The sequence below is a fragment of the Diadema antillarum genome, unplaced genomic scaffold, assembly GCF_040938485.1.
Source record: "Diadema antillarum isolate AM-2024a unplaced genomic scaffold, OU_Dant_1.0 seq00000668_RagTag, whole genome shotgun sequence".
Taxonomy (NCBI): domain Eukaryota; kingdom Metazoa; phylum Echinodermata; class Echinoidea; order Diadematoida; family Diadematidae; genus Diadema; species Diadema antillarum.
Genome location: NW_027271578.1, coordinates 1 through 50,649, shown reverse-complemented (window position 1 = coordinate 50,649; position 50,649 = coordinate 1). Strand labels below are relative to the sequence as shown.

At 38.2% G+C, this 50,649-nt stretch overlaps 1 protein-coding gene across 1 annotated transcript; it reads right to left on the bottom strand.

Moving 5' to 3' along the window:
• Positions 1–4,008: 4,008 nt before the first annotated feature.
• LOC139736860 (uncharacterized) lies at positions 4,009–40,471 on the bottom strand. Its single transcript, XM_071647522.1, has 7 exons — positions 40,368–40,471; positions 38,251–38,384; positions 17,925–18,098; positions 15,046–15,180; positions 13,752–13,891; positions 8,035–8,158; positions 4,009–6,165 (listed from the first exon to the last, which is right to left on the bottom strand). Exons 2-7 carry the CDS (start codon positions 38,381–38,383, stop codon positions 4,874–4,876), a joined length of 1,998 nt encoding a protein of 665 aa, XP_071503623.1. The 5' UTR covers position 38,384; positions 40,368–40,471; the 3' UTR covers positions 4,009–4,873.
• Between the last annotated feature and the right edge of the window lie 10,178 nt (positions 40,472–50,649).

The following is a 50,649-nucleotide window of genomic DNA, read 5'->3' as shown; positions in this document are numbered from 1 at the left end:
TAATACACAACTCCAGAACACAAACTGCATTATACATGGACATTAACCACACTCAACCAGGATGAGACTGTCACAACTGCAAGCTGCAATGAACGCAGATATTGTAAATACTTAAATTATTTCAAACTAAAATATCATCAAGTAAAATGAAGCAAATATGCACAATGTGTTTAAAGAGAATACCCTTTCCCTGCTCTAAATATACAGAAAGCTCACATCAAATCCAAACCCCCAAATAGCACAAGACCACTTTCACTTCGAACTGGACTTGCATTATCTTTCCCAGTACAGTGTACTTGCATCCTCTCCTGCCTATCACAGACGAGCAAAATTTTACCATGAATTGGAAAAAAAAAAAGAAGAGAAAAATACTGTGGTTGGCCCCTACACTGACAAATAAAGCTTTCCAGTACGGAGAATGACATTATTTACATATGTTATATCACCAATCGGGGCAGGAAATCTGTGTAACTTATATGAGGATCGACTCTCTTCATGGAGAACAAAGCAGTACAAAGATAGTTTACTACAACCTATGTGTGCCAATAACACATGAAGATACATCAAAAGAGTAAGAAGACAATAGTGGGTATCATCTCATTGGCCTACAGTCTAGGAGGCAACTCGTGCCTCAGTGATGTCTCCATCCAACACCTCCAGCCACGTCCTGAGACTGATTTTGTTCCCAACTTCTCAAAAGACGTCTCCGCAATCTCGCAAAGACCTATAGCAACCTACCAGCCATGCTGTGGAGATTTCGTGGAGACATCTCCCCGCATCTGAGAAGACGTCACGGAGAGGTCCCCGCGACTGCCGTAGTCATCCAGTGACACCCCTGCAACTTTCAGGCGAACAAGCTGCCACCTTGATTTGCGACAACTCAGACATCTCCGTGACATTTGCCTTCTTGGTGAGAGAAAAAAAGCCATTCATTGGTTTTCTGAGTCACACGAGTTGCGACGATGTCTCCTCCAGTAATCAATTAACCTTAACAACTACAAATGTGCCATGTCTAGCAGACTTGTTACTTTAAATTAATATAAAACTTGGGGGAGGGGGGACTTGTGCTAGGGGTACAGAACTATGGACTCAACACCAAGGGATCATGTCATTATTGCAAGTGAAATATAAGATATGTCATACTTATTTACATCCAGTCCATTCATTTTCTATCGTCACCTTTAAATAAATATACTATACCAAAATCTCACACATCATAGATTTCATCCTCATATCAATCTTCTTTTTTTTTTCACTTTAAGACTATACAGAACACATAGAATTTACATTTTTTTCTTTCAATCTTTTATACAAAAATATCAAGAATTGTAATATATGGGTGTTACTCAAGAGCACAAAGTTTAGTGTACCTCTAAAATCAGGCTGCTTGTGAAACATAGTTTGGTATGCACTCCTAGGAAGGAAGCAGAAGTCACTTCTAAACAATGCCCCACACTGACTGCAGGGTCATACCGTTGGGTATGGGTGACGTGAAAATCCTACCTGTAATTGTGTGTTGTTGGGTATTCAATTAAATGCCTCTAATGTGGTGTGAACACCAACAAGAAATAAATGTGTGTCTAGTGTTCCTTGCTCACTACAGTCATCAAAGTCTACATCTTGGAAGAGTGGGGGGGGGGGATATCAACTCAACAATAATATCATCACACTTCATGGCTATAGCATACAAAAACTTCCAAAAACTCAACTACACAGGACCAGAATAGTACTAGGAGTAAAGAAGAAGAAAAAAAGTTCTGTTTTGCTGCCACTATGTAACACAATCCAGACTCAGAGATATGGGAGTATGCAAAAACTCAAACTGGTCGAGACGTTTTGCACATTTTTGCATTTCTCGCACAATATGCACTTTCCTCATCAAGTCACAGTACCTCCCCAATACATCTGAGTGCAGCTCAAAAATTTCTACACACAATACAATCTTCAGAACACAAGTTGTGTTGCTAATGACAAAATCTTAAAATCAGTGCCCACTCCCAACATTCAAATATAATGCCACAGTTTGATTTGATGTGCAAAATAATTAAATAATGCGATATTCCTGTTATCAACGCAATCTCCACAACCAAAAACGCAAACCGAAACACATGAAATAAATCATCACTTTGGCACAAATTCACTACATTCAGTGTGCATAAGAGCACTTTAACAGCAGTAACTGAGGAATGACAAGTTACACAGTCAGAATAACACACCATGCATGATTAGAGTGTGTGAGGGTCAGGGCACATGGTTTCCAATCTATACCAAATGTGTGTAGCCCTTGACTACGGTGGAGGGTATTGGAATTGAGCATAACATCACTTTTTACAAAATCATTCTTTAAATCTATGTGTGCCATTGTGTACAATGTTGTACACCTCCTGTGTGCCATATCATTCTGAGACCACAACATATGGACACTTTTGAAAACATTGTTTTTGAAAGCCATGTAACGTTTTATAGAAACATTTTATGCTAGACATGCAATGTGCAAGGTTGTAGAGAAAATTCCAAGCTTTGCTGTGATGTAAATTTAATGACACGAGCTTCAGCTGTATGATTATTTCTCTTGCAAATGGCCAGTAGCTACAATATTCTGACTTTTGCAGACACAACAGAAAATTAGAATCAACTCCAAAACCCCCATGGAACACCGCAATTTAATCATCACGCAACATGAGCTGTATGTGAGGAATGGAATACGGAGTGAATCTGTCCTTATACTGTAGCATTTCGTGATTTATTGATCGGTTTGGGTGGGGTTGTGTGTTTGAGCAAAATATGTAAACTTGGCAAGCCATCGACTAAGTTGCGCACGCGAATGTGGCACATGAAGAGTTAATCATTTGTTAGGCACACCACAAAAAAAATAAATAAATAAGAAGAAGAAGAAGAAGAAAAGAAATGGGGGAGGGGGTGGTCAGAGTCAGTACTGGGTAGTTCATTTTCCCACCGTTCTCAATCAAAAAGCCAGCCACAAAGTGCTGGTACAGGAATATACACTATTGTAGCTCTACACTTGTCACTGATCAAGGGCACTGGAGTTTTAATACTGCTTAAATTATTCTTTTGCTCAATGAAACCTGCAAACTGAGATGATCAGCTGCCAGTGTGCATGTGGCTCTTGTCTAGGACAATACATACCGCTTCATCCCTTTCAAAAAATAGAAAGAAAAACAAAACAAAGTTCTTTGAAATGAAGACAGTGAAAAAGGTATGGGGTGGTAATTCTGTTTGTTTTGTTTTTCAAGTAATGAATGTGAAAAAAGTTACTGTTGAAGAATCAGCAAGATTTTAAACATGGAATTAAATGATTATCTGTGAAAATCTACCATCATAAATAATGTCTTTAACATTAGTTGTTGCACATGTGGTATTTCATTAATTTTCTGTTTTTTAGAAAGAAGCACTTTCTTCTTTATCTACCCAAAATTATATCGAAGATATTAATCTTCCAGTAGAAGTCACTCTTTCTTGCTAATCCTGCAAAATTTCTACTTTTAGGCCCTTATTTAAAACAAGCCATTTCAGAGGGCACACAAGCTACACATGTACGTCACAGCCAAATGATAAATGAAGCTATTTTCAGACGGCATACAGACATTCAAATAGCTGCAACTTTAGGAGTAATAGTCCACTCTCTGTCAACCATTTCTAGGTCTGTTTATTGTATTTCATTGCCTTTATTCAGAAGAACTTCCGCTGTTTGGGGGATGAATTCTCTTTTATAGCCCGTCTTTCAAACATCACCACTGCTGTCTGTTGCAGTACAACCACCGTCAGCGATTTCATGTGTACATACAGATATGTCATCAAATACTATACAGCAGCTTGAGACTTGTTAAATAAAAAAAAAACCCGAATACATTAACATAATGTAGCATTAAGTAAAAGAAATACTGGCAAAGAAAATTTATTTGCAATGTGTAGTTTCTCATGCTTGAACACTATTACAGGCATTAAACTGTGAAGGAAAATTCTTCACATATGAAGATACACCTGGTGAGCCCTAACCTGGACAGCTATGTCCCTTGTATGGTTGCAAAAGTCTGCATGACCAGAATTTTTACCATATTTTCTTTTCCCCATATTCTAATTTTTTTAGTAGAACACTGTTTCACTCAAGAGGATGTAGGAGAAAAGAAAAGAGACCAACTGGAGAAAAGAGCCTCATTCATACTCTGATGCACAACAATCTGTCTCTGGTATACGTTCAACTGACAGCATGTTGCATTACGATCAGTCAATTGTACGTTCAACTGATTGCATGCTGCATTACACTCAGTCACTAGTATACATTCAATTGATCGTATGCCGCATTACAATCGGTCACTAGTACAAGTTCAATCGATTGCATACTGCATTACAATCAGTCACTAGTATACGTTCAACTGATTGCATACTGCATTACAATCAGTCACTAGTATACATTCAATTGATTACATGCTGCATTGCAATCAGTCACTAGTATACGTTCAATTGATTGCATGCTGCATTACAATTGGTCACTAGTATACGTTCTTTTGATTGCATGCTGCATTACAGTCGGTCACTAGAATATGTTAAAATGATTGCATGCTGATACTCAATGTGAAAAGGGGTCCTCAAGTTTTACTCGTGACAAACAGACAGGAGACCTGCCAATGTACTAAAGTGAGGAGACATTGATTGCTTGCATGTGTGTACGTGTGTGTATACACTCAAGAGCTGTACAGATGTGATGTGAACAGCCTATTTTGATGTCTGTTTTCTGACCCAACAGCTAGCTCATGACATCACTACAGCATCAACCCATTCCCTCTATGTGGGCATGAGCTGGAAAAGATGCTTGTGGTCCCACATGCTCTAAAACAGCATGTGGCGTCTTCTTTCACTCCTCCTGAGCAATATCTCGGTTGTACAGCAGGTAAGTGACGAGGGCCCGGGGGAGGGGCAGCTGCATTATCTTCCTGGACAGGTGGGTGGGTTTGATTGGCGCATCTTTATTTTTGGCCTCCTCTTCCTCCTCCTTCTCCCGCTTCAGGCGCTGGAAGATGCCCTCATCCGAAATGCCACTGCTGGATGAAGCGCTGCTAATGAAGCCATCCTCCTCCTCCTCCTCCTCCTCCTCCTCCTTCTCATCATCATCATCATCATCCTCATTGTTTCTGGCCTCATCAGCATCTGTGGCATCCATCTTATTGTCTTCGACAGACAACGGGGCATCCTCCATGGAAGACTTTTTCACATCGGAGTCATCCTCCATCTCATCCTGAGAGTCTGATGCTGGCAGCTTGGAGCTGCTTCCTTTACCCGCTGCTGCGGAGGATTTTTGGAGACCATTCCCGCTCTTGCCATTCTTGGGGCCCTCCTCCGGAAGATTGAAAGCTTCCTCCTCCTCTTCATCCTCATCAACGTCTATCGACTTGCCGGCCTGCTTTTCTATTGGCTCACTCTCGCTCCTGCGATTGTGCTGTCTCTTGCGTTCCTTTGGGAAGGAATTCTTGAAGGCGCGTTTGAAGCTGAACCCCCATGTCCCCGGTCCTCTGTGCTCTCCCCTATCACTGTTGTCATCACTATCCTCTGCATCTTGAGCTTCTGCTTTCGCCCCATTTTTGCTCCTGGCATCTCGACTGGAGCCCTCCTCGCTGTCGGGCTCCTTATCCTTGTGATTTCGCGACCTCACCTGGCGACCGTTTCCCCTGACAACCTCTCTCTCATCGTCTGCGTCGTGCGAGGATGCCTCATCCGTCTCCCGTCGGCTGCCCATGTGGCGCGTGAAGATGGCGGCATTTGTCATGAAGCGCTCAAAGCGGGCGCGGTTCCTGCTGCGGAAGTCCTCCCCCTCATCCTCCTCTCCCTCCCTGCGGGGCCGGTCCTGGCGGCGACTCCAAGGACTGCGCCCCTCGACGGCATCTCCGCCTTCCTCCATGGGGTCCTCCTGCTCCCCCTCCTCCTCCTCCTCTTCCTCCCCGTCGAGCATCAGTTCTCCTGCCAGCTCCAGCATGTTGTTGACGCTGCGGATCATGATGCAGTTCTGCATGAGTCGGGGCGGAGAGGCCCGGGGCGGTGGCCGACGGGTGATGCGTGGCTTGCGGGGGTTTTCCTTCTCTACGATCTTTCGCAGGTGCTTACGTATGTGAACCCTGCAGAGATCCTGTAGTACTCTTGGTTGGGCATCGGCTGTTGAAAAATGGAGTGCAATAATGAGCTCAAAATAAATATGTATGTCTGGCATAGGGATTGTAACAATCACATAGAAAGAATCTGTTTCACCCACATACAGCGCCATGCTTTCATTCCATTTTCAAGAAATGTCTGCTAGACAAAAATGTCAAATACTGAAAATGCTGACCACTTATTTACAGTTTTGTCATCAAAATGTGTATAATTCCTGTCACTGTTCTGCCGTTATACCTGGTTTTCTGATAATCAGGATAGTACTCTCTTATCCAGTTTCTATTTTATCTAAAGATGGAATGTGGTGTTGGACTTCCACTGACCCATAAAAGCTCCTCCAGATTAAGTTGCATAGTACAATGAAGCTATCTGTTTGAGGTTCACAAACACCCCACCCCCACCCCTCTGTCTTCTGCAAGTAGAAGGGAAGATTATGTGAGATATTCAAGCATTTTATATCATGGTCAACTCATGAAATACAACCCTGTGCAAAAGGTTTTCAGATTTGAAGGACAGTATTTGCTACTTGTCTCACAAAATGAAGTGGGGTTTTACAAGAATCTTCCTGATTTTTTCCTCATAGAAGGAGCCAATGGAGAACCCAATTTACCAATCCAAAAGATACCATTAAACATAAAAAGCAATGTTGAAAGCAGAACATGTAGCAAACAATAACTATGAATGACTGTTTTTGAATGAAGAAATGTGATCACAAAGGCAAAGTGCTCAAATGGAAGAAAACAACTGAAAATGGGAGTACTTTCCATTCCCTATCACGGAGTTCTGGATAATCTCCTTATAAGGACTTGTATTTTTGTCCCTATATATTTGGGTGCTTTTTTTTCAACATAATAACAATCAAACTTGGGGTTGTTTTTGCTTGGTATATTGTATATGCAAAATAATTTTCTCTGTCATTCATCCCTTGTGGTTGTGCTAATGATAGGAAAGAACAGAGAGTAAGCCAGAACAATTCTTTCATGGGACATGGAGGGAACAGGCTATTTGCTTCTACAGCCTCAAATAAAATCTGAAACTTCAAACATACAGTGTATCTGAACCCGTTTTTTTTTTCACTAATAAAGGAAAGACAAAAAGTGTTCAAATCACATCCTAAAAAAAGGATCTTTTGCAAATAAAGTCATGATTATCATGAAGTCTTTAAACAAAAGGGGGTAAAATGACTTGATCTTAAAAATTCTTCATGAGTGGAGCAACCCACTTTAACATTTGGCATAAAATACCATCCGATAGATTGCTGTCATGGTCAGATGAACACAAATGCAATATGATGTCCTTTAATTCAAAGTAACAAGAATCGGTTTGGTACTTCTTTGAGCAAACTTGAGGAAATTGGGCAAAATTGATTGGATTTCTGTTTCTGCAGGACAGATAAAAGTAGAAGTATTGGACAGTTATTTTTTCATCAGAAATGAAATTTCTCCATGCTGATTTGCATGACTCTTTTTAACAGAAAACACTAAAAAATGTTAGAGCCTACAATTCAAAGCCTTCCTGGTGTATGTAGACCGATGATAATATCCAAACATCATCTACATGTGTACTTATCTTTCAAATGAAAATATGTCATACTGCTTTGGGTTGTTGTTGTTTTTTTTTTTTAATCGAAGAGGGCAGGAGTTAGCATGAATAATTCAACACAGAGTGTTGCAAATATATCATCAGAGAGGCATAGAAATAACAACACATATGGGGTATCACAAAATTTGCTCTTTCTTGTTTTTTGTCTTGTCTACATTTGAAGTGTGATGAATACTTTGGGCATGTTGCTGAAAGGCAAAAGAGAAATTTGAAGACATAATTGCACATTGGTACCTGGCACACACTGTCTCGTGTGCGATGCGGACTTACGTGGATGGAACGTGTCAAGTGACTCGCCTTCTGCTAACGAGGGCAGTATTAGCGGGGCAAAGGAGACGGCTTTTAGGTTGGAAGTCACCCAGGAACTCTGGTCCGTGCGTCTAATTTGGACCAACTTGTTTTCAGAATTTCAGAGGGGCAGTAGGGGGGAAGAGCGTTCGCCATTGCGGGATCACCCAATCAAAAAGGGGGAGAGAGAAAGAAATGCACAAACAAAAGCAATATATATATTGCCATGGTTGCAGTAATGGTGATGAAAAAAAGAAAATGGAGATCGTCTCCCGAACAAATAAATATGCTGTGCGGTCAAGCGCATGCACATCACGACATAATGAACCTATAAGGACAAATTCTGATTCTTCTTTCATTATCATCAGCTTATTTTTTTTTTCTTCCGAAATTATAACAATGAAACATCATGCAGAATTTACAAAGCAAAACATTGAGGAAGTGACAATCAGCCACAAGGGAATCTCTGCTCATAGGTCATTATGTTGTGATGTGCATACCAATTTGGAGAATGATTGAACATTCAGCTCACTGCAATTTACATGTAGTTCATACCACGGCTCACCATGTAGATAAGTCTTGCTGCACCATCTATGATCAATACCAGAAGATGCAATGAAAACTGTCTCTTGACAGCTGCCAATATCTGATTACAACTCCGTATTCACTTCGAACCTCTGACTTGAATGTAATCTTGAAAAACAAAAGATTTGTCGTCAACTTTGCATCAATCCTTTTCATGGTAGAGAGCAGCCTATCTGATTTCTGAAATGAATTGGACTGTTAGGGTCATGCATGCAGTTTTCTGCAGCTTTTTACTCGAGAATGAATGTTGATTTAATACAATTTGTACATACATCAGTTGCAGGTGCAATACTTGTTGCCACCGTCGCCATGATTTCTGAACTACCGCAGCTGCATGTGAGCCTTGTGAATCAATCACACTCCAACCGTTAAGACACATGGACAGAGACGACACAGCCACGAGCAATGTGCACATGTGGGACTATGGGAGTGGGAGGTGGGGACGGCACTTACGGAGCTCAAGAGACACCAGCTTGCTGACCTCGCTCCGCGGCGGCTCTTGCAGCGTCGCAAAGGAGACCGAGAGGAGGTTTTTGCTCTCCCAAGAGAGGGGGCCGGTGCGCGAGATTTGCACCAACTGTTTGTGGTTTGTTTGGGTTTTGTTTTTTGGTCAATGGCCCGGCATCGGAAGAGATTAAGGGGTGAGGGAGAGATTACATTAGGAAACAACACTCATTAGCATTCCTCACCACACTTTCCCAAACATTTTTGTCATGTTACGTGTACACTTTACTCATAAGCAATCCTTCCATATCACCACGTGAGAGCAGAAAAGGGTGTTAACTCCGTAGAGTTTGTACGGTCTTAGCACCCTTCTTGTTCTAAGTTGATGATATGCAAAGATCTAAACGGGCAGACAATAAATCTGTCTGAAATAAACATGTATACTCTATAAATGATATCACATTTGAGAAAGGCAACAAATTCAAAATGAGAAAATCATATCAAATACATCAATTATTTTATGCGAATTTTGGCCAGTATCCATTTCAATTGAAAATCATTTCACACTATCATGTTTTCATAACTTCATATTGTTTTTTATGCTATTAGAAAGAGTAATGTATGATTGTCTTCATATTTCTCCCTCAAATACAAGACTGACACATTAATAATTGAATGGGAAGAATTTTCTAAGAGAAATCTCTTTAATACAAATGAAACTAAGGGAATGTGAAATCTTAAAATAATAATAAAAAAACACTTATATCATCTCTGATTACTTTCTCAATTCCATGTTAGCACAAAGCATAAGGATGGCATATTTTCAGGATGGATTATTTTCCCAAAGTGAGAGGGAGATCACAAATAGAAATTCTGCTTCAGGTAACAGATTTTGTTTTTGTTTTTGTTTTTTTCAGCATTTGCTCTATGTGATAACTGTGACATTACACAAAGACTGTTTAACATTTTAAGAGACATTTCAATTCCAGAATTATATTCAATGTAAAGCTTGTTATTGACACTGAGGGTCTATTGTAGTTACAGCTCAGACTAGCTATGCGCTTCAATTAAGAACATTTAGATTCACGAAACTGCATGGAAAACTTTGTATAAGCCTAAGGTGTTATAATACAAAAGATGTGTATGTACCAGTAAATACAAAGAATATTCGGCTAATAATGCACATGTGACCATTAAAAAAAGAAATAAATTCCCAGATTGTCACTATTTCATATCTTTTTGGGGAAAAGTAAAATGGAAGAGGAAAGACATTGAATTTGACCATGCACATATCAATTTGTAGGGCTAAACATTGCCAAACATTTATGAACAGTTTCATGTTTCAGTTGTGAAGGAGAGGCCTATACAGAATGTCATATGTCTTACATCGTACAATGTACCGACACTTTTTGGCTTCTATGCAGTCTGCTTTTTCCCTAGATACAGTCATGCTAAAGCACGCTAAACATGTTGATTAGCTGATGAAGTTATCATAAAAACAAACCCAAAACAACTGATTCTCTTTGTAATAATGGTACATCTACTGAAACGATTTATTAAACAGTTTTGTCTATTAAAATGTATGTCGGAAGACCCTGCAAGTTGTAATATACTTTTGTTATGAAACTTGACAACACATGGGTTCTCTGTAGCTTAAAATAAGATATCATGATGTACAAAATATGAAAATGACAGTACTGGTGACAGTGTTATGTTTACTGTAAAATGCAGGCAGCATTGTCTCAAAAGTTAAGATGGAACCACCTGAGGCACTAAAATAGTAGGAGGAAGTTTAAGAAAGACTTTCATTTTCTCATTCCTGTACTCATTGGGACATCTGAGCTCATGTCCAATAAGAACTAGCTCCATATCAATGCTGGCTTTAGTTGGAATCTAGTGGACTTTGGAAGGGCATTCCTAAAGAAAGCAAAGACATTCAAGAAGGTGCTTTCATTTCCTCAATGGCAGACTTGAGCTAAAGTCTGATGTGTGCTATCAATGCTGCCTTCAGATAATATTTAATGGCATATACCTCACAACTATTGAGCATTAGTAAAAGAATAAAAAAAGTACATAATTACATATTATTTGTGTACTTCATAGTTAATGATCATTTTCAGGTATAAAGAGCCTATTTTCATGTAATGTGTATGAGGCATCTTTCCTTCAGAACAGAGTACTCAAAGCCATTGTCTGAAAGATGTTCACTTTCTTTGTTGGTACCTAAAACACTTCTTCTGTTTTTTAACTGTCTACACTAAACCCTCTAGAGGCGGATCCAGGAATTCCAAAAAGGGGGGGGGGGGGGGCCAAATATTTCTGGTGCAACTTCCCGGTTTCAACAGCTGACAAGCAAAAAAAAAAAAAAAAAAACCTTTCCGCGCACAATTTTTCAGTTTTTTGTGCTCCCACTACAATTGGCTGACAAAGATGGTATCTTCAAAAACAAGAGACCCGCGGGTCTAGTGCTCACCTGAGTATCGCAAGTTCACCTTTCACGCAGTCACTAATCTTAATTATTCACAGCTCTATCAAAATTTGACCAGGCATTCTCAAGTGGAAGATGAAAATGTACAATAAGGGCATAAATTTTTTAAGATTCCTAAATTTGGGGGGATTGAGGGCCCCCCCCCCCCCCCCCCCCCGGGGCCCCCGGGTGGGGTATGGTGCCCATTTTAGTGAATTGAGATCCTAACCCCCTAGGGATGCTATCTGCCAAGTTTTGCGAAAATCCATCATTAGGTTTTCAAGAAGAAGATGAAAATGTACAATTTAGGCCCCCATTTGGACCTCCCCCTAACCCCAAGAGGGGCACCCCTGGATCTGCTATGAACAAACTTGAAACGATGGTAATTAAAGTACTAACTCATAGTATTATCGTAGTTCTATCACTTCTGATTCTAGAGAAGATTCCTTAATTTTGGGAGGTTTGGGCCCCTTGGGGCCCTCCAGGTGGGACTCGGTGACCATTTGAACAAATTGAGATCCTATGCCCCTAGAGATACTACCTACCAAGTTTGGTGAAAATCGGTCACGGGATTCTCAAGAAGAAGATGAAAATGTACAATTTAGGCCCCATTAGGACCCCTCCCAACTACCCTCGCTGGGTCCCAAGGGGGCACCCCTTATTCCACCATGAACAAACTTGAAACTACAGTCATCAATGTAATAACTCATAGTATTGTCTTAGCTCTATCACTTCTGGTCCTAGAGAAGATGATTCTTAAAGAGTCTTTAATTTGGGGGGTTTTAGGCCCTATGGGGGCCCCTTGGGTGGGGTATGGTGCCCATTTGAACAAATTGAGATCCTAACCCCCTAGGCATACTACCTGCCAAGTTTGGTGACAATCAGTCATGGGGTTCTCAAGAAAAAGATGAAAATGCACAATTTAGGCCCCATTAGGACCCCTCCCCACCCCCCTCCCCTGGGTCCCAAGGGGGGCACCCCTGATTCCGCCATGAACAAACTTGAAACTACAGTCATCAATATATTAACTCATAGTATTAACTTAGCTCCGTCACTTCTGGTTCTAGAGAAGAAGATTTTTAAAGATTCCTCACTTTTGGGGGGTTTGGGGCCCCCTGGGTGAGGCATGGTGCCCATTTTAACAAACTGAGATCCTAACCCCCTAGGGATGCTACCTGCCAAGTTTGGTGAAAATCCGTCATGTGGTTTTCAAGAAGAAGATGAAAATGTAAAAAGTTTACGCACAACGCACGATGCACGACAGACGCCGGACGCCGGACGAAGAACGATCGCAATAGCTCACTTGAGCCTTCAGCTCAGGTGAGCTAAAAAGGGGGGGGGGGGGGGGGCCCGCACCCCCTTTCATTTAAAAAAAAAAAAAAAAAAACAGGGGGCGTGCGCCCGGGGTGTCCCTCTCTGGATCCGCTTAAGCCCTCAGTCTAATGATAGCTTACTATGTTAACCTTTCAGTTCAGACTGAAATGTACATGCACAAGGTCACACTGAGAAATGAATGCATTTCTAGAATTTCTTTCATTTACTTTGTTTGCTCTATTAAGATTTGTCCTGATGACCAAACTGTACAAGAGTTTCCTTCTAACGTAAAGATATTACTGTATGGCAATTGACTGAGAATTAATGTGCAGAGATACTTTCCAGAGTTGCATTCAGCCCCTACCGAAAAGCCCAGTTCTAACAAGGTCATCCGGATAGCCGATTTTACCTCATTCTAACCGGCACTTCATAAACATACTACAGACAAGCTAAGTACAGAAATGGAAAAATTGGGATACCAAATTCACCTCATTAGAAGCCCTACCTCCTTGTATTAAAGCAAGCTCATTATGATGGGGTTCCCCCTGCAGTTCCTCTTTTTAAATTTTTACCCCCCCCCCCCCAAAAAAAAAGGAAAAAAAATAGACTCAGTAAATTAGCAAACTTTTAATATGTATTGGCAGAAAACATGTGAATTTGAATATTGCACAGCTCCTGTATTCTTGGCTTGATTATCAATGGAGCTGCTGTTGTGTTGTTGCCATTGTTGTTGTTATTGTTTTAACTTTATTTGGGGAAATCAACATGAACCCAGGGTGGAATTTCAATTCAAAGACCATCCATCTACTGCCCATGGTTGTACTAATGTTGCTATTTTTGTTCAAAAGTATTGATTGGATCGTGATGTTGGGGACATGCGTGTCCGTACCTGGTCTTCCAGGGGCATGACGAGAATCCCGCCCACTTTCAGCAGGTTCTTCATGTAGTTCTCGTGCTCCGGCGGGCAGGCCGCGCCGCAGTAGACCCTGTCGTAGCTGCGGCTTCCCGAGCTCAGAAGCAGACAGTTTCCTGTGCAGGAGACGGAGGGGAGGAACAATGCCAAGGGGTCAAGCACACACAATGAAGACGGCTTAAAACGGTGGTAGACAAGACCTTGGGAGTCATGGGTGCCTTAAGGTTACTGTTAAAATTTTTTTGAAAATCAACACAATCTGTAAATATTGCACCTACATAAGAATTTGAGAGTACATATTCAGAATGGATAATAAAAAGGTTTGTCACATCGCCAGTGATACTACTGCAAAATGAGAGCATTTCTTCCACGCTTATGATGAAAGAACAAGCCATACTTTTCTTAAGAAGTCCCCACTAAGGGCATCTAATGACTTTTATTTTGTTTGGGTTTTGGGGTGGTTTTTTTTTTTTTTGGGGGGGGGTTTTGTGCTAATTCTTCTTCGGTCATTATTAAAACTGCATTAGAGGTCATGACACTGTCTAAAGCCTTTGCCACAACCGCACATACTGAGCACTACTATTTCTACTACATCCACTACCACAAATATTCAACCACAACAGCTAAATCTACTACCATGACTACTACTCCTACCACTACTACTACTATCACTACACTTCTACTACTATTACTTCTACTATTTCTACCACTACTACTTCTACTACTGTACTACTACTACTACTACTACTGCTGCTGCTGCTGCTACTACTACTACTACTACTACTACTACTACTACTACTACTACTACTACTACTACTACTACTACTGCTGCTATTATGCATGCTGCTACTGCCACTACATCTACTGCTACTACCACTGCTACTGTACCACTACTACCACTATTTCCACAATTACCACCACTATTATCATTATCATTACCACTATTGTTACTACAAATCTTTTGCCAGCATCTTCAATCTCATCACAACTATTACTACTATCACCATGGCATCTGACTACTACTACCTCCTGTTGATACAGCATCTATTTCTCATGAGTGGTTGTACCTCCACTAGTAAAACTCATTATGAAATCAGTTGGATTTGTATTGTAACAAATTTTAATAGACTCCAGCCTGAAAATACCACAGTCATCACCAATCACACCAGGATATTCTCACAGTTACATCTGTCATTATTCTTGATGTGATACCATGGCAACAAAACCACGAGCATGAAACACGTTGCTCTGACTACTCCGGGGAGCGAACCTTGCATGAAGACAGGCTCGCAGAAGTCGTACTGGTCGACAGAGGGCGACCGTCGCAGGAACATCTGGAGCCGCTCGTTGGCGTAATCGATGACGTCCAAGTGGATTTCGATGCCGTGATTGATGCCATAAGAACCTTTGAAACAGAAAAAAAAAGCAGCAGAGATGCACACTTGAGAAGAATATTTACCATTATGCCTCAACTTGTAAAAGAAATTGTTATATTTGTGTCTCCTAGAGTAAAGGTCTGGTTTTTAGGAGAAGATAATTTCCTGTACTGGGAAGGTGTCTTTGTAGCTGTTGAGTTTACCTGAATTGAATTCTTGAATATGATATACAGTCAAACCTGTCTATACACTGTAGTGACCACCGTCTATAGTAACCACCTGCCATACGCGACCACTAAAGACAATTCCCCTTGATTAAAGAGAAAAGCGATATTAACGACCCTATCTATAGCAGCCACCTGTCTACATCGGCCACTTTTTTTGTCTCCCTTGGGGTGGCTGCTATAAAAGACAGGTTTTACACAGTACTATACAACATTCCTGTGTTAAAGTTTTGTTCCCTCCAACGGGTCTGATGTCAAAATAAACAAACCTTTGCTGCGCGCACTCAACAGTTACAAGCACGCTTACCATTGCATATTTTTTCGCTCAGTTTTGTAAACAACTTCAACTGATTGGTTACGCATACGTACAGTCAAGAATCTGTGGACCACATCTGTTGGCGTCCGAGGTGTTGTATAAAACAAATGGGGCATGGTGTTTACTTATGCAAGAGGGACAGGATTACACACTTTTGGCCATTCACTATCTATTTAATATCTTGTAATGGGCTCCTCTGATTATAATCAATAAAATTTACACATTCCTCATTCATTGTAAAGATAGAGGCAAGAGGAATGATACATATGAGAATCATGTTCATATAAAAAGCAACAAATACGCACTGATGGTCCAATCTACTGTAAAACATGCGTTGATATATTCGTGGCATGAGAATATCGCGAACTGGAGCTGACGGCCTTTCTCGCAGCATGAAATTTTCGCGACTTGCCACTGGCATCCAATGCATATTGTGTAGGCAAGAACTTTCGCATGAATTTTAATTTCGCGAATATTGCCACCCGCGAAATTCACGAAATTAAAATGCATGTGAACACTCCTTGTTTTACAGAATCAGACAAATCTAAAATCACAAGAATATCAAAACATGATGCAATAATTACACCAAGAATTTGTCACAAGTTTTTTCTTTCGTATATAAATTCTTAATGGCATATCACTTTCACATAGGCCTACTGGTATAGCACTGAACATCTCTTTCTATCCAAACCAAACACACAGCCATCCAACCAGTGCCTCTAATGTATACAACTACATGTATCTGAAAACAAAAGTAAAACCAAACTCTGTTCTTAACCTGGTGAAGACTATAGTCCCGAGTATGCTTGCTGGGAAGATGTCTATAAAGATGAGTGTTACTGCAAAATCAGCTCGTCCTAAATGGATTAACAGCGAGTACCTGGTAGTTCTTCATTATATAGTGATAGCAGCACATGGCCTACCATTAACGCAAAATCATTTCATCTCACGTAGGACATAAGGCTCATCAAAATACAGCTGCTGAAGGTCATGCTGACAACACTACCTTAATGTATTCACCACTAACAGTAATTTTTTGCTAACCATCTTGGACTAGCTTGCAAAGCTGTATGGCTTCTGGTTTGCTAATAGTGGACTCATTCTGATGCCACATCATTAAATATGGCAAGATATGTACAGCTAAGTTTGAACAGGTTCTGAAACGTCAGCGTGATGTGCCTGCATCATGGGATGGGCATGTGCCAAACATGGAACTACACACAATGTTCTCATTCCAGGTAGCGCCCTCGTGTGTTTAGTCTCCTGTGCTAATGATGACATACTGGCAAATCTCTGGCAGGCTTCCCAAATCAGATAGCTTCGGACTGTATGTCAACACCTATGTATTACATTTAAGTGCAATGCCAACCTATGCTCAAGCTACAACTTTCGTATTTAGAATAAAATAGTTAAAATTTTTATCAGAGTCAGATAGAAAATGATAGAGTTATAAAATACATGTATTTTTAGTTTCATGGGATTTGTGGCAGAGAAATTTTGGTCCTGCAACCACATTTATTTAACATAGTAGGAGGCCCACAGTACAATGGATGCAGGGAATATATTTCATCGTGTCACAACTCTCCCACTGTACTGGTTTGTATACTAAAATGATATAAAAATCACTATTTTTTGGTAGAAAATTCAGCAACTACAATCCCTTCCCCTAAATAATCATTAAATACTGTTTAAATGTTATCATAACCATACCACCACAATTTGATATGATTCTAGAAACAATATCAAATTTCAATTATTCAGTCAAAAAGAGGGGGAGGGATTACTCAAATGTGTGTGCAGGTTAGTGAAAAGCTGTGGAAGCAATCACACTGTCAGTTAATTAACTCATCTTATTTATAAACAAGATTGTGGCTAATATCACCGTAACGTGATCTTCAATTGTAAAACATGTGAACCTTTACAGTTCCATAACAGTTTTTTTTTCTTCTCATGTTTGAAACTTGCTTTGTTTGATTCAGTTTTACTAGTCTATCAAAAAAATATGAAGTAACCATGAAGATAAATTGCACTCTTTTAACCCATTCAAGACAGGCTGATTTTGTTGTAACATACATTTTCTATAGACACCTGCCCAAGTATACTCAGGACTAGTCTTCAGCGGGGTCAGACCAATTTCACGAATAAAATAAAAAAAAAGGCAAAGATATATGACAGGTCCTCATAAAAACAAACCTGTAGACAAACAAACAAACAAAGGAAGAAGGGCACTCACCGACCACCAGGCCCACCATGGTACTGAGGTAGCCTGTCCCACTGCCCAGGTTGAGGAAGGACAGGCCTGGTTCCAGCTTGAGGGCCTCCATGACCTCTGAGTAGATACAGGGAGCTGACAGGTGGATGTTGCCATGCTTCCAGGCCAAGTCCTTGTAAGCACTGTCCTTGTAACCTGATGATGATAATAATAATAATAATAATAATATAATATAATATAATATATATATATATATATATATATATATATATATATATATATATACAGTACTCTCCGCATAATCGGGTAGGCTCGAGCAGAGCATTTCTTACCCGATTAAGCGGAGTACCCGATTAACAGAAGAACACGTCTCATTCACAATTGACACACACACAATGTGTATGTATACATGCATTGTACACTGCACCAAACACCTACACTGTATGCTTAACATGTGTACTTGCACAGCACATTATACATACCTTACACTTGCTCAGTCACGAGCAATAATTTTACACTCTTTTAATGGACAAATATGTCTTCAGAAAACTTTGTCGTTTGACTATAAAAGACTCCTCGCTAACACGCAGGCGTTTTCTGAAATTAACATGTCTCTTTGCGTGCACTAGTCACGTAGAACGTCGGGTTACTTTTCGAAAAGTGACTAGGGAAAAGCAAAATTATGGAGCTGGTGCAAGGCCTGATTTTCGTTGCAAACTTCTCGTGTATTGTGAATGTTGTTGCGGAGTAAGGGAGGAGCGCAAGTGTGTTCAACTCCTGTCTGTCTATGCAATTGTGAGTGCCAGCTACATGTGCAATGTTTGTTTACGTGTGGCAAGTCGGTACTGGTACATGTGTTTTCATCATGTTTAATTACTCCCCAAATGATCGGTCTTCTTTGCAAATTAAGCAGAGAATGCGATTAGCCGTGGAAAATTTGGCATTCATGATTTCTTTAAGTGTTATATCTGCGATAAAATGTGGGTAGAAATTAGATTAGAGGAAAATCATTCACCCATTTATGCAGAGAGGCAACCCGATTATCAGGTAATTTTCATGTGCATTGGAAGTGATTTTGACATTACTACCCAATTAAACGGAGTACCCGTTTAAGCGATACCCGATTACGCGGAGAGTACTGTACATATATATATATATATATATATATATATATATATATAAAACAATGTCTTCTTTATCCAGGGTAGCCTCTTCAGTGTAGCCACTGTTCTACCACAGGGCCCTGCCGTTATTATCCTAGTGTTGCCAGGTAGCCATTTTTACACCCAAGTCGAGAGGGACATTGTGGGTAAAAACATCTTGTCTAGGTACGTAAGCACTTGGTGGGTATCGAACTTGGATATCTTCCCTTTGGAAGTCAGCGGTCTTATCCACTATGCCACAGTGCCCCCACCTGATGGCAATAGACAATTAGGAATAGTGACATAAAGGAAGTCCCTTTGTGCATAACATGGCTGATACAATAATGTTTCAAGGGCCACCTTGAAGAATGGTCTACTTGGGCACCATTTCATGAAAATTGCTAGCCCTGACAAGTTGTCAGTAAAATCCTTGGTTTGGATTGGCCGAGAAGCTCTGGTCACTGACTGTTACCATGGTAATTATTTGTCAGACACTGACAACTTGTCAGGGCTGACAACTTTCAAGAAATGGTGCCCAGAAGTGACAGCACCCTTGACTCACCTCACTGTGGTCCATCTTGGAAGGGAGCTTTGAGGTGGGACCTTGAGGTAGCCACAGTTACATGTATGAATGGCATCCAAACTCGTGAAGCCATAGTGTAATTGCTTTTTATAATAATCTGGTCAGAACAACTGGTCATGAGATTTAAGAAGCCACATTGATTTCCCTCTCGCTTCTCATACATGTTTTGTTTGCTTGTTTCATTTTCTTTTTGGCTTGGTACAAGCAGATAATCATGTAAAAAAGAAACACATGAAAAGAAGTATAATGCTCATATCATTGTGCTGAACGATTCACACTGTTTCTCAAAATCTCAACATAATGCCCAATCTATCCTGCCTAAAGCTCTACTGTACACTTGTATATGAGAAAGCGAAATAGGCAGAATGAGGGAGCATGCCCTATAGTGGGGTAAATCTATTCTTTCCCTGTCTGCCTTATATATAGTCCCACATATAATATTTCTGAGATCATGAGGGATACTGCTGATGGGAATCACAGCACAGAACACACATTAATGCTCCAATGACATCAGGGCTTGGAAAGCTGACATGAGGCCAGCCCATGTGAAAACAGGATCTAAGGTGCCTCAAAGCTCATGTCTATCATTAACGATTCATGATCGTGGCCTTGCGCTGCCAGCTAGTGACGCAGCTCTGATACTTGCATCAAAGTGCTAATCAAGATTTATAACAATATAGATGAGCATGCAAACACAGTTGAGGTTTAGTACTTGTATCATTATCATATCATTTCATGATTTTATGTTTTTCTTGCTTTGTCTTTCTCAAGATAAGACATCTTTGTGTTTTCTTGTTTCTGCTCAAGACATTACTCCCTCAGTTAATTTCACCATCACATTTTCAATCAACTATTAAAGAGCTGAACATGCTGTAGGACTTCCTTTAATTCTTTATTTCCTTTATACATAAATATAAGCTCTACTGGAAAGGGGAACAATTTCCTTTCAGGCACCTAAAATCTAGGTGACAGAACACAGCCTCCCATACAGTCATGACTGTCACCTACATTGTAAATCAAATACCAATATCCTCATATATCCAATGCTGACAAGTAGTCTTCACACCTCAGACCCCATTTTCAATGACCATGTACACTCACAGTGATGTATCTAGGACTTTACAATGTATGCAGATCACATATTGTGCATCATCAAAAAGTGGCATACAGTGCTGTCCCAAGCTTTTCGGACACATTGGTCACATGTCACCACAATCAGTCAGGATAACAAATCCTGATCCCCCCCCCCCTCAATACATGCAAGCACACACACAAACATTCAAAAACAATGCAAGCAGACATGTTATCTATTACTGTAAAATCACAAACATTTGCGGCATGAAAATTTCACGAACTGTCACTGTGTTCAATGTATTGTGTAGACAAATATGTTTGAGTGCATTGTATTTTCGCAAATCTTGGCTCCTTGCACAATTCGTTAAAGTTTCAACCTGAATATTCCTATTATGTAATATTATAGCTCTCTCATAATATAGCCCAAGTACATTTTTCCAAATCAAATTTCTTCTTGCATCACCTCTACTCTAGATCTGCCCTGACAGATAAATATATGTATAAAATAAGTTTGAGAGCCAGAGTCGAGTTGAAAACCCCAGGAGCACAACATACTGTAGGTACTGCTTACAAATGTTCTGTACGAGGCTGCATGAGGACGTGTTGATGCATACACTGTATATTGCACAAGGAAGGGTTAACCCTCAAACAAGAGACCGATAGCATCTCACGCTAATAAACTAGAACACTGTCATCTCTATGGCACTGCCGCTGACAACCACTACAGCTATAAAACTATATAGGACTCCCCCCCCCCCCCCCCCCCCCGCAATTTCCAAATTGTGGACGTAATGCATGTGGTCATGCACAAGAAAATAAATGAAAGAATGTCTCTCTACACTTGTCTCTCTACACTAGCCTGTCCCTCCTAATGTAAAGACACCTAGCGTGGGGATACATCTGTACCTTGGAGTGGGAAGGCTGACCAAGCTTGAAAATACTGTATACGCCGAATATTTCACGAGGTTTTAATTTTCACGAATTTCGCGAGTCAGGTGCTTTTCGCGAAATCAAAGACATGCGAAAATATTGATCCCCATGTATGGATGTGACGTACGCGAATTCATTTCTCCGTTCAGTACAAGACTCCACGATCACAAATTTAACCACTTGCGAAATTGTCGGGAATTCCAAATTCGTGAAAATGTAGACTCGCGAAATATATGGCATATACAGTATTCAAAAATCCCTGAATCATAATTGGGTGCAGTGTTATCACTGATCAATTGATACGTACAGATGTACATTGTAAGTACATTAACACACATAGCTAAAGAATTCCAACTGGGGTCGATCATTACCGATGAGCATACACTTCGATGCACATATTCGCTGATAGCCGCAAGCCCCGGGTGCTATTTGTGGTTTTTGAATATACCCCCGTGAGCAGGGAATGAAGATCAATCGAATTGGGCCACGTACCCCATGTCTCCCTACACTACCACACCTTTAAAGGCATAATTTACCATTTGCAGATGAAACAGAAACCCAGCATTAGTGCTTTAAAATAGCTCTGAAATGTGAGTTAGGGATAGAAACAAGCACTGTAAAAATTTGAATTGGTAAAATCAATGTTAAGTATTGTTGAATATACAAAATGTGAACAATAGATATAATAAAAATGTTTCCAGAGTAAACCATCTACAGTTTATGTGCTTAGAAACATCAGTATGAAGCGCTATATAAATGTTATTCATTATTATTATCATTATCATTACGGTTTATTGAGAAAAATATAGATATATCTCCCCATATTTAAGGCTTTATCGCAAAAAATTCATATGAGAGCCAGAGAGGATGTTTTGTGGTACAACAGACCTACACATATGCATTAAAAGTCATATCTTGAAAAAAATTTTAAATCACTGTTCCCAAAGGTAAACAAGACATTTAACCCGTTGAGGACGAGTCCTGAGTATACTCGGGCAGGTGTCTATGGGAAATGCGTGTTGTGGCAAAATCAGTCCGTCCTCAATGGGTTAAGTGGTTATTTTGGCAGTATTATGTACACACCTGCCCCTACGGAAGATCAGAGTAGAAGGCACAACCACCCATCCAAACACTTTGGCCCTTCCACCATCACAGCACTCAAAGACTATACAAACACACTTGGCTCCAGCTATTAAAGATCTGGAAAATCAGAATTTTAGACATCATACTCCCCTTAAATGGAGAAAGCCGCATGAAAAGTGCTTCTTGTAATGCTTCACTTCCAATTTTCTTCCTGTTTTTCTACATGTACATGTACTTCACGATGCATAGAGCGAACACATATCGTCCTTACAATCATCCTCCAAAGCTACAGTTGTATGGATATCATACAGTGTATACACTTCTTAATTTCCCTGTATTATTCATTTCAAACCAATGTATGATGGATGAATACATTTATAATATGTTTGCATAATGATATAACAATATGGTCTCATTTACCCACAGTCTCTTCAGTTTTAGCACTGCTCTTCCTAAGGGCCCTGCCATTATTATCACCCAAAATTGCCAGGTGTTAGGGGGACATTGTGAATAAAAACATCTCACCAAAGGATGTACAGTGTAAGCACTAGGCAGGACTTGATCTAGAGACCTCCAGTTTGAAAGTCAACAGTCTTATCCACTATAGAAAAGGCTAAATGATGTTAATATACTGCATAAGGGCAATTCCGCGGTTAGTAACGTTACATTTGAACAAATTTAGATATTTGTTTTTACTACTAAATTACCATTTATTCATTTCAAGCCAAAATTATGTCAAAAACATGTTCATCATTCCCAGGTTTATGATACAGAAAAGAATGAATACAATCCAAGAAATATTACAATTTTTATGGCAACTTAAAGGGCTGGTTAGTAACGTTACGAAAAAAGGACATGACAAAAAAATCAATGTCTTGTAACAAAAAGTGTGCAAAAATTCAAGTTACTTCAAACAAAGTGTTGCATTAATTTCAATTATTGCATCATGACAAATGTTCACACAATGTTTTTTAGCAGTTCGACCAATAATTTCTTAGCTAGACCCCCAAAAGCATGGTTAGTAACGTTACGGTTAGTAACGTTACATTTGTCCGGAGTAATTCCGCAGGTCATTTCACCCTTTTGTAATTGACAAAATGTCACATGACTTCTGGAGTATTTAAATGTATTTATCTTTTACCCTTTAGCAAAACTTTGAGGAAAAAATTTCAAAGGAACCCACTGTAATTTGCATTTAAGTGAATTTCAGCATCCCCAGTCCCACATGTACATTTTAAATGATGGTTTTAGATCTCGCGAAATCAATCAATATGAAAGATAAAATCTACTGAATTTGAAAGACCTTAATGATTGGAGAACATCCATGGCATTAGTTGATACCTAGATTAAAGAGTAAGATAAAGAGGCACATTTCTTTTATCCATGTCATGTCCACCTAACTGCGGAATTGCCCATAAGCTGTTATTTTTCGCGAGGGTTTAATTTTTGCGAATTTTGCGAATCTCAGTTAGATCGCAAATTTAACAACACGCGAAAATGTCACCATGCGCTAGGGTAATAACGCATTTACGTTAGTGTCGGTGTCAGTACGCGAAAACAACACCTCGCGAATATGTCTATGACCTCCTCATTCGCAAAAATAACAGCGTATACAGTACATAATACTGCGCCCCCCCCCCCCCCCCCCCACCCATGGCCCCTGTGGGCCATGAATGCCAAATTGAAGAACTGACTTGAGATGGATCTGTATATTCACTCACTCTGAGAATATATTCACACCTTTCCACATTTTGGCTGAAACTTTAGAGGTTTTTTAGACGGTTGCAAAATTGTCCGTGCTCTCACTGGTTCCTAGTCCACTAGCGAAACACTTGGCCTCTTTTCAGGGACCAAGTGGAACCATCCAGGAACCAAAATATCCTGGGGCTCATCAGAGAGCATTGTTAACCCTCACAGCACCACCACCCTAGAATCATAGAGTGCCGAAGCGATGAAGTCGCAGTCTTTTGTTATAGCTTGAGCGTGGTTTGCAACAATATAAGGGAGTTCACGGTTGTGATTTGTTCATGTGCAGAACAAAGGTCAAATGAGAATGTCTGTGTATTTGCCACTGACTTTAAAACGTAAAGAAGTCTCGAGCAACTATGAGAATCTGAATTATGTCAGTACAATGTACATGTTTCAGACTAAATTAGAACATACAGGTACACAGTTGTAAGTCATTCATCAACACTGTTTAGCATAATCTCTCCATGCACTTTCTCAACATTGATTTGATACATTAACAAGATGACATAATATGCTTCAAGAAGGAATTCTTGATCACAACACATGTCCATGTTATTTCAAAGTCTGTGGTGTAGGGGTCAAATGAGACATGCACTAACCATGAACTCTCTTATTTCAGGCCAGGTGAGGTTGTTTAGAAGTAGTTTCCATGGCAATGAATGGTTATGACATCAAACTTTGGTACTCTATGGACTTTGTTCACAAACATGCTGCTGATGGAACTGAAAGGAATGCTAAACAAATGCTACTTTCCTTTGCAGCTCTAAACTGATTGTTAAATACCACCACAGATATATCCACCACATACACACCACTTATCCCAATTACCAAGAGTGCTTTTGACACATGACAGGTGGGGGGGGGGGGGGGGGGGGGTACAGGGAGAGTATGCACTCTGCTTGGCACGTATGCCTGTAGAATGCTGCGGAGAAATTTTGATAAGTCTATATTCATGCTTCATGTCAATCCAAACAAATATTAATCATAATTTTTCAACTGTACGAATATTTATGGGGTGCATTTTACGATGGCATGACAAATGCGCACGCAGCTGAAGTGATATATAGGTGCACACCTTAAAGACATGCGCTCTGAGCACCCATCAATCATGAGGGGTGTACAAGAGCATACAGTTATAATGCATGGATTGCATGTGTGTGTGTGTGTGTGTGTACAAAGAGGATGTTGTGATGTCATGTCTGCACATAATATGCAAGAATGTTGAGTGCTATGCATTGTGGCTTGGGCCAAAACATACCTTGGCATGTTGTGTCTGTGTGAGGGCGAGCACATCATCATTACCTCCCTCCTTAATTGACAACATGTGAAGAAGCTGTGGCGTTCATTAACACTAATATACTCTCAATTCCACATCTCAAAAACAATTTTAAAGAGAGGGAGAGAGAGAGGTGGGGGGGGGGGTAGGGGGGAAGAGACTCTACCTATGTGTGTATGTGAGAAACTGAATATTTATAATATAATGCTTTGAAGTACATTGTACTTTGCTTGAAAACTGAGACTTTAGTGTGTACCACACTCAAGAGGTCAGACAGACAGACAGACAGACAGACAGACAGAGGGGTGGACGGACAGACAGAGAGAGACATATAAATTACCAAATAAAGTTTTATTTCCCAGACAAACTTGAAATCCAGGAGGTAATTTCAGGCATCACTGAGCGATATTTTTGGATGGATACCTACTAATATAAAAGAGGAGAAGGGGAAATTTTATGAACATCTTGGAGACTTGCTGGTGGAGTTTGTAAACTCTGCCCGCTGTAAACAGTTTCCAAAGAGTAGCACAAACATTACAGTGTGGCTAATCTGAGAATAAGCAAGCTCATATTAAGGGTGTATCTCAAGTTGGAGGAGTCTTTACAGCGACTGCCGCAACTCGTGCGACTTGAGAGACCAAAGAATGGCTGCGCTCTCACCAAGGAAGAAACTCCAGGGAGACTTCAGAGATGCGTCTCCAAAATAACAAAAATGATAATTCGACATTCGTCCGGAAGTTGCGCAGACGTCGCCGCAACGTCTCCATGATGTCACCGGTAGGTGGCCAATGGGTCACTGCAAAGTCACAGAAATATCTCACAGACCTCGCGAATTGGCCGCGACTAGGAACTCAAGTCCGAGATCTGCTGGAGACTGAAAAGCTATATAGAGTCTTCGAAGAAATTGAAAATGTTCGATTCACTCGCGACTGTCTGGGGACTCGGCAACATTCCGGGAGACGTCGCAAAAATGTCGCAAAGACAATTCTACAATTCAATTACTACAATTCAAGACATGACCACTCTGCGACCAGGGAGACTCAAGTCACCACCAGGTCGCCAAGTAGTCTCCAGCCCAGTGAGATACCATCAGTACACCCACTTTTAAAGTGAAGTGGCAATGCTTTCCTGTCATAAGTATGGCTTTATTAACATGTTTGGTTATATTATTGCAAGAATTATTGATTGCTTTGTCATTATGAAATAAATATCATACAAGAGGAAGGGAAAAGAAAGGTGTCACATGTCTCTATGTTACATTCCAGCCCAACCAGTAAGAAAGGTTTGTTTGGGACACATATTGTACAAACAGTACTAGGAAGTGAGAAATATGTGCAAACACAGATTGTGAATGTGCTTCCTAATTAACAACATACAGTAAATAACATGTTCCAACAAACTCTATCAAACCAACGTCTCCTTGAAAACATATGCCATTGCCAAGTCTGGTCTGTCTGGAGCCCATGGGTCATGCTAGCCTCGCTTCAGGGCTGGAATACTTTGTCATTTTCGGCTCTTCAGCTTGAAAGATGATCGAGAACATACATTGTACTGTACATGTTGTAAAATGGTCATGTAATACAAATATGAGTTTTGATGACACCAGCCTCTGCTGAGAAGTGAGAAAGTAAACAGCAGCACAGGTTTAAAAGGTTGCCACTAGAGTACTAGGAGCATAAATTTTGCAGAAAAAAGCACTTACATTAAAATAGATACATCCCATGGTCTGTAGATGGGGACAGCTCACAGGTCACACTAGTCTCCTTCTAAGACTGAAGTCACTCTAACTATTTAAGCTAAAATAATTTCCATAAAACAAGAGCTCTAGTCATGACAATGATTCATTATGTAATATTTCTTGAAGACAGCAAGTTCTGCTGGGTCATCGCCTTGTGTAGCAGCAAAAGTACTGGATAATCAATTTCACAACTTTAAACTTACGACCTACAGTTCCAGCCTGCCTTCTATGTAAAACTCTCCTCATTCTTCTCTCTTTTTTTTTTCACAGAAAAATTATGAGAGAAGCTTGTCACTTTTCATATAAAGACTAAAGTTTGCTCGGCAGTGGCATGATTTAATGTTATGACAGAACACTGAATATTAAAGTAAAGTTACAACTGTAAAGTATATGCAGTCAGAAATGAAGTACTAAGTATTTTACATCCACAGGTCATTGGGGCTTAAATTTGAGTGATATCTTTCTTCTGGTTTTCATAAAGAACAAACCTATTGAGCTGCCATCTGATAAAAGTAGACATTGATTGAGCGAAGTCTATATTTGTTTAGTTTGCTTTGTCAGTCACTTTTGTTTTTTCAAATGTTTTCTTCAGGCATGTCGTCAGGTTTAACGGATGATATCATTCCCTTTCATTTTATCTTCCTTTTCACTCACACACTTTCCTTTATTATTTTCTGCTTTCATTGATTCCATGTTTAACTCCAGATTTTGTTCCCCATTCATTTCTGGACAGCAGAGGGCAGATCAATATAATTTTATCAATTTGGAATGTTTGAGATTGAATCTGCAGAGAAACAAAGAAAATAATTAGAATATGTGTGATAATCAATTCATATCTTCAAAAATATTTCTTGTTATGCAATGAGTGCAATATCATTGAAAAGATTTAATATTTCTCTACTTGATGATGACGTTATTTTAAAACGTTTGAAAGTGGCATGTATTCATTTTTGCATTCAAACGCTTCCCGTTCATTTTCCTCTTTATATTTTTTCTTATGTGAAATCATTCCTTCATCTTTTTTTCTGTCATACAGTTTCTATTTTCCACTTATTTTCTGCCTTCATGTTTCTAAACATTTTCCTCTAATTGAACTCTGGACGGGCATGGGCAGGTTCATAATCCAGCATTCATGCATACTTTGTATATTCCAGGAATAACTCTGGATGAAAACTCATTCAGAGATGGGAGGACTGCACAAGAAGACTAGGCAGAAAGTTTCATCAAAACATGTGGCGCACAGCTTCCTAGTCCTACATACAAGTATGTTGTGGTACAAAGGTTGAAGCATGAGGTGACATAATCTGTATACTTTAAAGAAAACTAAGTTTTGATCATGTACGTAAACTGACAAACAGCGGGGGTGGGATGATATTAGTAGAGATCATCTAGAGAGAGAATCTACATGTTGTAATCTTTAATAAAGATTAGCTGTCATATGGACAGTATGCATTTTTTTAAATCTTTAATTATATTCTGCAGTATAAAACTAGACCTTGCAATACATGTACATGTACAAATGTACAATACATGTAGCACAATATGATAGACAATTCAGACATCTCTTACATTTTGTATAGTTGTCTATATTCAAACATGTGATATTATCAGCTATCACAGTGTATTCATATAACGCCTGAAGAGATCCTTGTCATTTGATTGGTTGTTTGACATTCATCATTCGGCCCAATTTACTATGATGTCATCATCCGTGCAATTGTGGCTCCATTTACCGTGCAATTTTGGATCCATACGATTTGCTCCATTGCACGCTCGCTGAGAGCCCGGGACACACCGCGTATCAAACGCTTGCGTTTGCAGTGTGTGTATGCGACAGCGCGCTAGCGTAAAAGCGCTCACTGAGCACTATCTGGCGATCTCAGATTCTGTCTTGTTTCTAAATCAATAAAACATCAAATGACTAGGATCTTTTTTAGGGCGTTATATAAAACAAATAATAAATGTTTTCATTCGTGCAATGGACAGAATATTTCATTCGGTGAAAAATGAAATGTTTGATCCATTCAACGAGGCTGCGCCTCGTTGAATGGACCATTTCATCTTTCACCTCATGAAATATTCTGTCCATTGCACTCATAAACATTCACTATTTGTATACTATGCATTTAATAGCAAATGCTAAGCAAGTACAATGTACTTGATGAAACAAATCATATCAAATTATGCAATTACAATAGAAGAATCAAGGTGACGAATCACTGAAAAGTCAAACATGACTTCGACATGGGATTCATTGCATCATATTTAATATAAAATAACTGCATAGAGATGGAAAGGCTTCTCAGAATCACCCCTTCCACTTTAGCAGACAGTACTCCTTTGTTATTGTTGTTATAATATACAGTGTATATACAGGTTATACATGTATGTGTGTGTGTGTGTGTGTGTGTGTGTGTGTGTGTGTGTGTGTGATGAGAATTAGCTTGAGACAAAACAAAGAAAAAAAACTTCAAAAAAATGAAGTGTATGTAGTCAGAATTATATAAAAACCCTAGCTACCCTTAACACCAGTCCAGGGGGTGTTCCACAAAGAATTCAAGTCATTATGGTATGCCACTGGTTCACCTGTTGAGTTTCATTTTATGTTTCAGAATCCACTTCAAAATGTTATCAAAATTCACAGAAAAACTCCTTTGTCACTTATTTCGTCTTGTATATTAATGGCTGCTCATAAAAATCCTGCAAAATTTTAATTCACATTTGAAAGTTATAGAATATAATCAAAGACACGCAGAGCATATCATAAATGTAATTTCATGTGAATCTTCACTTTAAAGATTGACTCAAATTCTTTGAAAAACAACCCCCTGGCTGTTAAAAAAAAAAGAAGCAAGTCATCCCACAGGGTTATTCTCATGATTTAAAGTCTACTACTCTGCTTGAGAGCTCTCCTATAATAAGTATTAACTACTCTGGATTGCTATCAATGGCAATATAAATGCTGGTTATGAACATGCATAAATTTCAGTATCAGGTTGCAAACATATGATAGTTTCTCAGAAATACACTGTATTCATTATGTGCTAAGGAAAGAACATGCCATGTGCTGAAAAGGAAGATCCATCCTCTGAGAAAACCTGGACAAAGGCAGGTGAATTAAAGGTGAAGTGCCCCACAATTACAGAGACTCCAACCCCAAACACCTTCTGATCTGGAGATTCTCCCGCCCGAAACCCCTAGCAAACGGGAGACTCCAAGTTGATGTGTGCGAAGTGTGAAGTTCCTAAGATTCTAGATGTTCTCTGGTGCTATCTAAGGCTTATTTTTTCAACATGCGATAGAAATAAGTAAGATATCCTTTCCACCGGGAGACACAGAGCCAGGGCGGGAGAAATCAAATCTCAAACGGGAGAACGGGAGATTGTGCAAAAATGGGCTTTCGGCGGGAGATCTCCCGTCGAAAACGGGAGAGTTGGAGTCTCTGCAATTAGTCTACTATTTGAATGCTCTGCCATGATAAGTGCACTATTCTGGATCGCCTATTAATGGCAATCATCATGCTATCACTAGTTATAAACACACATAGATTTTAATATCTCATGTGATAGTTTCTCAGGAATATATCTGCCAAGGCAAGGAAGTGCCTTGTGCAGAAAATGAGATCTACACTACAGTAATGTACCCAAAGAGGAAACCTGAGCAAATAAGGCAGGTGAAAGGCGATAGTGCCTCCTTTTCAGCAAATTCTGATTCCTTTGCACCACATGCTACAGAGTGTTTGAAGGGATGTACAATAATGCATGTGTTGTGATGATGCTGATGTTTTCTCCACATCATCTATGCCATGTACACTGTATCATGGTAAAAATGAACATACAAATGTTTTGTTACAGTAAACATATGGAACTTTCCAAACCACCGTGCATTTCTGTTCCTAAAAGTACAATAACTGTAACTATACAGTACATTCAATATTGATATCAATAGCAACAAAGACATTTTAAATCAACCTGCAGTCTAATATCAAATTTACAGTTACAGTACTAAGAATGACAAATATGCCTGTTTGGACAAAGCAAACACTAAAAACACAACTCTGAAGACAACTACAGTTAAAATAACAATTATCTGAAGTTGACAAATGAATTAAAAGAAACAGTTGAAGTTTGAATGCTATGATGGCAGTTCTACAGTGTACAATTCCAAACATTATTTGGTCTTTCTTGGCCATGAAATCACTTGCTTTTTGTGGAGAGTTTTATTATTAAATTATTTTTTTCATGCATAAAGACAAAAACAGTATTTCTTACAACTCCTTTGCAACAACAACAACAACAACAACAACAATAACAATGTATTCTGTGTCTCGGGCAGTATGTGTCCTAACATTGTATTGGACATTCCATAACGTCACAAAGAAACTGGGTCTTGTTGAAAAGTATATTATCTATCCAATATTTCACGCACAAATGTACAAATTGTACAGTATACGAATGAGAAGTATCATGCAAGGAAAATTGGCAAGACTTTGGGCAAGTTCACAGTATGTTTCGAGACATAAATATTTGAAATTGAATGGTCTCAGTTTTGTGATAGACGTGATTTTTACTCGTTTTCACTCTCTTCATGATATAGTCATGACAGGATATGAATTTCTCCTTGAGTTAAATTCTTACCTCAGAGCTCATGCAGTTTTAAAAAAGAAGATTTGACTCCAACTAATGATATCCCAGGATCAAGTTTTACTCAACACTGAAATACTGCATCTACATTCAGTATCATCAATTACACTGTAGCTGCTCAGGGTTGAAAATAATCCACCATACATTAGAATTGCATCAGGCAGCTGATAACCTTGGCTGGAATTCTGTACATACAGTGTAGTGACAAAGAGTTTTTTAAAAGGCTGGAGTTTTAATTCTCCAGCCACCCAACTGACATTTAGTGCAACTTGGGAGACATCTATGCCAATATACAGCCAGCATGCATGCAGCATGCAGAGCTCTAAGCTAACCAAGGGTAGAAAATTGGGTGACCTTTCCTAGATTGAGGCAGAATATGGAAATTTGAAACAACGCCGCAGTCTGTGCATTACACATGCATTAAGATAGTCAGTCCATGTTATGTATACCATATCATACAACTCTCAAGAGACTATGACATAGAGCCAACAAACTATTCATTTTTGAAGGAAGAGTCTATCAGTGCAGGATACTGCACTACACAATGTACAATTGTAGATACAGTGTACGCTTGAAATACAGTGTAGCCTTGATGGTCACATGGTAGTATATGTATGATATCCCTTCCATTGTATTGAGGGAAGAGGGAAGATGATAGAAACCTACAGAAATGTCTTCTTTTGATTAATGAAACCACATCTAAAAGGGTGCATCGGGCCATGGTTGATCTGGCATGGACATTTGGCAAAACAGAAAACAACAACAATCATGAAAAGGCCCGCCCCAAACAAAGTTGGAACGTTGAAATGGGGGCAGAGTCATATGACCCGGACAGATACAAAGCTCTATTGAGATACCAAGCAGGGTACATTTTAAGATAAACATACAGATATTCACAAGATCTATGCATTCTTTGAAATAGCCTGATTTGTTTTCATGAAGTTTCCTAGATATACAATGTAATATTGCTTTTTCAAAATTCACATGGAAATGTACGCTTCCTGTGATATTGTGGGCCCTTACAGATTTATAACGCACTTTATTGTCACCTTTATCAGATGTATTTTAATATCATAAGAGCACTTAATTGTAACAAAAAAGTTATCTAAAATCACGACTGATAAAATTTCTTGTTATGATTATTACCACAAACACAACACTTTATAATACCATGTACAATTTGTACATGTACTTTTAACTACATTGTACAAATGCTGTTATTTGTAATATCAATAACCACAAACGCAAATGTTTGGAGCCTGCGCATGAAAAAAGTAATGCACACTGATCTCAACTTGCTGAGTACATTTTGTATACTGTACATGTACAGTAACTACATTGTATGTGACAACAAATATACATACATGTACCCTGTACTTGGTAAACTTTGGAATATATTCCATTTGCATCTATAGCAAAATAAGAGCTTGAATTGCATTGAAATTGTTAAGTACAAGGATGTGCCTATCATCTACTGGAATACACCTGTCATGTTAAAATCTGGAGGTGGCATGGAACTATTATTTTGAAATATGTGTCATGTTAGAGAATCAAAGGAATCCAGTGATACCCTTATTATAAACAGGTAATGACATCTTTCTTCAGCAATGACCCCCCCCCCAAAAAAAAAAATAATAATAATAATAATAATAATAATAAATAATAATAATAATAAATAACATCAAAATTTATAAGCTAAAATACGGTCACAACTGACTTTACAACAGCATGGCAAATCTACCTGTACATTGTACAGTGTACATTGTATGTTCAGACATGACTTCATGGTCTATAGTTGTGTGGAAAAACACAACACATGACATCCAAGCTCGGGTTCCGTCAGCTACATTGTAAATGTGACCTGTGCTACAGCAGGTTAAAAATAGCACACAATGCTTTCCATCGGGGAAAGTCACAAGGCAGCTTTATTATGAGCCATTATGGGTCACAGAATATTGAATGCTCGAGCACCAGAAGGATTGGAGGTGTATTGGTGAGGTTTATTGTGACTCTGAATATCAGGAATAATTCCTGGTAGACATCTACAATGTGTACATGTGAGTTTTATCATCTTAAAAACAGGCATGAGGACAGCATGCCAGATTTCTCCCCTGGAAACAAGCCAGAGTAACTGAAGAGAAAACCACAAAAGACCAAAACAGTAATTCGTCTAAAGAACTTCCTTGTACCAATATGCTAGGATGTCAGCAAAACATTCTTGAGTATAACAATATCCCAACTTCATAATGCTAGGATATTTTTAAGTACAGTGTATTTCAATATCCCAACTTCATAACATCCTTTTTTTTCTCTTTTTTAAAGATAAAAGTCAGTCCCATATCAACACTGAATGTACTACACAAAAGGAAATTACCGTCCTACAAAATAGCTCTTGCTTAATTTTATCAACCAAGACCAACTTTCTATCAAACTTGTGGGTGTAGGATAGTTCCATCACTACATTGTATGCTGCACTAAGCCTACTTAAAATAGCCTGATTTTGTCTTTCTTTCGAGAAATTTCAAGAGTGGGCTTACACCTATGTAGTAGTACAACTTAGATTAGAAACCCTAAGCAAAGACAAAGTGGGTGAAGGCAAACGAAACTACAAACACTACTCTTCAATATTCCCTTTTCTGTTGATTGCCTAGATACAAAATATACGGTACTTCACTTGTAAACAGTGAACATTACATTGTACTTTAGCACATCATAAAACAAAGAGAGCTCTATCAAATGTTCTGACGTTTTGGTTCAATGCTGAGCATTTATGAAATTGTGTAGTTAATGATTTATCAAGGATAGTAAAATACTGTATATTCTGGATGTACACAGCGGTGTCTCTAAATTTCTTTGAACTGCAGTCACGGTTAGTAAATAAAGGCTTTTGTATGAATTATATTTAAACATTTGTTTTGATTTATCGCACGATTTCATTTGGTACTGGATTCCATTACAGTTTGTACAGTTTGTAAATATGCAGGTTAAGAATACATTTTTCTTTTTAGAGGGTGGGTACATGTAGGCCTAATCTGTTACGTTTAATAATATAAGCAGTATTTTTACAAAGCACTCAAAATTACCACCATCACCAAACATCAGAGCACAAGTTCTCTACACAAATCACATGAGGTTGCCTCCCTTGGGAGGTGCACTGTACATGATGTACTGAATGTCAAAATAAAAAAAAAACACCACCTCAGAGCCGCCATAGACTTCAAATGTCTACCCAAAAGTGACTGTGGCACAACAAGCTTTCAAGCCATCCACACAAGTAAATATTATATAACAGTCTACATGCAGTATGCACATACTTCAGATCACTCAAAGTTCACAGATAATCAAAGCAACAATAGCCACATTCAGACACACAAGATTATTTGTTTTCTTTTTGACATCGCGACGCCAAAATCAAGATTATTTGCCACTATTCACACGCTGAAAAAAAAAAAATATATATATACTGTAAAACGAGGAATGTTCGCGTGCATTTTAATTTCGCGAATTTCGCGAGTGCCAAGATTTGCGAAATTAAAATGCACGCAAAATTTCTTGTCTACAATTGTACACTATATGCATTGAACACCAGTGGCAATTTGCGAAAATTTCATGCCAAGAAAAAGGCTCCAATTTGCGAAAATTTTGTGCCGCGAATATATCATGTTTTACAGTATAAATACATAGGAATGATAACTTGGATGCGAATGAAGTCCTTTGAATCTCCAGACCATATGTATGCATGCCTATACAGTATGTCCCCCAAAAAATTACAACGGGATCCCCCGCAATGATATCTTTAAAAATAGTGAATCAATCTAAATACAAATTCAGGGTATGAAACTATAACTCATTGCCCACATCTTACAGAAAACCCCATTCGATTTGCTTCAGTGATCAAAGAGAAATGAGGAATTATGTAGAGGATGTTGGGAATCTCTTTTGTCCAAGTTCTGTCTTGTATTATTCACGCACAAGAGCAGTGATATTGCTGAAATTGGAAGAATCAGACTCATGACATGCTTTACAACAATCTACATTTCTCTGTGACCGCTCAACCAAATTGAATGGGGTTTTCTGCAAAATAGAGCTAAGATGTTATATTTTAAGACCCTGAAGTTGTACTTAGACAGGTCGATCATTTTGGATGTTATCAATTCGAAAATCTGATTGTGATTTTTTTTTGGGACATACTGCAGTATGTTCCACAAAAATTACAATCAAATATTTGCTTCACTTAATAAATTTTTTTTTTACATGCTACTTCAGGGTCTTAAAATATAACATTTTACCTCTATTTTGCAGAAATCCCCATTTGATTTTTTTAAGCAGTCACAGAGAAATGTGGATTGTAGTATGTAAAAGCATGTCATGAGTCTGATTCTTCCAAGTTTTAGCACTTCGATGATCTTGTGTGTGAACAATAGACAGAACTTGGACAAAAGAGATTCCCGACATCCTCTACAAAATTCCTCATTTCTCTTTGACCACTGAAGCAAATCGAATGGGGTTTTCTGTAAGATGTGGGCAATGAGTCATAGTCTCATACCCTGAATTTGTATTTAGATTGATGCAATATTTTTAAAGATATCATTGCTTAGGGCCCCGTTGTAATTTTTTTTTGGGACATACAGTACAAAGACTGGATGGTGGCCTTGGGCACCCAAGCATGGGACCCTACATAGTGTTGCAGGTTGCATTTATAAATAATATGGATACATGAATACATGTATACTATAAAGAGCCATATCATTCGGATAATGCATTAATGGACAGGATTCTGTAGTACTCGAGTACTACAAAGTTCTTGAATAGTCAAATAACAAAGACAAGGAAAAAATGAAGGAACTGGGAGGACTAAAAGACGTAAAGGTGAAAATTCACAGCAAATGAAACTGCACTTTACAGGTAATACATCTGTAGAATGGAAAGATTGAAATTCTGAGAGACGATAACAACACAAACACAACACAAAGATGATGATGGGGGGGGGGGGGGAGCATCATGGAATAGATGTCTGCACCTCATCATCAGTGAGTAGACTACTCACTCAACTTTTACCAGCCCACGAAAAGTGGCAAGCTGGTGGGCCATTTGCAGAGTCTACAGAGTTTAGAATCTCATAGAAAATGGGGAGGGGGAAGAAAAGGTGTAAAGCCCCCTTGTGGTACAAATTTGCAGTTGTGTCCTTGAGCAAAGGTACATGTACATGTACTTATGATTTCATTACATTGATTAATGATCTCTATACTACAACTATTGATAGCAGTGCATTACACTGCTATACATATGGTCCCTCAAACAAATTTATAAAAACAATAACTGTTGCAACATAACTTCTGTAGTTTTGCAGCACACACACAAAAAAAGCACAATGCATCCCTGGAATATGATCCTCTGAGAGTGGAGTGAATACAATGTAAAAAGCAACAATTATTACTGTTGTCTTTATTGTCAGGATGTGATGAGTAAAAAGACATGCCATTATCAGTGTCTAGCATGAAATCAGGGTGTGTTTGTTTGTTGGTTTATTTGTTTGTTTCATTCCCATCTGAGAAGATGGCTGGATAGCACGTATTTACACAGCTGTAGCTGTAATAGCTGGTCTTCCATGGGGTCCAGCTGGATGTAAGGCAGGACCACTTCACCAGGTTAAACACCCTGCTCTTTGCGATGAATACACTTTGTAAATGAAGCAGGATCTTTTACTCTATAAGCTGACATTTTCGCTTACAGATATTTTCGCGAATGAGGAGGTCACAGACATTTTCGCATGTTGTTAAATTCGCGATCTAACTGTGATTCGCGAAATTCAGGGAAAATTAAACCCTCGCGAAAATAACAGCTTATACAGTATGTGGATGAGTTGTGACTCTCTCACACAAGAGACCTCCATTTTATGTCCTATCCGAGGGACAGAGTGTTTTGCCTCTTACTAGAGGGGACGGCATAATTACACATAACATTGCTCAGTGGGATCCGGGAATTGAACCGGGGTCGATCCTTTGGATCGTGAGGCAGACATGTTACCAACTGAGCTAACTGTCCTAGAGGGTTTCAGAGGGTACCAAGAATACAGATTTATCAGTGATGACACACAAAAAACATTTTCAGAGTTGCAAACTGACTGACCTGGCAGGTAGTAATCTCCCCTGTCCACAGCTCTGAAGACATCCTCCACCAGCTCAGTCTTGATGTATTCCGCCTCCTTGAGGTTGTCCACCAGGTGGTCGTTGTCGACTCCAGCACTAACTGCTCCACCCATTCTGTTGGTTCCATTTCAAACATGAGGAATCTTCATTCATATAGGATAGTCCTTCACAGACCTACAATTTATAGTTTATGGTTTATAGTGGAATAATTTTTCCTCTATATGTACAGTTGTATCTGAGGTATAAATTTGAAGAAACAAATTTTATAAAACAGTCAAACACACACATACTGTACTGTACATAAACACACACACATTCATTTTACATTTTGATATCATGGTTAATTCCACAACCTAGGGAAACAAAAGACATAAACTCTAATGTACTATATGAATTGGCAGAAACTGACAGTTTGCTGGATAAGATGAAACTGGAAAACATTTAGAGATATTTTACAGTTCTTCTATCTACTGTAAAGTTACACACATACACATGCATCACATAATGGTGATATCACAAGCAACACATTGCATCTACATGTAAATGCAGTCTGTAGATTAAAGAGAACAACGAAACATGTAGGCTTATATGCCTCTGGCTTATGTATACAGTACATGTACGTACAGGTACATGTTCATATCACTGTCCACTGCAGATAACACATGCTGAAAGACCAAAACCACTTCATAAGTATAGATTGTATTGTCAATTGTAGGTACAAATGTACATTGGTAGTATAATGGCGTTTTTGTAAATAATATACACCTTTGTTACGAGTTAACAAATGCTATCTGTATATTTTCATTCATGGATATGAGAAAAATTTCCATCATGATTGGAAAAACTGTACCAAGGCTGTGCAGTGTTAGCTTACTGATACTCTTCTTATTGACAACATGCTGATATCAGTATCTAAGTTTCATTTACAATACTTTACATTTCAGACATCAGTGATCAATTACCAGTTATCAATTCTCATGTCACTGCTTTCTCATGTAGACATTAGAAAATTTGATTTAAAAAAAAAATCATTTACAGCAGCGCTTCTCTACCGGTGGGCCACAGCCCACTGCACCGATGGGCTGCGAAGCTCTTGCAGGTGGGCCATGACATCCACAAAAGGTAAAATAAAAAGGATTTGTATTCAATTTAGTTTCCAACCAGGCCTAGAATGTTCAGCCAAAGGGGCCTAGGCGTCAGGCTTAAAAAGTTGAGAGGTACAGATTTAGAGGGTCTACTGTGTTAAGTCAGACGTTAAACTATACATATCATAGCCCTGTCGCTGTACACACACAAGTGTTCCTTGCTTTGCACAGCGTCTGGTTGGGCTAGTCAGATGTATACTTGCTACACAGTGGTTTGTCTTTCAGTGTTGAGCAGCTTGTTGATTATCAGCTGAAAAGGCACAAATACAAAACCCACATTTTGAGCAAAATACCCACAACAAGGTTTACCCACTCATGCCCAAATTCAGTCATGGACAAAAGTTTTATAGGTTTCTACACGTCGTAGCAAGTGGTCAAATTATTTTTGGAGGATGTTATGGTTGAATATATAGCATAATCACCGCACACATTGTACAACACTACACTAGCCAACGTTACAGTTAACACTATAATTATAAAATGTAAATGTCTGATGTCACTTACACGGTACACTAGTCACTAGATCTAGAATCTCAGTATAACAATAAACATTATAGGGTAGTAATTAAGTGATGTTTACTCTTAATATCCACTTCATCACACTGAAAGTACATGGGCACAGCTGCTTTCGTAAGCAGTTGTCATCGTACGTAACATCGCCTGTTTCATTGTTTGTGCCATTTCTTGCCGCCTTCAATTTTGCGTGACCGACCGACCAGCCAGCCAGCCGGGCCAGCACACAGGTTGACCAAATCAGCTGTCTATCGCATGCGATGTGCTGCAAGTGCATAGCGCGCAATGTCATTATGTAGGGTATGAGCAATGGTGACTGCCGACTATCGACGAGCGACCCGACTTTGTTTACATCACAAAATCGCTGTTTCTGACATGTATCAGGGCTATTTTTACGCAGCAAACTGAAACATTCAGTGGGACAGTGTCTTCTTCTTACCTGCTCTGTGTTTTTGAGAGCCAATGGAAGGGCAGAATTCGACGAATATCTTGGTTTCGTGGTGTACCTGGAGACTTCGGAAGTTACAACGACATACTTCCAGGGGTCGGCATTAAATGACGTCATTCATAACAAAATGCTGAATTGTGGGAGCTAATATGAATATTCATTAAAAAGTTCAGTGCCCTCTGGACACACAGGTGTAGTCACGCATCGAATGTGTGAGTGTGTGTGTATAGTTTTGTGTTCCATGCCTCAGCACTGTTTATGATACTAGTATCGTGTATAGTGTATTTGTTTGTTTGTTTGTTTGTTTTTGGAGGGCATGAATAGTATTGCAGGTAAAGTAAAAGTAGCGAGCGCACACGATGTAATTACTGAGTTGTTGCCTTTTTTTTTTGGAAATGCATACAATGCTAGTAAATAGAAGGGGGGATATGTTTAGAATTATGGATCTTGTTCGATGAATTGATGTAATTAACATCTGCAGAAATCTTCTGGAGTGAAGAAGGGAGAGCAAGAAAGATGATGATGATAATGATGATGATGATAATGATGATGATGATGATGATGATGATGATGATAATAATGATAATAATGATAATAATAATAATAATAATAGAAGAATAATAAGAACAATTATGATAATATCAATGATAATTATGATGATAGAGGAATAATAATAACAACAACAATAATAAGAAGAAGAAGAAAAAGGAGAAGAAGAAGAAATTTCATTTCATGCCAGGCTTTTCATGCTACGTTTACTGTATACGCTGTTATTTTCACGAGGGTTTAATTTTCCGGAATTTCACGAATTTAACAATTCGCGAAAATGTCTCCATACGCTTTGTTACATTAATGTAAACGTCGGCGTCGTTTCGCGAAAACAACACCTCGCGAAAATGTCTATGACCTTTTCTTGTATTCCCATTAACCGTAGAATTTCTTTAAAGCCTCCTATGGTAAGTTTCCGGAAAATGACACCTGACAATATAGTTAGGTTACAAGACGAGTTAAACAGAGTGGACTGGACCGATGTATATGATAATGAGGATCCCATTGTAGCTTATGATTTGTTCATGCAAACGTTAATTTCTATTTTGGATAAACATGTTCCCATTATTAGAAAAAAAAAATGTAACAATTACAAAAGATATCCTAGGTTGCCTTGGATATCTAAATCTTTGTTGCGATCGATTAACCGTAAGAATTTGTATTATGTTGATAAAATTAAACGCACCCAGCAATCTCATCATAAGTATACTTCATATAAGAATGTTCTCACGCAAGTAATACGGTGTGAGAAACGTAAATATTCTATTAATCAGTTATTTTTGTTTAAATATGATATTCAAAATACGTGGAAAACTATTAATACAGCTATTAATAAAAATACGGAGAAACCACGTATTACCACAATCAAACATAATAATTTGACTATCAATGATGCCACATCCATTTCAAACATTTTTAATCAGTATTTCTCACAAATTGGCAATAATCTTGCTCGCAATATTCCGGATAGTCAGAAGAATTTTTCTGATTTTTTACAAACTCGAAATCCTAACTCATTGTTTTTTGTTCCTTTAGAGAGAAATGAATTGTTAGATATTGCTCAGAATTTGAAAAACAAGAAAAGTGCCGGGCACGACAGTATTGACAATGTTCTTTTGAAAAATATTATCAATTTTATTGTTGATCCATTGGTACACATTTTTAATTTGTCTTTGTGTAACGGAGTTGTCCCTGAGGATATGAAAATTTCTAAAGTAATTCCCATTTATAAAAAAGGGGATAGGGAAGATGTTTGTAACTATCGACCTATATCTTTGTTGACTTCTATATCGAAATTACTTGAAAAAGTTGTTCATTCTAGATTATTAAAGTTTTTGGATATTCATAAAATAATTTCTGATTATCAGTTTGGTTTTCGACAAAATCACAACACATCCTATGCAATACTTACCTTTCTAGATAAAGTTTCAAAAGCTATTGATCAATTTCATCATACAATCGGCGTTTTCGTGGACTACTCCAAGGCCTTTGATACCATTGACCACAATATACTTCTTTATAAGTTATCACATTATGGTATCCGAGGAAAGGCCTTGGAGTGGTTCAGGAGTTACCTTTCTAGCCGAAAGCAATTTGTGTATGTTAACGGACATACATCAGTCATGCAAAATGTCAATTGTGGAGTGCCTCAAGGAAGTTTGCTTGGCCCTCTTTTATTTATCCTTTACATTAACGACATGCCGAATTCATCAAGTATTCTTTCCTTTCTATTATTTGCTGATGATTCTAATGTTTTTTTATCACATTCTGATCCTAACATGTTAATCGATGTTTTAAATGTTGAATTGGATAAATTACTTCAATGGATAAGAGCAAATAAACTGTCAATAAATATCAAAAAAACTAAATGTATGATTTTTAGTAACTCTTTGGAAAATGTGCCAAGGAATGTTTATCTGAATGACACAGTTATTGAAGAAGTCTTTTCAATCAAATTTTTAGGTTTGACTATTGACCGTAAACTCACTTGGAATTTACATATTGATTCCATAAGCCGTATTATTTCAAGAAATATAGGTGTTATAAATAAAGTTAAATTTTATTTACCCAAAAACGCTCTTTTAATGTTATATTCATCTTTGATTTTACCTTATTTGAATTATGGTATACTCGCCTGGGGAAACACACATTCTTCTCATTTGGAAAGACTACTTTTGTTACAGAAGAAAGCTCTTCGTATTATTTGCAATGAATCGTGGAGAAGTCACACTGATGTGTTATTTCAAGAAAACAAAATCTTAAAGGTAAAGGATTTGTATTTTCTACACCTCGGACAATTCATGTACAAACTTATCAATAATTCTCTCCCATTTGTGTTTGAGTCCATGTTCACTAAAAATAGAACTGTTCATCTGTATCCTATGCGGCAATCCAACTCATTTCATTTGCCATTAACTAGGACTAAGTTTGCTAAATCTATATTTTCTTTTACTGGCCCCAAATTCTGGAACTCTCTCGATAATAGTATGAAACAAGTTCTAAGTTTAAATACATTTACATTCAAATTGAAGAAGTTGTTCATAAATTCCTATATAGTTGAATGAGTTATATTTTAGTTACCCTTAATTTTGAACTTCCTTTTTTATTTGTTATACTCATTCTTTTCTTTAATCTATTCCTTCCTACATTATGTACATATACCTCGGTGATCCATCGCACCATGTGCCTCGCGTGTGCTGGTATAGACCCTTCATCTCTTCTCCTTTTTCGCCTTTCCTGTCCTCTTGTCTCTTTCTGTTTCTTCCTTCAAAATAATTTCCTCTTTTCCTCCTTTTCCTTCACTGTGTTTTGTTTTTCTCTCTATATCTTTCTCTTTACAAGAGAGGTTGCTTGTGTTTGTTTGTCCGTCCGTTTGTTTGTTTGTTTGTTTGTTTATTTGTATAGGATGTATGTGTTGTGCACCGTTTATGTCCAGCTAATTGCCTTTCGATGTTATGTAGTCTTTTTGTCCACGAGGAGACTGCAAAATACAAGCTTAGCTTTTAAGCATGTCTCCTCCATTTCCTGCAACTTTAGTTTTGATTCAATATTCTCTTGCTTTTTTCCATGCCTAGTATTGTTAACTTCACGTATTTTTCTTTGTTACGACATTGCATTGATGTTGTGTTATTTTGTGTATGAAAATGTTGTTGGAAATGAAATAAATGAAATGAAATGAAATGAAATGAAATGACCTCGTCATTCGTGAAAATATCTGTATGTGAAAATAACGGCGTACCCAGGTATACAGTGTGTAAGTATTTTCTGTGATTAAGCATCATTAGTAAGTCTAATCAAGTTGGTTAAGGTGAATATTTTATTGTAAGATATTTATGTATACATTGTTGTAGGTCTTAGTATAACTCCCTTTTTATGGATTGTGTATTTCTTTTTTGCATGTATGATTTTATATGATCAAGCAGCATAAGTAAGTGGCATACTAGCTGCCATTTTGTGTGTATTTGTTTCTGTTGTAAAAAGGATTTTGATATCATCAAATGAAATTTGAAGATATCAAACAACAACAACAACAACAACACCAACAACAACACCAACAACAACAACAACAACAACAACAGCAACATTTTTCCAATACGAAAATTAGCAAAATATTCATGAGACCAAGATGCATAACATTATTTTCAGTTTATGTTGTTACATGGGGTGATATGCAATAAGGAACAGCTTTTATATTAAAGATAGGGGCTGGACTGATATCTTTTTGGGAGTGGTATACAGTTTGAACAAGCAGCACCACTGAGTGAAATACTAGAAGCTTTTTTTGCATGTGCATTTGTTTCTTTCTGAATAAGATTTTGAAATTCTTGTATGAAATTTGAATTTAAAAAAAAATAAATACATATTGTTTAAACTTGGATATTTAGGTATAGGACCTATTTGTGTATGTATCGGTGTATCCTTGCCTAATGAATATCCCGGTCAAGTTCTAATGAAGTTGTTACACAATGATGCTGACTTTTTAACATCAAAACCAGCCTGCATTTGACAGTTGGGAGAATTTAAGAGATTGAGGCATCAAAATATTATTAATCTGTGCACTGGCCTGGTTGTTGCTATTAACACTGTTACAATGAATTTGAGTATCAATTTGTAACACAAACTTGTGTTGGTAACAACAAGGTAGTACTAGTCACAGATCCCCACACTTGACTGGTTTCATGGCGGTAAGGAGATATGTTTTTTGTTTTTTGTTTTTTTTTGTTTGGTTGGTTTTGCTTTTTGACTGGAACAAAACTGAAGAAATGAAATCAGGGAAAACAATAATGACAAGAAGTGAAAATAACTAAGGACATAAGCCACAGGGACAATATGTATTTAGAGAGAAAAAAATATTGACGCTTACAAAGAAACAGTTGTTTAGATTTTTTAATTTATTTTTTAATTCAATATTTGTTTTATATTGTAAGCTATGATATTAATATATTGGTACTGTTTGGGTGCACCAGGTGGGTTGGGGAGGATGGCCTGAGGGCCCAAGTCATTTAGTTGGCTCTTTCCAGACCCGGGCTGCCCAACCTGGTGCACCCATAACTCTCCATTGTATGTTTTGTTTTTGAATATTGTTATATTGATATTTGTGACTGAAAGCTGAATAAATAACAACAACAATAATAATAATAATAATAATAATAATAATAATAATATGATTAGTAATTCAACTTTATCTATTCAAACTGAACAGCGGCGACTATAAGACTAGTAATTCGATCTGTATATTCAATGTTGATGTGTATTTTGTACTCACAAATGCAGTTATTTCTTCTTTAGCCGATTGTGTATCATTTCAATAATACATATCCTAAGCTTGCATTGTCCTCTATCCTCTATTCTATATCCTAATTCACAACTCTCTTCTTTTTTTTTCCTTCCCCACTTCCCTTTTGGTTTCTCATCTCAGCCATTCCTTCCTTCTAAAATGTATATCACTTTTATTTATCAACATATAGCGTTCTGTATTTTTTTTTTTGGGGGGGGGGGGGGAGGGGGGACCTTACTGAACAAGGTTTGCTTGTTTAGGTCCCACACAACATTCGTTGTGTACATAAACCAGCTTCAATTTTGTGACTGATATACATTACATCAAAATTTCAAACAAAGTGTATATGAAAATGAAGAGGTTGTTCGCAAAAACCGATAAGTCCATTTTTGAAGATTTTGAAGTAGGCCCCTATGGTCTCTGTCATAAAGTACAAAATGATACCTTTTAAATGATATATTGGTCATTACATGTAAAGGTATATTTTTGAAGTTATGGTCAAAAGAAGCAAACATTTTCTTATTATTCTCTGTATTTTTCTTGACCTTAAATTTAATCACAAATATCTCCGTTTGGCAAATATGGACTTATCTGTTTTTGCAAACAAACTCTTCAAATGCTGATTATGTGAATGTTTGTGAAATAAATTGAATTGAAATAAATTGAATTGAATTGAATTGAATTGAATTGAATTGAATTGAATTGAATTGAATTGAATTTAATTTAATTTAATGATCAGGGCACCATTTCACAAAAGTTGTCAGCCCTGACAAGTTGTCAGTCTCTGACAATTTCAGTAAAATTCTTGGTTTTGATTGGCTGATAAACTCTAGTCACTGACTGTTGCTCTGGTAATTGTCAGAGACTGACAACTTTCATGAAACGGTACCCTGACTCATCACAGCTCGTCTTCAGTTGCAAATCGCAAATCGCCCCAAATGTATAGTGAGTCTAGCGCCCTCTCTTGGACAATCTTACTTTTGGTGACCTTGTTGGCTTTGCTTGATCAGCTGATAAGGGCACCCTCTACTACTATGGTGACTGACGTGGAGTTGGAGCTGGAGTACTGTAGTTGGCTCCAGCATAGATCAGATGAACACTGACAATGCTGCTTGAAAATACAGGAAAGTGTAAGTAATCCTGTCATTACAGCATGAAAAGTCAAAAAAAAAAAAGATGAAAAGCAAGCACCCTCCATTTTGAGGGTAGTTAGCATTTAAATCAAGAATTGTGATGATTGCTGCCTATTTCATGTGTCATACATTGGAACTGGGAAAAATAATTTAACCCAATGGCAATGATCTCTGTAATCATTACAACTTGTATCCGAGTTTGAGACATTGTGGTCTCAATCAGCTGAGATCTTGGTATGTATTAATCATGTAATGTTACAAGAAAAATATTTGTAGTCTGTCATGGGCAATTGCGACAGGACTGCAGGTTGGTTCATGATAAAATTCAAAGTTTGGGTGATAAAGGGCTGATGTGCTCTCAGCTGTGACCCCTTTCACTTAACTTTAAAGCAGCAAAAGTCTATTCATATTGCATATGATGGACAAATTGCCCCTCATCGACATAAATAACTGATTATTCAGTCCACAAAACTTTTGGATTGATTTGCCAGTAGACCTGAAAAGAGGCATTTTGAGGTGACTCGATCAGGTGATTTTTGTTTTTTTCATGTTTCCTGCCTACCCACTTTATGTATCTAAATTTAAAAAGTCTAGATGCATAAGAAGTTATAGTGCTTTTGATGGCTTTTGTAAATCCATAATTAACTTCCGCCTCAAAATCATTTTTCTCAATTTCTCAACCAGGAGAAACCTATGAAACAGCCTGAAAACCCAATAAAAACTCTATAAACAGTAAAAAGTAACTATGATACTTTGACATTGTCATGAATAGGCCCTACAATAGAATGCTGTTACTAGTGCTTTACTAAGCTTGAGGTTAATCCAATAATCTGTTAATCCCATTCCACTGCTGCCATGGATTGCTAAATCCCCATTTGTGGTTGACTCTTTGCTCTTATAAAGACCTCTTACTTGTTGAATGCCCAGGCGCTCTTAGCCATAACTTGCTGGGATTTTTTAATCTTTCAAACTTGACCTAACTGCAACTTAGCCAGCCCACACCGGGCTAACAATTCTTGCACCTCAGACCAACAGGAAGGACATAGTGACACAGTGGGGATTAAGGAAGTTCAGGTAATCTGTTTTCATTAGTAATCAGTTCATTAATAATCATTTGTGCCAATTGAGAAAGAAAGCTCTGCAGCATATGTGACTGTGCGTCACAAAACCAACAAAAAGTCACACCCCTTGATTTTACATGGAGACTCAAAAAGGTGAAACGGGTCAATAACCAACACAATCTTAAGTTTTTCTCCTTTTTTTTCCCTGAAAGAGCTATACTTCTACATTATTCTTAAATGTCTGGGATCATAAAATGAATGGGAACATGTCTTTTCAGCAGTTTTTCTACAACTTTTTTTTTTGTAGATTAGTGTGATCAGGTCTGAGGTATGTCTTGGAGACCCCTTTTCATTTCTTGAAAATCCTTTGCACACTTCACTTTCAATTCTAATAACTTTTGCAAGGATAATGCTATTGCATTACAGTTGGCATTAATCATGGACTGAGTGTGTTAATAGAGCATGCTCAATTTCAGCTTAATCTGATAACCCCTTCATTGTTGTTGCTACAGTGGTTTGCATCCTGTTTTTTGTCCCTTTCATTACACAACTAGCAGAATTTTTTAAAGCACTTGATTTAAACAGACCCTGTACTTCAGAGCCTCTTTCTCAGTTCACACTTTTCCAGAGTGTGTGCTTTCTTTCCAATATTTAGATAGGTTATAGGATAGACCATATGAATTAAGCTTATACATCATTTTAAAGCTTAGAGCCTGCTCTTTCAGAATCTAAAACTAAGAATTTTCATCTAGTAGTGACTATTTGTTGGTTTAGTGATGTAGGGTTATTTTTGCCAATCAGTAAACAAAAGCACAGTTTAAACTCATATCCCTTCTCTCAATTCCAACACATTTGTTTTCAATCATCTACTTTGATGGGTTAAAAACAAGCAGTTTTGAAGATTGGTAAGCAAAACATCTTTTAAGAATCTGCTAAAGATGTTGCCTGGAGATCTTTATGAGATATGTGATGTAGGGTCATATAAAACAGGTTTGTGCACTCAGCTGCCATTGGGTTACTTCATGATTATGATCAATATATTCATACCAGCAATTAAAAAAAAAAGGAAGACCAGATGAAGTATATTTGTTTCAAAATCTAACTTAAAAAAAAAGATTCATTTACTCACATCTTCAATCTCTCACAGATAACTACCAATTATAGACTCAAATATATGTAGAATTATCATACAAGTCATATATATATAAAGTCCTGTCAAAGGTATCAAAAAATGTCAGATTTTACAAGAAAAAAAGAGAGACATGAAATACTTCATATTTTTTTTTTTTTTGGTGATGACAGTTGATTTACTGGTAGCAGTCAGGATTTCCTTTGCTTTGAAAATGTGTGCCCCTCTATCAAAGTAATGTGTTTAAATCTGTGTTTTCTTTTTTTGCTGTGCTTCTAAAACATGCACTTCCCAGGCAGGATGAAACGTTTTTATGCCATTTAGGTTTTTATCACATACATTGGTCAAATGATAACAAAAAGAAAATCTGACTTACAATTTTCTGTAATATGGCTTTTGATGGCCTTTCCTCAAGGAATCCCCCCCCCCCCCCCCCTGGCCCGAGAAGAGGCAAAAGCCTAAAAAGGTTTAAGTTAACTGATATTAGTTGCTATTTATAGCGTCATATCTAGCTCAAGATTCTGATTCATTATTTGTATTTAATTATATCAGTTAACTTCTCAGCAGTTAATAGCTTACTAGCAAGACGTCTGCCTGCGCCTAGCCATGGTTCTCCCCAGGTGTTTTAATCTTCTTACACAAATGTGAATAGATCTAGGCCTATATGGGGCTTACACGCGAGTACCCAAGTCATCGATTAGAGTCTACAAACACTTACGAATCGTACCGATATTTACCTTGAAATTCAAATTTTGGCTACAGCCGTATGCCATCTACCCACTCGCTCATAGTCGGTATAAGTTGGTTGATTTTTTTTTTTTTAAATTAGCTAGCGAAAAAAAAAGTAGACTCTAGTTGTCACAAAGCCAGATGCGTCGATTGCTGCCAGCGCCAGAGATAGCTAGCTGGCCGGCTGGCGCCGGGTGGTAAAAGCACTGCCTGCCGCTCGCTGACTGACACCCTTGCCACGCACGCACGGCGCTTGCCGACCCGGCCTGGTTGGCCCCCAGTTATGGCGTCGCCTTAAGAGGGCGCACTTCCATGAACAGTCGCTTGAATCGGTCTATAGAAAAGGGTTATACGCTTGTGTATCATCACTGTGCATAGTGGCGTGACCCTTTAAAGTGGAAATCCGCCCCAAAATGAATAAATTTCAAAAGGAAGAGAGAAAAAAATATTCCCTAGAGAACGATACAAAAGTGTCAAAAATCAGATAAGAAATGAGGAAGATATGACATTTTGAAATTGAAGTTTATCCTCCCCCAAAATTAATGAATTTCAAAAGGAAGAGAGAGAAAATATTCCCTACAGAACGACACAAAGAAAATATGACAAAAATCAGATAAAAAATGGGAAGATATAACATGTTGAAATTGAAGGTTTTTTTTTTTGGTGGATTTTATTGAGAGATGCTTTGCAAGCATCCGTTGATTTTCAAGAATCAGTATATTGTGTCGGGACTCCTCTGTCCGTCAACAATCATGTATAGGCTCACATACACACAGAAATGAATGACAAGGGTTGTTTTTGCAGAATATCGTATGTCTATACGCTTAGGTCCTCAATCATTGTACAGTCTTCTCATTACATAATGCTCTGTTTACCTTATTCTCTGTTTTTATTA

What these genes read in the sequence shown, in the direction of transcription:
- LOC139736860 (XM_071647522.1), bottom strand. Translation starts at nt 38,383, where the DNA reads ATGGGTGGAGCAGTTAGTGCTGGAGTCGACAACGACCACCTGGTGGAC. An exon ending in CATGGTGGGCCTGGTGGTCG is followed by an intron (nt 15,181 to 17,924) that starts GTGAGTGCCCTT and finishes TCTGTTTCAAAG; the next exon opens with GTTCTTATGGCATCAATCAC. An exon ending in CGAGCCTGTCTTCATGCAAG is followed by an intron (nt 13,892 to 15,045) that starts GTTCGCTCCCCG and finishes TCTCCTGCACAG; the next exon opens with GAAACTGTCTGCTTCTGAGC.